Genomic DNA, 72,089 nt, shown 5'->3' with positions numbered 1-72,089 from the left:
TCTCGGGAATGGCAGAGAATATCAAAAATGTGTTTGGTCATTTCTGTGCGGATTGCTCCAAAGTTTATGTGAGCAGAGCCTGGCATAAAAAAGACTTAATTTGCAAAAGTAGTAGCGAAAAAACTACTTCACATATGCTATGAAATAAGACATGAAAAGAATGTTGAAAACTGACAAATGAGATATCGTTGCAATCGACATAAACCAGTGAATAAAAATTCACAAAGAAAATGAATATCAGACAAAGTTTTCAGAAGTTATGGGCTGTTTTATATAGTTTATGAACCCTAGGTGGCGCTGTCTTCAGATTTCCCAGGTACCTTTAGGACATCATACCAATGCTTCCTACCGATTTTTGTGCCGATACATTATATAGAATAATAGTTATCCCAATTTAAAACAAAATTCAAAATAGTGTACAGGCGGTTTGGTAATTTCTGGCATAATATATATCGACAGATTTGTCATGAGCCAAGGAATCCATAGACACCAAGATCATAATTTTCTATCAAACATTTCAATAGTTATGGGCAAAAATAGCCATTTTTCATATCTCATGACCCATAGGTGGCGCTGTCCTTAAATTTGGCATGGTACCCCAGTTCATGGTCCTTATGAAGGGTACCAAGTTTCATTTCAATTGATCAAAGAATGACCGAGATAATGACTCAGAACGAATTTTGGGTCGACATCGATAAATGTACGCATTTATAACTTTTGAACAAAGATAAAAATCAAAATTCTGTTCGGTCATTTCTCTGCGGCTCCGTCCAAAGAAAATTTGAGCCAAATTGTGTAACAATTCAAGAAACACTGCAAAAGTAGTAGCAAAAAAACTGAATACTGTACTTTTCAAAATGGCTGCTACTGCATTTTTGAAATGGTGGTGGCGATTGGCAACCAAATTATGACAAGCAGTGCAGAACATGGAAAACAGACTGGTTAAGAATAATAGGTGAGAATTAACTCAAAACAAAATCTTATTAGTAAAACATAACACATGCATCAGGTGGGATTCGAACCCTCAACCTCTGAGTTTTGATGCATGCGTTTAGTAGACTGCGCTACACAGGCAGTGTAGCTAGCCAAGGTTTTCAGAGCTGCAAACATTAAAATGGCACAATCAAGGAAGATGCAGACATGACATTGCAGAGCAGAAATAACAAAATTACAATTTATATGATAATCAGATAGTTTAAGTGAGAACAGTTAAAGTTTAAGTCAAGAAAAACATGTTGTATAGGAATGTACAACATGTTATAATACAGTCATAATAATTTAATATGACAAAGAGACAATGTCACAGGGACAGTCAACTTTGGAGAGGTATTTCTCGGGAATGGCAGAGAATATAAAAAATGTGTTTGGTCATTTCTATGCGGATTGCTCTAAAGTTTATGTGAGCAGAGCCCGGCATAAAATAGACTTAATTTGCAAAAGTAGTAGCGAAAAAACTACTTCACATATGCTATGTAATAAAATATTAACAGAATGTTGGAAACTGACAAATGAGATATCGTTGCAATCGACAGAAACCAGTGAATAAAAATTCACAAAGAAAATGAATATCGGACAAAGTTTTTAGAAGTTATAGGCTGTTTTATATAGTTTATAAACCCTAGGTGGCGCTGTTTTCAGATTTCCCAGGTACCTTCAGGACATCATACCGATGCTCCCTACCGATTTTTGTGCCGATACATTATATCGAATAATAGTTATCACAATATATGACAAAATTCAAAATGGTGGACAGGCGGTTTGGTAATTTCTGGCATAATATATATCGACAGATTTGTCATGAGCCAAGGAATCCATAGACACCAAGAGCATAATTTTCTATCAAACATTTCAAAAGTTATGGGCAAAAATAGCCATTTTTCATATCTCATGACCCATAGGTGGCGCTGTCCTCAAATTTGACATGGTACCCCAGTTCATGGTCCTTATGAAGGGTACCAAGTTTTATTTCAATTGATCAAAGAATGACCGAGATAATGACTCAGAACGAATTTTGGGTCGACATCGATAAATGTACGCATTTATAACTTTTGAACAAAGATAAAAATCAAAATTCTGTTCGGTCATTTCTATGCACCTCGGTCCAAAGATTATCTGTGCCAAATTGCGTAACAATGCAATGAACGCTGCAAAAGTAGTAGCGAAAAAACAAAATACTGTACTTTTCAAAATGGCCGCTACTGTAATGGGTGGAGTCTTAATGTAAGGTGTTCATTGTAATGAGCGTGAGGAGAGCAATCAGATGTACTAAGTAGAATTTTTGTTGATCAAATTATTCTAGAGTTATAACCATTTGAATATTGAATTTTTGAAGTGTTGGTGGCGCTATAGAGTTAATGCTAGAGACCCCATATTTGGTCACATAACTATTTAGGACCACCACTACAAGTGTGGCAAATTTTTTTCATTTTCCTATGTACGGTTCATAGGGCTGCCATAGACTCCCATTGGGGAAGAAGAAATATAATAATAATAATAATAATAATAAATATAGCTGCAAGCAGCAACTCGGGGCCAAGCACCTTCAGCGCAAAAATTAGCACCAAAAGCAAGCACACAAAACACAGCAAGCTCACAAATCACAGCAAGCTCACAAAGCACAGCAAGCACACAAAGCACAGCAAGCTCACCAAGCACACAAAGCACAGCCAGCACACAAAGTACAGCAAGCTCACAAAGCACAGCAAGCTCACAAAGCACAGCAAGCTCACAAAGCACAGCAAGCATACAAAGCACAGCAAGCACACAAAGCACAGCAAGCTCACAGAGCACAGCAAGCTCACAAGGCACAGCAAGCTCACAAAGCATAGCAAGCACACAAAGCACAGTAAGCTCACAAAACACAGCAAGCACACAAAGCATATCAAACACACAAAGCACAGCAAGCTCAAAAAGCACAACAAGCTCACAAAGCACAGCAAGCTCACCAAGCACAGCCAGCACACAAAGCACAGCCAGTACACAAAGCACAGCAAGCTCACATAGCACAGCAAGCACACAAAGCACAGCAAGCACACAAAGCACAGCAAGCACACAATGCACAGGAAGCTCACAAAGCACAGCAAGCACACAAAGCACAGCAAACACACAAAGCACAGCAAGCACACAATGCACAGGAAGCACACAAAGCACAGCAAGCTCACATAGCACAGCAAGCACACAAAGCACAGCAAGCACATAAAGCACAGCAAGCACACAAAGCACAGGAAGCTCACAAAGCACAGCAAGCACACAAAGCACAGCAAGCACCATAAAGTGCATCCAACACGCAAGGCTCAGGAATCACAGAGCATAACCACCACAATGAAGCGCAACAACAGTAAACATGGAAAAATAGAACATATGTGAACTACAGACAGGTTGAGAAGAATTGATGAGGAAGAACAAAACATTAATAGAAAAACCTAATACATGACTCATGTGGGATTCGAACCCAAGAACTCAGAATCTCAATGCAGGTGATTAACTGGATGCGCCACTCAGTTGACACAGATCATGGGGCAGCAGAAAAAGATTAGATATCTGCAAAGATTGACATATGTCAATCACCAAAAATGCAGAAAAGACACAGCAGAAGCAGAAATAACAGAAATACAATGAACATGAGCTCAAGTGAAATTGAAGACAAGCAGATCATTATGTATAGTAATGCTATACAATGTAATATACAGTCACATTAATTTGCTGTGACAAATAGACAACGTCACAGGCACGGTCACCTTTGGAGTGGTTTTTCTAAGAAAGAGAACATAATATCAAAAATCTGTTCATTCATTTCTGTGCGGATTTCTTCAAACATTATACGAGCAGAACCTGGCATAAAATAAACAAAATTTGTAAAAGGAGTAGCGAAAAAATCATATACCATATGCTTTACAATAACACATGAACAGAATGTTGGAAAATGACAAATGAGGTATCGTTGCAACCGGCATAAACCAGTGAATACAAAGAAATTAATATCAGACAAAGTATTCCGAAGTTATAAGCAGTTCCATAAGAACTGTTATAGTTTATTACCCCTAAATGGCGCTGTACTCTGACTTCCCAGGTACCTTCAGGACATCATGTCAAAGCTCCTTACAAATTTTTGTGCGGATATCTCGAATAGTTCAAAAAATATAACAATTTATGTGAAATTTCAAAATGGCGGACAGGCGGTTTGGTCAAACCCGGCATAATACACATCAACAGATGCGGCATGAGGTAAGCAATCCAAAGACATCAAGATCATAATTTTCTGACAAACAGTTCAGAAGTTATGGGCAAAAATAGCCTTTTTTCATATCTCATGACCCATAGGTGGCGCTGTCACCAAATTTGATATGGACCCCCAGTTCATGGTCCACATTAAGTGTACCAAATTTAATTTCAATTGATCAAAGAATGACTGAGGTACAGCTTCAGAACCATTTTTGCATCAACCTCGTTAAGTTCATGCATTTCTTTCTTTTGAACAAAGATAAATATCAAAATTCTGTTCAGTCATTTCTATGCGGCTCACTCCAAAGATCACCTGTGCCACATCTCATAACATTTTAATCAAATTTGAAGGAGGAGTAGCGAATAAACAAAATACTGTACATTTCAAAATGGCCGCTACTGTAATGGGAGGAGTCTTACTGTAAGGTATTAAAAGCAATAAATGTGAGAAGGGCAATCACGTGTACTAAGTAGTTTTTTCATAGTTCAAATGTATCACCAGTTATAACAGTTCGAACATTGAATTTTTGATCTGCTGGTGGCGCTATAGAGTTACTGCTAAAGACCCTATTTTTGGTCACATGACTTTTTAGGACCACCACTACAACTGTGCCAAATTTCATCATTCTACTACTTACGGTTCATAGGGCTGCCATAGACTCCCATTGGACAAGAGTAAGAATAATAATAATAATAATACTAACAATTGCAATAGGTGTCTCAGCACCTTCGGTGCTTGACCCCTAATAAATATAGCTGCAAGCAGCGATACGGGGCCAAGCACCTTCAGCGCAATGAGCACCCAAAGCACAGCAAGAAACATACAACGTATCATCACCTAGGGCGCATTGAGAGCCCAAGGTGCATCAAGAATACAAGGCGCTGCAAAGAACTCAAAGCGTAGCATCAATCACAGAGCAGAACCACTGCAGTGCAGAGAAACAACCGAAAACATGGCAAAAATAGAACATATGTGAACTACAGACAGGTCGAGAAGAATAGGTGAGAAAGAACAAAACGTTAATAGAAGAAATTAACACTTGCCTCAAGCAGGATTCGAAGCCAAGAACTCAGAATCTCTTTGCATGTGCCTTCCTCGCCGCACCAATCAGCTGACACAGTACAAGGGGCAGCCGAAAAGAGATTACAGAGATGCAAACATTGACATATGCCAATCACCAAAGATGTAGAAATGACAGAGCAGAAATAACAGAAATACTATGTATATGAGAATCAAAAAACTCAAGTGAGATTGAAGACAAGAAGAACATTCTGTAGAGTAACGCTATAAAATGTAATATACAGTAATTAAATATGACAAATAGACAACATCACAGGCACAATCAACTTTACAGAGGTATTTCTTAAAAAAATTCCTAGGTGCCAGAAAAATCTATTCAGTCATTTCTGTGCGGATTGCTCCAAACATTAGACAAGCAGAACCTGGCATAAAATAAACAATATTTGTAAAAGGAGTAGCGAAAAAAATCATTTACCATATGCTTTACAATAACACATGAACAGAATGATGGAAAATGACAAACGAGGTATCGTTGCAATCGGCATAAACCAGTGAATACAATTTCACAAAGAAATTAATATCAGACAAAGTATTCAGAAGTTATACGCAGTTCCATAAGAACTGTTATAGTTAATAACCCCTAGGTGGCGCTATACTTTGACTTCCAAGGTACCTTCAAGACATCATGCTGAATCTCCCAATTGATTTTTGCACGGATATGTCCAATAGTTCAAAAGATATAAAAATGTATGACAAATTTCAAAATGTCGGACAGATGTGTGTGGTCAAACCCGGCATAATACATATCGACAGATGCGGCATGAGGTAAGCAATCCATAGACATCAAGATCATAATTTTCTGACAAACAGTTCAGAAGTTATGGGCAAAAATAGCCTATTTTATTATCTCATGACCCATAGGTGGCGCTGTCACCAAATTTGGCATGGACCCCAAGTTCATGGTCCACATGAAGTGTACCAAATTTCATTTCAATTGATCAAAGAATGACTGAGCTACAGCTTCAGAACCATTTTTGCGTCAACCTCGTTAAGTTTGCGCATTTATTACTTTTGAACAAAGATAAATATCAAAATTCTGTTCAGTCATTTCTATGCGGCTTACTCCAAAGATCATCTGTGCCAAATCTCATAAGAATTGAACAACATTTGAAGGAGGAGTAGCGAAAAAATGGAATACTGTATATTTCAAAATGGCCGCTACTGTAATGGGTGGAGTTTTACTGTAAGGTATTAAAAGCAACAAGCATGAGGAGAGCAATCACGTGTACTAAGTAGAATTTTCATAGATCAAGCGGATCAGAAGTTATAACCCTTTGAACATTGAATTTTTGCACTGCTGGTGGCGCTATAGAGTTGGTCACATGACTTTTTAAGACCACCACTACAACTGTGCCAAATTTCATCATTTTCCTATGTACGGTTCATAGGGCTGCCATAGACGCCTATGGCTAAGAAGAAGAAGAAGAAGCAGAATAATAATAATAATAATAATAATAATACTAACAAATATAGCTGCAAGCAGCAACACGGGGTCAAGCACCTTCGGCGCAATGCACACACAGCACAGCAAGCACACAAAGCACGGCAAGCTCACAATGCACAGCAAGCACACAACGCAGAGCAATTACACAAATCACAGCAGGCACACAAAGCACAGCAAGCTCACAAAGCACAGCAAGCTCACAAAGCACAGCAAGCTCACAAAGCACAGCAAGCTTACAAAGCACAGCAAGCACACAAAGCACAGCAAGCTCAACAAGCTCACAAAGCACAGCACGCTCACAAATCACAGCAAGCACACAAAGCACAGCAAGCTCACAAAGCACAGCAAGCTCACAAAGCACATCAAGCACACAAAGCACAGCAAGCACACAAAGCACAGCAAGCAAACAAAGCATAGCAAGCTCACAAAGCACAGCAAGCACACAAAGCACATCAATTACACAAATCACAGCAGGCACACAAAGCACAGCAAGCTCACAAAGCACAGCAAGCACACAAAGCACAGCAGGCACACAAAGCACAGCAAGCACACAAAGCACAGCAATTACACAAAGCACAGCAATTACACAAATCACAGCAGGCACACAAAGCACAGCAAGCTCACAAAGCACAGCAAGCACACAAAGCACAGCAAGCACACAAAGCACAGCAAGCTCACAATGCACACCAAGCACACAAAGCACAGCAATTACATAAATCACAGCAGGCACACAAAGCACAGCAAGCTCACAAAGCACAGCAAGCACACAAAGCACAGCAAGCTCACAAAGCACAGCAAGCACACAAAGCACAGCAAGCACACAAAGCACAGCAAGCACACAAAGCATAGCAAGCTCACAAAGCACAGCAAGCTCACAAAGCACATTAATTTCACAAATCACAGCAGGCACACAAAGCACAGCAAGCTCACAAAGCACAGCAAGCACACAAAGCACAGCAAGCACACAAAGCACAGCAAGCACACAAAGCACAGCAAGCTCACAAAGCACAGCAAGCACACAAAGCACAGCAAGCTCACAAAGCACAGCAAGCTCACAAAGCACAGCAAGCACACAAAGCACAGCAAGCTCACAAAGCACAGCAAGCACACAAAGCACAGTAAGCTCACAAAGCACAGCAAGCTCACAAAGCACACAAAGCACAGCAAGCTCACAAAGCACAGCAAGCACCATAAATTGCATCAAAATCGCAAGGCTCAGGAATCATAGAGCAGAACCATCACAATGCAGAGCAACAACAGCAAACATGGAAAAATGAACACATGTGAACTACAGACAGGTTTAGAAGAATTGATGAGGAAGAACAAAATACCTGACTCAGGTGGGATTCGAACCCAGTATCTCAGAATCTCAATGCATACGATTAACTAGATGCGCCACTCAGTTAACACGGTTCATTGGGCAGCAGAAAAGAGATAACAGTATAATATCAATAAGACTTGTAATAGTTTATAACCCCTAGGTGGCGCTGTACTCTGACTTCCCAGGTAACTTCAGGACATCATGTCAAAGCTCCTTACCAATTTTTGTGCGGATATGTCAAATAGTTCAAAAAATATAACAATTTATGTTAAATTTCAAAATGGCAGACAGGTGGTTCGGTCAAACCCGGCATAATACACATCGACAGATGCGGCATGAGGTAAGCAATCCATAGACATCAAGATCATAATTTTCTGACAAGCAGTTCAGAAGTTATGGGCAAAAATAGCCTATTTTATTATCTCATGACCCATAGGTGGCGCTGTCACCAAATTTGGCATGGACCCCAAGATCATGGTCCACATGAAGTGTACCAAATTTCATTTCAATTGATCAAAGAATGACTAAGCTACAGCTTCAGAACCATTTTTGCGTCAACCTCGTTAAGTTTGCGCATTTATTACTTTTGAACAAAGATAAATATCAAAATTCTGTTCGGTCATTTCTATGCGGCTCACTCCAAAGATCATCTGTGCCAAATTTCATAAGAATTGAACCACATTTGAAGGAGGAGTAGCGAAAAAACGAAATACTGTACATTTCAAAATGGCCGCTACTGTAATGGGTGGAGTCTTACTGTAAAGTATCAAATTCAATAAGCGGGATGGGAGCAATCACGTGTACTAAGTAGAATTTTTATAGATCAAATGGTTCACCAGTTATAACAGTTTGAACATTGAATTTTTGGACTACTGGTGGCGCTATAGAGTTACTGCTAAAGACCCCATTTTTGGTCACATGACTATTTATGACCACCTCTACAACTGTGCCAAATTTCATCATTTTCCTATGTACGGTTCATAGGGCTGCCATAGACTCCCATTGGGGAAAAATAATAATAATAATAAATATAGCTGCAAGCAGCAACACGGGGTCAAGCACCTTCGGCGCAATGCAAACACAGCACAGCAAGCACACAAAGCACAGCAAGCTCACAATGCACAGCAAGCACACAAAGCACAACAATTACACAAATCACAGAAGGCACATAAAGCACAGCAAGCTCACAAAGCACAGCAAGCACACAAAGCACAGCAAGCACACAAAGCACAGCAAGCACACAAAGCACAGCAAGCACACAAAGCATAGCAAGCTCACAAAGCACAGCAAGCACACAAAACACAGCAAGCACACAAAGCACAGCAAGCACACAAAGCACAGCAATTAAACAAATCACAGCAGGCACACAAAGCACAGCAAGCTCACAAAGCACAGCAAGCACACAAAGCATAGCAAGCTCACAAAGCACAGCAAGCACACAAAGCACAGCAAGCTCACAAAGCACAGCAAGCACACAAAGCACAGCAAGCACACAAAGCACAGCAAGCTCACAATGCACACCAAGCACACAAAGCACAGCAATTACACAAATCACAGAAGGCACACAAAGCACAGCAAGCACACAAAGCACAGCAAGCTCACAAAGCACAACCAGCACACAAAGCACAGCAAACTCCCAAAGCACAACAAGCACACAAGGCACAGCAAGCACAAAAAGCACAGCAAGAACCACCACAATGCAGAGCAACAACAGCAAACATGGAAAAATAGAACACATGTGAACTACAGACAGGTTGAGAAGAATTGATGAGGAAGAACAAAATACCTGAATCAGGCGAGATTCGAACCCAGGATCTCAGAATCTCAATGCATACAATTAACTAGATGCGCCACTCGGTTGACACGGTTCATTGGGCAGTAGAAAAGAGATAACAGTATAATATCAATAAGAATTGTAATAGTTTATAACCCCTAGGTGGCGCTGTACTCTGACTTCCCAGGTACCTTCAGGACATCATGTCAAAGCTCCTTACCATTTTTTGCGCGGATATGTCCAATAGTTCAAAAAATATAACAATTTATGTCAAATTTCAAAATGGCGGACAGGCGGTTCAGTCAAACCTGGCATAATACACATTGACAGATGCGGCATGAGGCAAGGTATCCATAGACAGCAAGTTCATAATTTTCTGACAAACAGTTCAGTAGTTATGGGCAAAAATATCATTTTTTAAAATCTCATGACCCATAGGTGGCGCTGTCACCAAATTTGGCATGGACCCCAGGTTCATGGTCAACATTAAGTGTACCAAATTTTATTTCAATTGATCAAAGAATGACCGAGCTACAGCTTCAGAACCATTTTTGCGTCAACCTTGTTAAGTTTGCGCATTTATTACTTTTGAACAAAAATAATTATAAAAATTCTGTTCGGTCATTTCTGTGCGGATCACTCCAAAGATCATCTGTGCCAAATCTTATAAGAATTGAACCACGTTTGAAGAAGGAGTAGCGAAAAAACGAAATACTGTACATTTCAAAATGGCCGCTACTGTAATGGGTGGAGTCTTACTGTAAAGTATCAAATTCAATAAGCGGGATGAGAGCAATCACGTGTACTAAGTAGAATTTTCATAGATCAAATGGTTCACCAGTTATAACAGTTTGAACATTGAATTTTTGGACTACTGGTGGCGCTATAGAGTTACTGCTAAAGAGCCCATTTTTGGTCACATGACTATTTATGACCACCTCTACAACTGTGCTAAATTTCATCATTTTCCTATGTACGGTTCATAGGGCTGCCATAGACTCCCATTGGGGAAATATAATAATAATAATAAATATAGCTGCAAGCAGCGATACGGGGTCAAGCACCTTCAGCGCAATGAGCACCCAAAGCACAGCAAAAACGGCACGACGCAGCAAATGCGCAAAGCGCAGAAAGCGCGCAATACAGAGCCCGAACCCGAAGCAAAGCAAATGCAGAGCAGAACCACTGCAGTGCGGAGCAACAACAGTAAAGATGGCAAAAATATAATATCAGACAAAGTATTCAGAAGTTATAAGCAGTTCCATAAGAACTGTTATAGTTTATAACCCCTAGGTGGCGCTGTACTCTGACTTCCCAGGTACCTTCAGGACATCATGTCGAAGCTCCTTACTAATTTTTGCGCGGATATGTCAAATATTTCCAAAAATATAACAAATTATGTGAAATTTCAAAATGGCGGACAGGCGGTTCGGTCAAACCCGGCATAATACACATCGACAGATGCGGCATGAGGTAAGCAATCCATAGACATCAAGATCATAATTTTCTGACAAACAGTTCAGAAGTTATGGGCAAAAATAGCCTATTTTATTATCTCATGACCCATAGGTGGCGCTGTCACCAAATTTGGCATGGACCCCAAGTTCATGGTCCACATGAAGTGTACCAAATTTCATTTCAATTGATCAAAGAATGACTGAGCTACAGCTTCAGAACCATTTTTGCGTCAACCTCGTTAAGTTTGCGCATTTATTACTTTTGAACAAAGATAAATATCAAAATTCTGTTCAGTCATTTCTATGCGGCTTACTCCAAAGATCATCTGTGCCAAATCTCATAAGAATTGAACAACATTTGAAGGAGGAGTAGCGAAAAAATGGAATACTGTACATTTCAAAATGGCCGCTACTGTAATGGGTGGAGTTTTACTGTAAGGTATTAAAAGCAACAAGCATGAGGAGAGCAATCACGTGTACTAAGTAGAATTTTCATAGATCAAGCGGATCAGAAGTTATAACCCTTTGAACATTGAATATTTGCACTGCTGGTGGCGCTATAGAGTTAGTACTAGAGACCCCATTTTTGGTCACATGACTTTTTAAGACCACCACTACAACTGTGCCAAATTTCATCATTTTCCTATGTACGGTTCATAGGGCTGCCATAGACGCCTATGGCTAAGAAGAAGAAGAAGCAGAATAATAATAATAATAATAATAATAAATATAGCTGCAAGCAGCGATTCGGGGCCAAGCACCTTTAGCGCAATGAGCACCCAAAGCACAGCAAGCAACATAGAAGGTATCAATCACCCAATGCTCACTGACCACCCAAGGTGCATCAAGAACACAAAGCGCAGCAAGTACCCAAAGCGTTGCAATGACAGAGCAGAACCACCGCAGTGCAGAGCAGCAACAGAAAACATGGCAAAAATAGAACATATGTGAACTACAGACAGGTCAAGAAGAATAGGTGGGAAAGAACAAAACTTTAATAGAAGAAATTAACACCTGCCTCAGGTGGGATTCGAACCCATGAACTCAGGATCTCTATGCATACGACTTAATGGATGCGCCACTCAGCAGACACAGCTCAAGGGGCAGCAGGAAAGAGATTACAGAAATGCAAGCATTGACATATGCCAATCACCAAAGATGTAGAAATGACACCGCAGAGCAGAAATCACAGAAATACAATGTATATGAGAATCAAAAAGCTCAAGTGAGATTGAAGACAAGAAGAACATTCCGTAGAGTAACGCTATAAAATGTAATATAAAGTAATTAACTATGACAAATAGACAACATCACAGGGACGATCAACTTTACAGAGGTTTTTCTCAAAAAATTCCTAGGTGCAAGAAAAATCTGTTCAGTCATTTCTGTGCGGATTGCTCCAAACATTATACGAGCAGAACCTGGCATAAAATAAACAAAATTTGTAAAAGGAGTAGCGAAAAAATCATTTACCATATGCCTTACAATAACACATGAACAGAATGATGGAAAATGACAAACGAGGTATCGTTGCAATCGGCATAAACCAGTGAATACAATTTCACAAAGAAAATTAATATCCGACAAAGTATTCAGAAGTTATGAGCAGTTCTATAAGAACTGTTATAGTTTATAACCCCTAGGTGGCGCTGTATTCTGACTTCCCAGATACAATCAGGACATCATGCCAAAGCTTCCTACCGATTTTTGCGCCAATATATCCAATACTTCAAAAGTTATAACAATTTATGACAAATTTCAAAATGGCGGACAGGCGGTTCGGTCAAACCCGGCATAATACACATCGACAGATGCGGCATGAGGTAGGGAATCCGTAGACACCAAGATCATAATTTTCTGACAAACGATTCAGAAGTTATGCGCAAAAATAGCCTTTTTTACTATCTCATGACCCATAGGTGGCGCTGTCACCAAATTTGGCATGGACCCCCATTTCATGGTCGACATGAAGCGTACCAAATTTCATCTCGATTGATCAAAGAATGACCGAGATACAGCTTCAGAACCAATTTTGCGTCAATCTCGTTAAGTTCACGCATGAATTACTTTTAAATAAAGAAAAATATCAAAATTCTGTTCAGTCATTTCTATGCGGCTCACTCCAAAGATCACATGTGCCAAATCTCATAAGAATTGAACCAAATTTGAAGGAGGAGTAGCGAAAAAACGAAATACTGTACATTTCAAAATGGCCGCTACTGTAATGGGTGGAGTCTTACTGTAAAGTATCAAATTCAATAAGTGGGATGAGAGCAATCACGTGTACTAAGTAGAATTTTCATAGATCAAATGGTTCACCAATTATAACAGTTTGAACATTGAATTTTTGCACTGCTGGTGGCGCTATAGAGTTACTGCTAGAGACCCCATTTTTGGTCACATGACTTTTTAGGACCACCACTACAACTGTGCCAAATTTCATCACTCTACTACTTACGGTTCATAGGGCTGCCATAGACTCCCATTGGACAAGAGTAAGAATAATAATAATAATACTAACAATTGCAATAGGTGTCTCAGCACCTTCGGTGCTTGACCCCTAATAATAATAAGAAGAAAACCATCAATTGCAATAGTGGCCTGCCGCCCTGTGGGCTTGGCCCCTAATAAAACAACAGCACATACTTTAAGGGAATAGTACACCTTTGATGAGCTTCACGCGCATGCTCATGACATGAAAGTAGTGATGGGAGAAACGAAGCTTTTGAAACGAATCAATTGAACCAATTGCTTCGTAAAATGATTCAGTTTTTCGAAGCGTTCGAAACACCATACACGCTGGCGACACGTGCTGGTCAAAATAGTGTAAAAGCAGCAAGATCTGTCCAAACATTTTACACTTTTAACAAAATAATAGCAAGATTGTTCTAAAAATATGTTTTTAAGAAAAAAAATTTTTTATTTAATTAAGACATAATTAAAAGTGTATTCTGTGTTTTTAGTTTTATTTATGGCAAACAAATCATTAAAACGAACTCCCTTTTTAATTATGCACATTTTTGACATTAAATCTGTCTATAAACAAAAAGTAGACAAAATGGTAGTGTTATTAGTTAGAAGGAAGAATGTTTTATAAACCTTTACAATAAAAGTAACCCGAGTTTACCTACACTGGTCATTTGTGGTAAACTCCCCCAAGTGGTGAATCGTCGGGTTTTGAAACAGTTATGACGTAAGGAAGCCTCGTTTACTAAAATCACGTGACTTTGGCCAGTTTGAAACAAGCTCCGAACCAATAGGCTTGTTCGACTTCATGCGGCGCCGTAAGAATCGACATCCGGATGACGTCAAAGTATCGCGAGAGCGAGACGAAATATGATTCCTTGAATCATTCTCGCGGTACTTTGATGTCATCCGGCTGTCGGTTCTTGCGGCACCGCATGAAGTCGAACCAGCCTAATGATTCGAAACAAAAGATTCATAAATGTTTCGAAGCCTCATGAAGCGTGCTTCGAAATCGCCCATCACTGCGTGAAAGTACCCGGATGGATCAGTTTATGGATAGATGACGTAAACCAATATGGCCGCGCAGTAGCGTTCACCTGACTACGCGCAGCTACTGATCACAGAAATGCAAAAAGACTCCTATTTATTTTCGTCCGAGCTTATTTTCGACACGATTTGTATACAGATTTGATTTCTGCGTCCATTTATATGCTGCTGTTGTTGCTTTTACATCGGAGAAGTCAGAGGACTGTTTAATAAACATGGTAAAGTTCTGAGCTAAGTCTTTTCCATTTGTTTATCTTAGTTTAAGGATTACACCTTTTAGCTTCCAGTCACTTAAAAGAGTGTGCATGCTGTGTTTGGTACGTGCACGAGTACAATCAATAAATACATACATAATAAAGTTAGATCTTGGTTTACGTAGACAGCATTTTAAAGCATCATGCTGGCTTATGAAATCAATTGTGTACAAGTATGCAGCTCACTAGGTTTTCATCATGTTTTTAATATTTAAAGCATCTGGTTGCTTTCACGCTTTATTTTTTTATTCAGTCTGCCAAAGTGGACACTCCAGAGAGAAGTGAGTCACGTGCAAAAGAAAGAAACCGATCTCCGAGCAGAGGTGAGGTGTCTGTCAGTTTGTTAGGAAGAGAAATTATTTCACTTATTTACATTTGTTCAAATCAATACTTCAACAGGAAGAGAAAAACGGAAACGCGATAGGAGCCGAAGCAGGTCATCATCATCTTCCAGTTCATCATCATCATCATCCAGTTCTTCCTCTTCATCATCCTCTTCGTCACATTCTTCACGTAGTAAGTCCAGCTCCAGTAGCTCAGGTATGTTACATTCAAAACTGATCATTATGTATTATATAGTGTGTAACAAGTTACTATTTTTAACCTATTTATTATTTGCTTCTCCGCTACCAGATTCTTGTAAAAAACAAAGAAAATCCTCAAAGAAAAGAAAAGAGAAGCATGGAAAAAAGGTAAATAGTTTTGAAGCTATTTACGTCTTAAACCATCTATAGATTGCCAACAAACTAAAAACTGACTCTGTACTGACTTGTTAAGAAGCACCAGTCTGTTACATTTACTAATAAAAGTTGCATTTGAATTTGACCATTTCCAGAAAGGAAAGAAAGAGAAGACACGCAAGCGTAAGAAATTAAAGGGAAACAAAGGCCAGGATGATGACTGCGGACCTGTTCAAATTTCAAGGGTACCGACTGCTATGTGTTTTTAGTTTCACCTGTGATTATGGACCGTTACATGTTAAGAGAGACAGCATAAAAACGTCTCTGTTTGTGTGCAGTATCTCAAGGAAAAGAAGAAAAGCGGCTCGTACAGTATGATATCAGGAAAAAAGATTAAAATGAAAGTAAAAAAATCGAAGAAGGACAAGCAGGTGGGTCCATGCATGTCATGTCGACTGAAAGAGAATGCATGAAAAAACTATAACACAGATTAAATGGGGTTCATAAAATAATCGGTCCAAATTGTCTGTTCACTCACTGCTTGTTATGGTCATGGCTGGTTAGGACAAAACCACTGATGTATACACTCTAAAAATGCTGGGTATTCTTCTGGGTTGTAATTTAATTTGTAACTCATTGTTTGGTCAAATATAAAAAATGTTATGGGTTCATTTAACCCAACGGCTCGATTGAAATTTTGAGACAAACAGTATCTTGTTAAAATTTAAATCAAAAGTTAAAGGTGATGCTCAGATTTTTCATTCACTTGTGTTTTTTCTTTAAAACAGATGGACAAAAACCGAGCTAATCTCTTGGAATTCTTGAACTCCACCTTCTGATGCAGAACTGGACCTTTTAATTTGCTCAGGAAGAGACCATCTTGTTGTTTGTCCTGATGTTATACAATGACAATTCTTTAACATAAATCCTTTATGTAAATGGTTGACATCCCCCGTTTTCCTACAGTTTGTATATGACTTATTATATCCACAATGAAGACTGTAGCTTTGATGTAATGTTATGTTACGCTTAAATTGTAAAAAAAGATATATAGCATAGGGATTGTGATTTTGTTTTATTTTTTTATTTAAACCTCAAGTAAATCCTAGAAGGAATTGTTCTGAGAGATGAAGAATTAGACGGAGTGAATAATGTTCTGCTGTGATAACGGGATAGTTGGGTATTTATTTACTCACTTTTGTTTTTATTTGCTTTTATCCCTGGAACACAAATGATAGTTTACACCCCTACATGTTCATACAGTGAATAATGACCAGAGGCTGACATTCAGGTTCATTGTATTCAAAAACAAAGAGTGTCAAACTTTTATTCTTTAGAAGAACGAAAAAAAATGATGACATTTTTAGTCCCCTTTATCAGATAAAGTTGGTGCTATTTTTGAAAGTTAAGTTGTACTTAACTTTTTCCAAAACAATTAAAATCTGAAACAACAGTGTAGTTAAAGTCTGTTGAAGTTTCCCCAATAATCTGCATATTTTCATATTCAAGCAGAATTCTTTCACTGGTAAATAGATGAGAACAACACTTTATGATCTTCCTTCTTGACAATACAGTGACAATGTTGTAAAATAAACTTTGCTTTGTGTCTTTGTGTTGTTATTTGAAGTTTATTTAACTAAGTTTGGGAGGAGTATGGTCATATAAAGCCATAGCTCACCTCCTTCACCCTATCACGTCACTCTCTGATTGTGTATCTAAACTAGTTAAAGCGATACTTAAACCAAATATCAAAATTACCTCATGATTTACTTACTTTCAAGCCATCTTGAAACACATCATCTTTTAGATGAACGCAGTTGGAGTTATTTTAGTAAATGTCCTTGGCTTGCTCTTCCTTGCTTTATAACGCTAGAAAACAGGGATCAGGGAATAACTTCTGACTTAAAACCACAAAAAAGTGTGTTTATCCTTTATGAAAGTATTCTATACAGCTTAGATGTGTTAATAAAGGTCTTCTGCGGGTAATAAATGGGATTTTGAAAAAAAAATCAATTTTCAAACTTCATACACTACATAGATGGGACCAAGTCACACATGTGCAAGTCTCAAGTAAGTCTCAAGTCTGAACCTTCAAGTCTCAAGTAAGTCCCAAGTATTTTTTTTTCTTGGGCAAGTCAAGTCGAGTCACAGGCTACGTCAAGTCACCTTATTATTGTAATTTTACCTGCAGAATCTGATTTTAATAAAGATATATAGAATATAAAGATACTAAGAAATACTCATGTTCAGTAAAATACATCATGGAATCAAACAAAATTGTAATCTCTTCCGTTCGCGCGCCTAAATTTGAAATAGCAAACTTGAGTGCGCAAAAGACGTGATATGTGAACCGGACCTAACATTGTAGAATCCAGTCATTTTTCTCTGTGTGTGTTCAGGTGGCAAACTTTTACACAGTAGCCAAGTCTCGTACCGCTCAGAACAAGGGAAGTATTTTTTAAAAATAAATCAAAATTATTTTGCCCACATTTGTCCCCAACACGGTATGATGAGGGTTAATGGCTACTTTAGCTATTATTACATTAGCTAACTACCAACTAACCTTCAAATGACGGACGAAATTGGAGCTTGTCGTCTGGCTGCCTGTGATTTTTATGTTGCATGTCTTGCAAAGCACTGTTCGTCTTTTGCCATCTTGTTGAAGCCAAAAGTGATGACCCCCGCTACCCCTCCGGCTGACATGTTGGATTTTCGCATAAATTAATAATTTCTAGAGTAGATTATTTTTTATTAATCAAAATATATCCAGTAAATTACATTAGTTCAAATCATAGCTAAAGCGTATTAATCATTACACTGAGCTAATGTTACTGTTTAAAATGAATGTATGTTCTAGGGGTGTAGCGATATTTCGCAATACACACTAATGAATCTGAATCGCAAAGGCGATATTATGCACAACTCTTTCATGTACTACGGCTATTTGATCATTAGTAAGACCTTTAAACTAAAATCACAGTTTGAGTCATTTTTAACATGCATTTGAAAAATCAACACTCATAATCATTTTAAATATTCTTTATTATCATGAAAATACCTGTAAATGTTTGAAGAACAGGGATAAATATGCTTATACATTTCCTGGAGCTGCCTGTGTAATGGTTCTTCTGCAGCGCATAATAAAGAGCACCTATGGTCCGATTCACGATTTTACCTTTGGTGTGTGAGTTAGTATTAGTTCATGTTAACAATGTGCAAAAAGTAAACGATGACGCGAGTTATCGTCTCCAATGTAAATCTCTTTTCTTGGACTACAACAAACATTTGGATTGTAGTCAACAGTTTACTTCCTGGGATTGGTGATGTAGACAAGACCCTGTACTCACAGCTTGTAAATTAACTCCAGTTAGCAACCGAATCTTTCAAACATGGTAAGGAGCGTCACATTTCCAGCTGACGTCAGAGGTATTCAGACCAATCACAACGTACAGATTAGCTGGCCAATCAGGGACACAGAGCTTTTCAAATCTGTGCATTTTAGAAAGAGAGTGAAATCTGGAGCTACAAAAATGTACGGTATGTTGAAAATAATGTGTTTTAACCATAAACCACACAAACACATTGTATTTTACCAAATACACAACATTGTTTTTTTTAGCAATGAAATAGGTGCACTCTAAGTTTCTGCACGAGAGCACCATCTGGCTTTTGGATGTAGTGGCATTTCACCATTATTATTTGAAAAAAACAGCAAGCAGAATCGCACGATGTATCCACTACATCCCTACAATGTTAGCTACAGATCCTTAAAGTACTAACAAATAAAAATGACAATTCTTATTTTTTAATGTAATATTGCAGTGTTTATTATAAACAATATCTGTTTAAGTCATTATTATAAAAAAACAAAACTATTAATGTGCCCTCATAAACTTTAATCGAAATCTGAAAATGTACTTCTTGTGCCAATCATTTTCTAATGTCAATTAAACCACTTGGGTGGGAGTATCCATTAACTCCGCCCCTTCATAGTGTCAGTCTACCACCAGTTCCATTTTTAAATGAAACGCCTACTTTTCTATATCTAATAAAACACAGTGGAAAACACAAGCCACGCCCACTATGTTCCCTCCTAATATTCTGTTTCAGTCGGAAATACGGCACAATGCGATCGCGACTTCCGTTTCTTGCCGACTTTAAATTCTTGCCTGGCTGCCAAATTCGTACAGCGATGATCCATGCTCACTGTCTCTTTATGAAACCGAAACAGTTTTTTTCCACATTGTTCCAGAGGTCATTTCAACAAGTACAGACCGGAAGTTAACCATGGGGCAAACGCGTTACCGCGGCAAAGCACGTGCGTCTGATTAAACCATCTGGATACATCTCACATGCCTCTTATGAAAATTAATATGACAATAAAACAACTACATGTACACTAACAAGATTGTGAGAACACACCACAAAACAGTTTGACACCAATAAAAATACAACAAAAAAATTACAAAATAGTTTGTTTCTGAACCAATTTTACAACATTTTAAAAACCCTTTATTGCAAAATTGAAACATTAAAATGACCAAAAATATGAAGGACAGCTTTAATTTATAGTAGAATCTGTATTATTCATGAAAATTTTGTTGTAGCTCTTGAATGATCGTGACAAAACATCCATTACACTGTTGGGTGTATGAGGGCAGTTATGTCCTGATGACAGCTTTAGTTCTCAAACAATCCCTGTTCAGGACAGTTTTTATCAATGTATCTAAATTCAGTAAACACCAGGAGTACCAGACGGCTTTTGTATAACAATTTCACTTGCGCTGACTCTCATGCTTTCCCACTGATGCCGTTGTGCCGAATCTCTGGCATGCTCCACATCTGCTGTGCCTTATCTGGTGTGTGTGCAATGCCCTTCTCAACATCACCACACACAGTCTTGACATCTACGCCGTCTTCCTCCGAGCCGTAGCTGTTTGACTTTAGTCCCAGCGTGCTGCTGAACGGGTTGATCCTCACTCGTGACTTGAAGCTCAGCAGCGACAGGCTGAACGAGCGTCTGTTGTTCCACTGGTGGCCCAGACGTTGAACCTCCTGCTCCTCTTGAACACGCTCAAGGGTCTCTGTGAGCACCGACCGGAAGAGTCCGGAAACCTCATGCACTTCTGGCTCGTTCTCCATCAGAACCTGTCGAAACCTGTGAAGCAAGGAGAAGCTTTACAAACTTTTTCATTTGAATAAAACCCTAATAAAAAACACCTAAGCCAACCTAAGCTGGTTGGTTGGTTTTTGTGGGGTCCCAGCCTGGTTTAGCAGGCTTTTAGGCCGGTCAAGTTGATCGTAGCTGGTCAGGCTGAAAGACCAGCTTGACCAGGCTTGGAGGGCCAGTTTAAACCAGCAACTTCCAGCCTAAACCACCTATAAGAGCGGCCAATGAATTAAGGATGTTTTTAACTGGTTTTTTTTCAGCTGTTTCACAATGGAGATAAAAAAATATTGTCTCTACTTATTTTTATCATGTTCAAGCTACTTAAATGTGTCAAAATTAGATTTTGTTTATGGACTCCATAATGCAATTTTAAGAAAAGAGAAAAACTTATGTTTCTTTACCTTTAGAAATGTAGAAGAGTTTGTGTTATATTTTTTCTAGATTTACCATCGTGCAGATGGTTACCCACTTATTCTTGTAACAACATAAACTTATTGTGTTGGAACATTTTCCTTAATTAAATTAAATTGATTGAATAAACGTTTTTTTTTTTTTTGTGTATTCTCGATACTTTCTCGATAGAAAAGTTATTCATTGTCATTGTTAATCGTTTCTATGATTTTAAAGCGTACAACACAAGCAGATGATTCATCAGCGTAAAAGCAACCTCTCAGATCCTGGGCGCATTAAGATGCTCTTAGATACTCCTAAAATAGATTTCCATGCAAAGTCCTTATCTTTCTAATTATACCAATGAATCAGTCTTCTCTTAATCTTCCTTCATTAATTTAATCCTTCCTCTATTTTCGTAAAATCCTCATTTAAGGGACTGCTTTAGTCTTTTTTAATTGTGCCTTATTTTAGATCCTTACAAGTTCTATTATTCTCTTTTTACCCCACGTCATGGAAAAGTTGTTAACTCATTCACTGTCAACCTTTTATTAAAAGGTTGCCTGCCAACATTTTTTGTGATTTTCACAAAATGCCTTCCAGGAAAAAAATATTCTATAAAAAATATAAACATACAAATATAGCAAATGAAAAAACAGACCCTCTGCTTTTAAATAAACAAACAAAACGGGGGAAACAAAACATTTCATCCTATCCTCATTTGTTCTCTTTTTATAACCTCTTAAACATGGGAAGGTTTCTTCAAAAATACCAAATGTTAAAATAATTGCATTTGTGTAGAATAATTTTGTTAGAGATCAGATTCAGGACGATGATCAAAACATACACAGAGTTTAAAATGTTGTTGGATTCGTTTTTTCTTCAGTTTTTTATAAGTTGTGTACGAGCGCCATCTAGTGGATAATAGCACAAGAATTACAGATTAACGTAAAAACTTTCGAAAGATTCATTGGCAGGGAAAGGTTTTCTCTTAATTGACTAAATAACCCGTCAATGGCGGGGAAAGAGTTAAGTAAGATGCCCAGGAAGTGATGTTGTTCTGGAACTTCCACCAGACTAAAGGCTTGTTTGAGGGCAGCTGAAGTGAGGGGAGGAGTGAAAAACAAGCTCTTAAGTCAGATACTTTCACAGTCAAGTCTAGAGAACGCATTTGTGTATTTTATCGCGGATGAAATAGATGCAAATACCAATAAATGCATTTACATGAAAATGTTTATAAGGAGAATCAATGAAGGTGAACTATTTATTACTGGAAAAGGCTACTTAATAAGTGTTGAGACATATAAATCTAAGTCTAGTGGTAATACAAGGAATTCATAAAAAATGTAAATGTCATAAGTCCAAAACAAGTTGGAGAAATTATAAAAACAACTACAGGAAGTGGAATATTTAGAATTAAGAAGTCATCAGCTGACATCCCTGGGCCAATGAGCATTAAACTGTGTCATTAAGCGAAAGTCTTTTCCCATCTTGCTTTTCGTCAACGCAGCCCCTGTCCCAAATGGTCCCATGCTTTCGGTGTTGTGGCCTTAAATTGCGCATGCTCGCTTAGTCTATGACTCCCTAGGGCAGGGTTCCCCAAATCTTACCCTGAAGGGGCGGAGCACTGCAGAGTTTAGCTTCAGCCCTGATCCAACACACCTGAGCAAGCTATTCAAGGTCTTCATGATCACTAGAAAATCACAGGCGGGTAAGTTTGATTAGGGTTGGACCTAAACTCTGTAGTCACTGGCCCTCCAGGGTAAGATTTGGGGAACCCTGCTGTAGGGTGTCCCATCTGTCATTTTTACACTCCGAATTGTGCTCATCAGCGCCCCCTTTGCACCGTTGATGCGGTCTTCGGTGAAGCCCGCACTGCTGCAGGCTCCATGCACTTTACCAAACCAGAATCCTTGCGAAAGAGCAATTAGAAGACGGGTGGGAGGAGCACTGATGGGCAAATTCTCTTCCTATTTCCAGTGACGCTCGAGTCTGTCCCAAAATACAAATCCTGTCTGCACTACATGATGTCATCAAAGTGTGGACTCTGAGGAAGTCCACAAGTCTGGAGTGTGCCATTTGGGACAGGGACACAGTCGGAGGAAAACAACTGCGCCCGACTGCAGAATCCGACGACTACGACGAGTATGATTTTTGGCACACGTCAGCGTGACATCAGACCGACTCAGACACTTTTCTAACCGGCATGCATCTTGCGGCGATCACCTGTGATCGGTTCTGCGCAGAATTTGCTTATCTGAAGTGAGCCTATTGCCGCAGAAATGGACACGCCCCTTCACCAAAACCCCAGACACAGCCTGTAAGTCACATAAACTCATAAATAACATTGACTAGAGTCATATCAAAGATTAAATCTTTGTGAAATCAAACTTTGGATTCATTTTTTTAGCCTGGTTTTCACAGACAGGGTCACATATAAAAAAACATCCATTGAACCCAAACAGTAAACTCAGATTTACCGACCTTGTGTAAGTGCTCAGGAGTTGGTATCAACATAACAGTATTTTTTGACAAACAGACTCTCTTGGATCTCTGCTTTTCTTATGTAAACATATGTGTGATGTTTAAAATGCACCTCAAAAAGCATGCACTGTAAAAAGATTCCGTAGAAATTACAGTATTACTGGCAGCTGGATGCCAGTAACTTACTGTAAATTTAAATTGATGTTATTTACTGACAACAGTTTGTTCAAAGTTAAATGAACATTCAACATTAACAAGTCTTTGTCTTACAGAATAAAACTATAAAATAACAGCCTCATGCGAAGCATTCTGGGAACCAAAAATCCTCATCAACCTTTTTCTGGGTTTTTCCTTCAGATTTTGTTTCCCAGAATGCTTTGCTTGAGGCTGTTATTTAGTTTTATTCTGTAAAGATTGTAAATGTCTGTAAGACAGTTTAAATGTTTTTTGTTATTAATTCAAGTTCATTTCAATTAATGAAAATTTAAACCGAAGGTAAAAATGTAACATGTAATGTTAAGGAAGTGTATGTGCATGTTTCTTTAAAACTACGTGATGTACACGTGACGCCAGTGTTCTAGCACGGGACTATGGAATTGTGGGACAGAGTGTAGCAACGACATGATCGGCTTCCACAAATAACTACGATTTATCTGCATGTGGTTCAAAAGGCGCACACGGTAACTGTGTTAATATTGTGTTAAATGTTATAATGTTGTTCATGTGCTGTTATGTAAGATGTGTTATATAAGATGTGTTATGTATTATATATATCGTCTTGTGTATAAGTGTATTGTGTATTGTAATGTCGTGATTGGGACTAATTATGAAAGGATTGCGTTTTGTGGATGTTTATTATGTCTGTGAGATGTGTATTTGAATATTATATGTTTATATTTTTTATAGTTTTCACGGTGTTTGAAGAGAGAGCGAGTGAGAGAGTGTGAAAATAAATTCAAACGACATCAGTACGATGCGTGGGCATTATTTTATTGAACCAGTGCACCTACAGTGAAAACGTATCGCCAAAGAAGATTAAAGTCAGAGAAATTAAAGAGAAGATTGGCGATTATCCGAAGAGAAGACTATCGCTGAGTGTGGGCGGAGCATCAGTTTGCTGATTAAGAGAAGACGGGAGTGTTGGCTCCTGACAACGTTGAAGACAGTACACTGATTCACCAAGAGAGGGCGACATTCACCAGCGTAGACTACGGTTTTGCAAATATCCTTTACAGCCAAGGTTTCAAGTGCAACGTTACTGTAATATATTACTCTCTACGAACAGAAGAGTGCGACGGTATAAAAAGGATCAGGTTTGACTTTGCTATCTCTACAAATTAATGAACATTGGACAAAAAGAAACAGAAAATAAGGACTCGTTAATATATACACCTGGGTTTAATTGAACACCATTACATTTATTTCAACTATAGCTATCATTATCACTATTTGTTATTGTTCTATTGTTGTTCTTGCTTTAGTGATGCTATTCTAGATGTTATAATCTGTTTGATTTAAATGGTTTAAATGTGTGCATTCTGACAAAGTGAAAAAAAATGCAATAAGAGTTTATTAGTGGAAAGTAAAATACTAATATTATACTGACATAGTCACAAAGGTATACACAGAGTTAGCAAATACTTGGTGACAGACAGTGTTTAATATAATGTCAGTTCAGAGAGAGACATCACAAGTTGAGGAACATACTGAGCAAATTGAGTTCATTCAGTCAGAATTGGCCACAACAGAAATGCACCAGATAGCAATAGAGTCAAATTCTGGCACTTCCAAGAAAAAAGAACCTAGAAAGTCCTCACGGGATAGAAAATTAACCCCAAAAATGCTGGAGCTTAAGCAACAAGAGGTTTCTCAGAGAGAGAACAAATTCATTAAGTTATATGGAAGCTGGAAAGAGCAAGTTAAAACCACACGTATCAAACTCAAAGATGAATGCTCTGACAAAGATTTGTGTGACATGCTTGATGCTGTAGAAGAGCTGGAAACACAAATAAGAGAACTCTATGAAAATATTCGATCCCAGTCAGCACCTTCCCCTGACATTAGAAGAAAAATGGATTCCTGCACGGCAGTAACAGCAGATTTAATGGGGTTAATGAAAGTACGCATGAGTGAAGTAGGGATGGATGAATTTGATGCTAAGGCAGAAAATGCTAGACTTCATATGGTGCTTGACAAAGAGTATGCCCAGTCAATATTTGAGGCTTCAATTTCCAAATCTAGCGCTCAAAGTAACCACTCAAGATGTTCATCAGTACAACCAAGCGTCATAACAAAAAGAGCAGAGTATGCTGCACAGCTCGCAGCAAAGCAGGCTGAAATAAAGATGGAAGAGGCTATTGCTGCACAAAGGCAAGAACTTAAAAGACTCGAAAATGAAAGAGATCTGCAAGTAATAGCAGCTAAGCTTAAAGCATACTCAGAAGCAGATTCAGGCGAAGCAAGTAATCAAAGCAGATCACAAAGCAGTGTAGCAGCTTATCGTCCTCCAGTTTCTCTAAAAGAAATAAAAAATGAACAGATTTGTGAGAACAATGACAACGTTCCAACAAACCATACAAACAATGATGCATCATTAGCACAAGCCCTTCATGATACAATGGTCCTCACCAGACTTCCAGCACCCGAGCCCTCAGTCTTCTCAGGGGATCCACTTAAATTCTTAGAGTGGAGCGCAAGTTTCAAGGCATTGATTGAAAGACGATGCACAAATCCAGCTGATAGGTTGTTCTACCTACAAAAATATGTCAGTGGAGAAGCACGATGTGTGTTAGAAGGAAGCTTCTTTAGGAAGGATGATAAAGCTTATGACCAAGCCTGGGACGCACTGAACTCTAGATACGGACACCCCTTTGTGATTCAGCGGGCATTTAGAGAGAAACTGAATAACTGGCCAAAGATAAGTTCAAGGGACTCAGTTAAATTGAGACAATTCAGTGATTTTCTGACAGCATGCAATAATGCTATGCCATATGTCAAAGGACTTCAAGTGTTAAATGACTGCGAAGAAAATCAAAAGATGTTGCAAAAACTTCCAGACTGGGTGACTTCTCGTTGGAACCGCCATGTGACCAAGCAGTTAAGAAAAACAGAAGAATACCCTAATTTCAAGGAGTTTGCGGAGTTTATGGCCCAAGAAGCAGAAATTGCATGCAACCCTGTAACATCCTTTAGTGCTTTGAAGTCACCAGAAGAAAAGCCAGCTAGAGATGTAAGACGACAAAGAGCTAATGCATTGATCACAAACGTGAAAGCACCAGATAAGTCAAACTCAGAGATGAAAGCTTACAGTCCTTTAGAACACAACACAAAAACCTCAAATGGAACTAAAAAAGTAAATGTCCCATCTTCAGGTTCAAACCCAGTTCCTTGCATGTGCTGTGGAGAAAACCATTCTTTCCACAAATGTCAAAGGTTAACTAACAAGCCAGCAGAAGACAAGAAACGATTCATATTTGACAACAACCTCTGCTTCGGCTGTCTTAGGAGAGGACACAACTCGAAGGACTGTAAGAGTAAAGCTATTTGTGCCATATGTAAAAAGCACCATCCAACACCACTGCATGAAGACCGTTCTTCTACCACAGCAGACACATCTTCTCATGCTATGCAATCTGAAGAAACAACTTCTTCCCTTTCTTGTTGTGTAGACAGAGGTGATGGTGGGAGCACATCTATGATAGTGCCTGTTTGGATTTCTTTGATCGCAGCTCCAGAAAAAGAAAGTCTAGTGTATGCTTTATTGGACACACAGAGTAGTAACACCTTTGTAGATCAAGAGGTATGTGAAGAGATGGGAGCAAGTTTAGAGCCTGTTAAGCTAAAACTAACAACAATGATGGGAAAAGATTCCATTATTCAGAGTGAAAGAGTTAGTGGGCTTAGAGTTAGGGGATTTTCCTCCCAAAGTCTTGTCAACTTGCCACCTGCCTATACCAGAGATTTCATCCCTCTTGAACGTTCTCACATTCCAACCCCTGAAACTGCCAAAAGGTGGAACCATCTGAACAGAATAGCACAAGAAATTCCAAAGTTGATGGATTGTAAGGTCGGAATATTGATAGGCTATGACTGCTCCAGGGCACTGGCTCCACGACAAGTAATTATAGGAGGTGACGATGAGCCATACGCTATCAAGACGGACCTGGGATGGAGCATTGTTGGCAGCTCACCACAGGTTGCAAAGTCATCAGAGGTTATAGGCCTGTGCCATCGGGTATCCGTCAAAGAAATTCCACTATTGACACCAGCCACTGTTATCAGAGCCCTAGAATCAGACTTCAAAGACACAAGCCCTGAGGAAAAGAGCATATCACAAGATGACATACAGTTCATGCAGTTACTGAGTGAAAAAATATGCTACAATGAGGACGGGCACCTGGAAATGCCCTTACCTTTTAAGACACGTCCCCAGCTTCCAGAGAATAAGCGATTGGCTCTACTAAGACTGAAGCGTCTGAAAGGAAGACTTGATAAAGATCCCAAATTCAAGGATGACTACATTACATTTATGGAAGGTGTATTTGAGGATGGAGATGCAGAGAGAGCTGAGCACTCGCCCAGGGCAGGAAATACATGGTATATTCCTCACCAAGGCGTCTATCACCCCAGAAAGCCAAACAAGATTAGGGTTGTGTTCGACTGCTCTGCCAAATACAATGGCACGGCCCTTAATGATCATTTGCTATCTGGACCTGATCTTACCAATGGCCTAACAGGAGTGCTTTGCAGATTCCGCAAATACCCAATTGCAGTCATCTGTGATGTTGAGAAAATGTTCCACAGGTTCCATGTAAGCCAGGAGGACAGAGATTACCTACGGTTCCTGTGGTGGGAACATGGGGATACGAATTCTGAGCCAAAGGAATATCGGATGAAAGTTCATCTTTTTGGAGCGGCATCCTCTCCTGCCTGTGCAAATTATGGAATGAAGTATCTCGCTAGCCAAAATGAAAAAGAGTATCCTGCAGCAGCCAACTTCATAAGGAAGAATTTCTATGTTGATGATGGCCTTGCTAGTGTAGAAGATGTGGACACAGCTATCAACCTAGTGAAGGAAGCACAAACTGTGTGTGCTAAAGGAAGATTGCATCTTCATAAGTTCATCTCTAACAACAGAGAAGTTCTGGAGTCAATTCCTGACAGTGAAAGAGCTAGTGGAGTTCAGGATGTGGACCTCAGTCATAACAACCTCCCTGTCCAGACCGTGTTAGGAGTAAAATGGAGTGTGGAAAGTGATGCCTTCTCCTTTAAGGTAGTTCTGGATGAGAAACCAGCAACTCGGTGAGGAATTCTCTCTACTGTAGCTTCTGTGTTTGACCCTCTAGGCTTCCTAGCCCCCTTTCTACTGCTGGGAAAGAAAGTACTACAAGAGATGTGCCAAAAGGGCATTGAATGGGATGAACCACTTCCTGGAGAGTTAAGACCCCAATGGGAAAGCTGGTTAAATGATCTAAAGAACCTGGAAAAGCTTCAGATCCCAAGATGTTTCATTCACAAAGATCTGGGAAGAGTGCAGAGAACTGAACTCCATCACTTTTCGGATGCGAGTAGCCATGGCTACGGTCAGTGCACCTATATACGATTGCTCAGTGAAGACAAAGTCCACTGCTCTTTAGTCCTAGGTAAAGCGAGGGTTGCACCCACAAAGATTGTTACCATACCTAGACTCGAGTTAACAGCTGCAGTGGTCTCCTCAGCAGTCAGTAGTATGCTTAGAGAAGAGCTGGAGCTCAAAATTGACCAAGAATATTTTTGGACTGACTCTAAAGTAGTCTTGGGTTACATCAATAATGACGCTCGAAGGTTCCACGTTTTCGTTGCCAATCGAGTCCAAAGAATCAGAGAAGCAACAGACCCTGCACAGTGGCACTACATTGATACAGACCAAAATCCAGCAGATCAAGCATCCAGAGGCCTCAGTGTTTCAGAGTTGATTAGTTCAGACTGGCTTACTGGACCAAAGTTCTTGTGGAGAAGAGAAATTGTCATGTTCAAGTCAACTCCAGAGCTCATGGTGGGAGATCCTGAAATTAAAACAATACAGGTTCTGAAAACCAAAGTAGTGCAAGAGGACAATTTCTTGGAGAGATTTAATCGCTTCTCAAAATGGCATACAGCATTAAATGTGGTTGCTCGGATCCAGCTCCTAGCAAAAAGAGACAAAATACCAAAGCCCATAAATGTTGAAGACTTGAGAAAAGCCAGCATTGTGCTCATAAAATTAGCACAAAGAGATGCCTTCAAAAAGGAAATGGAAATACTGAGCTATGACAAACTGCCAAATAGCCATCCATTGTTCCAGCTTGACCCAGTGCTACAAGATGGTGTCCTTAGGGTGGGAGGGCGACTTAAGAAAGCTAACTTACCTCTGGACTTGAAGCATCCAGCTATCCTACCTAAGGCAGGCGTGGTCACAAATTTAATCCTGGGTTACTGCCATGAAAAAACTCAGCATCAAGGCAGAGGGCAAACCCTCAATGAACTGAGAGCTAATGGTTACTGGATCATTGGTGGCAGCAAAGTTGTAGCCAACTACATAAAACAATGTGTTACATGCAGGAGAGCTCGCAGACCAACAGAAACACAAAGGATGGCGGACCTACCTATTAATCGTACTGAACCATCACCACCCTTTTCATACTGTGGAATTGATTGTTTTGGGCCATTTCACACCAAGCAAGGTCGCAAAGAGCAAAAGAGGTATGGTCTCATATTCACCTGTCTTTCATCCAGAGCAGTTCACATTGAAATGTTGGACGACTTGACGACGGATGCCTTTATAAATGCCCTACGGTGTTTCATAGCTATTCGTGGAGCTGTGAGAGAAATCAGGTCTGATCAAGGCTCAAATTTTGTTGGGGCAAAAAATGAACTGTCAAGAGCACTAAGGGAAGTGGATAAAGACAGACTGACTGCTTACCTAGCCCAAAAACAATGTGACTTCAAAATGAATGTGCCCGATGCCAGTCATATGGGAGGTATTTGGGAAAGGCAGATCAGGACCGTTAGGAGTGTTCTAAGCTGGGTCTTATCGCAGAGTGCTGGCAGATTAGATGATGCTTCTTTAAGAACATTCTTCTACGAAGCCATGTCAATTATCAACAGCCGCCCACTGACCGTCAACACACTTAATGATCCAAAAAGCCTAGAGCCCCTTACCCCAAACCATTTACTTACCGTGAAAGCTTCTGTTCCGTTGCCTCCACCAGGAAAATTTGTAGCAGAAGATATGTATGCCAAGAAAAGATGGCGCAGGGTACAATATCTTACAGAGCAATTCTGGTGTAGATGGAGGAGAGAATATCTTGCAAACATCACCCTCAGACAACGCTGGCATTCTCCAAAACGTAATGTGAAGATTGGAGACATTGTTTTTCTCAAAGAGGAAGAGATTCCACGCAATGAATGGAGGCTTGGAAGAGTGATTGATTCTTGTAAAGATGAAGATGGATTGGTGCGAAAGGTCACAATACAAATAGGAGATAGAAAGTTAGGTAAAGAGGGTAAAAGACACAATAACCTTTCCATTCTGCAACGTCCTATCCATAAGTTAGTTGTACTCATAGAAAACAACTAAAGTGTGTTTCATTAGAAATAATTTAAACACTCACACATAAACAATAGAGTTTTGGAAACCTTAAATGGATGTAAGGGTTTTATAAATAATTGTTTCTGGTATGTTGTTCTGGAATTACTAGATTTATTCAAACATGTACATTAAGTTTTTCATAAATCAAAGTAATTGGTGGGAGTGTAAATGTCTGTAAGACAGTTTAAATGTTTTTTGTTATTAATTCAAGTTCATTTCAATTAATGAAAATTTAAACCGAAGGTAAAAATGTAACATGTAATGTTAAGGAAGTGTATGTGCATGTTTCTTTAAAACTACGTGATGTACACGTGACGCCAGTGTTCTAGCGCGGGACTATGGAATTGTGGGACAGAGTGTAGCAACGACATGGACACGTTAACATGCTGACATGATCGGCTTCCACAAATAACTACGATTTATCTGCATGTGGTTCAAAAGGCGCACACGGTAACTGTGTTAATATTGTGTTAAATGTTATAATGTTGTTCATGTGCTGTTATGTAAGATGTGTTATATAAGATGTGTTATGTATTATATATATCGTCTTGTGTATAAGTGTATTGTGTATTGTAATGTCGTGATTGGGACTAATTATGAAAGAATTGCGTTTTGTGGATGTTTATTATGTCTGTGAGATGTGTATTTGAATATTATATGTTTATATTTTTTATAGTTTTCACGGTGTTTGAAGAGAGAGCGAGTGAGAGAGTGTGAAAATAAATTCAAACGACATCAGTACGATGCGTGGGCATTATTTTATTGAACCAGTGCAGCTACAAAGATACAGACTTGCTAATGTTTAATTTTCATTTAACTTTGAACAAACTGTTGCAGGTAATTAACATAAATTTAAATCTACAGTAAGTTACTGGCATCCAACTGCCAGTAATACTGTAAATTCTACGGAATCTTTTTACAGTGTGGCATCCCCAAAACTTTAAGGCACAGGCATATATCATAAACATGGGGGTGAACCAAGAATTTGGTACTGTGGTTGCTATGGCGTTGCTATACACCTAAACAATGGTGAATCAGGTGCACATCCCATGAGACTTACATGTAATTTACAATTATCACTTCAACACAGAGCGTAACAAACAACCTGAAGTCACACTAAAAGCTGCTGACTTGTCCTCCAAGGGAAAACATGGCTCTCCTTGTGCTGTTTTGAGCATAGACACCAGAGATACGCTCGTTTTCCACTGAACCAACCTTGACAAACATCCTTATAATATAAACCAAACGTCTGCCTTACCGTTGTATTGCAGATCCACAGTGTGATGGTGGCACTTGACTACACAGATCTTCAAGGCCCAGTTTCTCTCCCTGACTGATGTCATATGAACTGCGAGGTGTGCTGATGAGCCAGCTGTAGTCCACACCACTCTTCAGTCTCCGGTATTCGTTGTCCCGCTCACGCTGTAGCCTCTCTGCCTCTTTCATCTGCCAGCTCAGCTCCAGCATCAGGGTGTCCGCAACCACATCAGACGGCTCACGCCGTGGGCTCCGATAGTACGGCTCGCTCCAGCTGAACAAAGACATGATCGTCTGGGTGCCTAAATCCTCACTGTTACCTGGATAGGTGTGGAAAATGTTGCAATGAATACATGAAACAAAAAGGTGTTTGAAAGGATGCGCATGTAGAACAGATGCTTTGGACTTTAGCAACCTTTTCGAAAACAGATAGTGGATGTTAAAGGTTCTTAATGGTTCTTTGACATTGTGGCACGATTACTTTTTAACAGTGTAGTGTATCATCTATACTCTTCATTACAGTGTACAAAGAGGTTTTGGTCAAAGTCAAGTGTGACCGGGGTTTTAAACTGTGTATCGTTTTTGTGCCACTAGCATCATCGACAAGTATTATAAATAATCATTCTTTCAAATGGGGTTCATTAAGTTAATTAAGTTAATCATTCTAACTCTTTCTACTTGAAATCCTTAAGCAAACAAGCATCACAGAGCCACCATATTTAGGCATGTTTAGGAGAAATCACCCTATATTTTTTATTGTTATCTTACGTTGAAAATTATTTTTTAAATATAAAAGGCAGTTGGTATTTACACTAAATGCAGATAGCAATAGATGGTATTTACAGTTAAAAAAAATCAAAATATAGAGATGTTTACACTAAGTAACAATATCAGCATTTCTTAGCAATATTTACAGCAGGTGAAAATGAGTTTTATTTAATAAATAAAATGATCAAAATGTAAAAAGTAATTTATTAAAATTATTAAATGGATGCTGCATTATTGGGAGAATAAAAACCCTCCCTACACCGACCCCTAACCCTAGCCAAAAAATTGAGGCAGATTTGAACCAGTGCCGTTGTGTCAAAAGCCAGTTCCATGAGCCATACGCATGTCTTTTTTTAAAGGGGTCGAGATTTTAGATGTTAAATAAATCTTCGGTGTCCCCAAAGTGTGTATGTGAGCTTTTAGCTCAAAATATTTTTGTATTTTCCGGATTATGCACTCATGAAAAAAGTCAGATATTCACACTATTACACCCCTTTAATGTTTTAAAGGCACACTCTGCTTTTTTTAAAAATAAGCCTATTTCCAGCTCCCCATAGAGTTAAACCTTTTCTTTTTACCATTTTGGAATCCATCCAGCCAAACTCCGGGTCTGGCGCTAACACCTTTAGCATAGCTTAGCACAATTCATTGAATCTGCATAGATCATTAGCATCAGGAAAATAACCAAATAGTTTCAAAATTGTTCCTATTTAAAACTTGACTCTTCTGTAGTTACATCATGTACTAAGACCAACGGAAAATTAAAAGTTGTGATTTTCTAGGCAGATATTGCTAGGATCTAAACTCTCATTCTGGCGTAATAATCAAGGACTTTGCTGCTGTAACATGGCTGCTGCAGGCGTAGTGATATTACGCACTGCCTGAAAATAGTCCCATGTTATTAAAAGTTACTAAGGGGGCTATTTTTGGCTGCATAATATCATAGAGCAGATTAAGATTCTGTGGATTATGCTAAGCTATGCTAAAAGTGGTACCGCCAGACCCGGAGATTGGCTTAATGGATTCCAAAACTGTAAAAATCAAATGTTTAACTCTAAACATTGGCATATTTTCCAAAAAAAGTGGAATGTCCCTTTAATGCTCCAACATAGACTGTAAAAAAAGATTGACGACACGACACAGCTTTCTTCCATTGTAATAAACTGAACGTAAAATGTATGACAATGGGCACTGACATGTTACGCAAAAACATCAGTTTGAGTTACGGTATCAAACTTCCGTCCAAACGCTTGCGCGCCCAATTCAACCACGCCCCTTGAATGTCTTATTTGACTGGCTTGCTAAAATAAGGTAAGTTAAATGCAACCAATTTTTCTGTGTGATTTCACACCGACAATCGAAAGAAAATAGATAGTAATATTTTCAATCTTCCCTCGAAGCGCCACTCAGAGATGCTGTCAATCACAAATGAACTTATCACAAAAATGGACAATTGAACATAAATGAGTACGATAACAACTACCTTAAAGGACCAAAAACATCTTTCGGAAAATTTTATTGGAAGTGTAATTAATTTTTTTTATTTTGACCTGAGTCCCGTTAGTTTGCATGGAGAGGGCGGAGTTTATGACTTGCAAGCCACCAGGGGGCGATCAAAGAGCCAGCAGCTTCACTCTTCAGGATGTGAGGCACACCATAACTGGTTCAACATAGCACAATATGGTTCTACACAGGTTCTAGGTGATGTATTGCATTAAAAATGGTTCCCCTTTGATTACGAGCCAGTGAACCACTTTTAGCACCATTTATTATTATCATTTTTTTATTATTGTTGACTTCAGCTTTAAGGTTCTTCAAATCTTCACTTGTCTCTCTTTCTCTCTTGTTGGGGTTAAATATTGCAAAGCCTTATCTTGAACAGCTGCTATTTAACACCTCACCAACATCTCAGCATCTCTGCATACAGTCTGTTTATAGTGTTCAGGACAGCTGCAAGAAATAACACCTTTTGTTTTCCTGTGATAGTGAACAATAGTGAATATACCTAAAGGACTGTAGCTGTCATTCAAACATGTGAAACTTGTTTCAGGTGGATGAGCAGATCAGAATGAAAGGTTATTTTCAGGTAATGTCAAAGGCCCCAAAGAAAAAAAAACATAAAAAAAAATCTCAATCTTTTTCTGAGATTACATGGAGATTATCTGTTTTTTAGATGTTTTCTACCGAATGAAGATTACAATAATATCACACATTTCTCCTTTACAGTTCCTTGGAAGAAAAGAGATCTCAAAACTGTCTTTCTCATCAAATTTTAACATAACCAAATGTGACTCTGTCTGTCTGAGTCCTGAGCCATAAGGCAGTTTCTCTGGTATATGTGTTCACATGGAGAATCATATTTGTGTTATAACTTCATTTGTGTTCATTTGATTTTCCACCAGTGTTGCATTCACAAACATCTAAATCACATCCATAATGTTTACTGAATACTTTCAAAACTCTAAACATCACCAGAAATAACCCCCAATGTTCTCCAATGGGTTTTAAGTATATTAGCCTTGTCTTGTTCTTAAAATTGTCTTTTAAGCACTCACTAATCCTCTTTGATCTTTTTCCTAATGATGTCTTCTCTTTATTTCTCATTTATTTTATGCCTACCTTGAGAAGTGGTCCTGGCGTGTTGTAGGTCTTGTAGGATTCGTCCAGTAATGATCCAGGTCACATTTCCTCTCGGTGCTTTCCTCTGAAGTGCCTTTCAGTTTGCGGTTGCTATAGTGATGCTTCCCAAGCCTATTCAGCAACATGCATCATCAGCTTTAAAGCCAGGCCGGGTGCAGGGGAGGCGGGGTCATGTGCTGCAAAAAGAGATTATGAGGATGTGTGGGCTACACAGTCACGTAATGAAGACGAGTTAGCTGGTAAAAGACTGATGTTTAATGTTTTTTCTATACTATAACCAGCATTTAAATGGTTTCAATCTATCTATCTATCTATCTATCTATCTATCTATCTATCTATCTATCTATCTATCTATCTATCATTTGTATTGTGTATCTTGGCATTTAAAGGACTATAAGGCATCTTCTCTATTGACATTACAGACATGTTTACATCATGAGTTAGCAGCTCTGTGGTAAAGTAAAGGACAGCAGATGGTAAATCTAAGCAGATGTCTCAGCTTAGCTGTTAAACCATGACGGATGAGGTCAGTCACTCAGTTTGGTCTCTTAATGAGTCACAAACACTAACACAATATAATTATGCTTCATAACGCTACAGTTTTTCTCGATCGCTTTGGGGCATTTCTTGAATCATAAAATACATTATCAGTATTTTTAATTATAAATACTACATTTTGTTTTGGTATCTCAAACAAATTTCAGGAATATCAGAAGTGGTTGGTATGTTAGGATCACTTTAAAAACTTTTATTACACGGCTCTCTGGAATGCTTGATTCTGATTGGTCAGTTGAGACATTTGCAGGTTCGTTCTTTTCAAATAATAACCGCTCCAAAATAATAACGCATAGCCGGACTACTTGCACGAGTAAAATCGCTCCGCGCCAATAAAGATCAATAAAGATTACTGTCTGTTTGGCGCCATCTTGTGACAAACACTCGACAACCACGACAAGACACAGAGAGCTTACTGAGACTGAACTTGACAAAATAGAGCATGACAGCTACGAAGCCAACACACAAAAAAATACAGAATGGGCATTAAAACTTCTCAAAGACTGGCTAAAAGAGAAAAAAATGGAGACAGACAAGTATGAAGCAGAGGATCTTAATAAGGTATTACGATCATTTTATGCATCTGTGCAAAGTTTCGGGGAAGGATAAAAATGTTAATTTAAAACAAATATGCCAATAAAATGTTTCAAATTCATATTCATGTCCAGTTTTTTTTCTTATGTGGCAAGTAGCCGTGTAATAAGCGGGATAATGTAGAGGCAGCCGGTAGTTGGGTCCTGATCACACTGTCGGGGCTTATTTCCCAATAACTACCGGCTGCCTCTACATTATCCCTTACTTGTCCAACAATTTAGATTCTTAAAGGAGACGCTATAAGAAACACATGGAGGGAACAGACTTCGACAGAACACCGGATATCTTCTCTAATTATTTTCTATTCTAATTATTCATAGATTTCCAGATGATTTCATCACTCCAGTCTGTCCGGTTAAGGGCTTACTGCAAACATAAACACCTACGTTTATCTTCAAATGGTGTCTTCAATGACAGTATTCTATAAAAATGAAGGTCATCTTTTTTGGCATTCCTATTCTGACACTCAACAGCACAGCAGGACATTTTCTAGTGAGTTTTCTTGCTCGTTTCACTCGTGTATAATTCAATTTCACTGTGACGTCTACTCACAAAAGGCTGATACACTTTCTGTATCAGGTGGTGCAACCAATGTAAAACTAGAAAAAAATGCTATTTTATTAAATACTTTTTAATTGTATTTAAGACATATATTTATGAATTTGATATCAAAGGCAAAGGCTTTTACCAGCATCCAAGTAGAAGTCTGTTAAAATGTAGATAATCATTTTTAGTTTTAATAAATCCAAGCTAAGGTTGTTTATAATTAATATACTTTATTAAATTATGGATTTTAAATGGTTCTTAAATTTAAGTTTTATGGTAAAGTTATTCTACAACTTTAAAACTATTTTCAGGATTATAAATTACAATTATTATTAAACTATTTAATAAACAAACAACCAGCATGACACAGGGAGTACATAAAATCTTATCTGGTAAATAGACAATGATTGGTTGTATCACCTCACCTGACTTTTTTTAAGAGAACATCGCTAGGTCAGGTGGCATTTCTGCTGAGTTTGTATGTTCTCCCTGTGTCAGTGTGGGTTTAATGGTAACTCTGGTTTCCTACCACAGGCCAAAAACATTCAAGTTAGGTGAACTGAAGATACCACCCCCTTCCCCAACCTGTGTATGAATTAACTTGGGTGGATCAACTTGTGTATGGATTAACCAGCTCTTGCCATGAATATAGCCACAGATACAGGAATGGCATGACGAATAATAAAAGAAAGAAAGAAAGAAAGAAAGAGAAGGAGAGAGAGAGAAAGAGAGAGAGAGAGAGAGAGAGAGAGAGAGAGAGAGAGAGAGAGAGAGAGAGAGAGAGAGAGGGAGTAAAAAAGGGATTTAAAAATTTTTGTGAAGAAAAATCATGTTGTTCAACAAACAAAACTTCTAAACACATCGTTCCTGACTCAAAAATGAATTACATCCATTATATACCACGGGTCTGTTAAATGCTTTATTCTGATTGGCTGAGAAATGTTCCATAGGTGTTGACTATTTTAAACCGCACACCTAAATCTCTTAAAGATAACCACCAGAGCAATGTTTGTGGTAACTGTGGTATAAGAGGAATAATTGATTCCGGTCCTTTGAATTATTTAAAAATAATGCAAACCCACGGAGTAACAGCACTCTGATTTTCTTATAATTCAACGTCCCGTCATCAATTACTCCTTACTTAAAGGATTTAAAAAATATATATGTTTTTAGGAGCTTGTTTTGTCATTGACCCTTATGCAATGATGAATGATCTAGTTTCTTGATGTTACAGTTTTTCTCAGTCGCTTTGGTGCATTTCTCACATCACTATTTACATTTGCACAACAGTTAGTTCAACCTCCACAACATTTAGTAATTTGTGCACATCATAGTAGCAGTTTCTCATTCCTTCAAACAAATTGCAAATGCTTTTGGACATGCATCAATTGCTTTCATACAATTCTCTGCTGTTTTGTAACATTATCATTTGCTTATGTCATGTCAGTCAAAATTAACTATACTTGTGAATGCTGAATAGTCATTCCATATAAAACTAATAGTCCTCATTTCATTGCTTGAGTCATTACATATAAAAATTTTGAACTTGTTGTCAAAATCACTTTTTTAAATCTTTTTTTTCTGAAAATGGCTTCTAAAATGAACAATTTTGGAAATTATGTGGCCAGGCAGAGACGAATGTCTAAATGTGCAAGAATGATTACAGTACTATGTTTGTTGTATGTTCAGTTCCAATATGTACTGCAATATTGTTTAGCAATACAGCTCTACCCAAAGGGAATTTATGTTTGTTGTAAAGAAGGTTGTATTTTTTCTTTTGCACAATCCTGTGAACAAGTTAGAATTTCAAGGAGCACATGCAGTAAAAATGTGAAACACACATACAGTATTCAGTGTCTTGTACTCCGTTACCTCACTAAATACAGTAAGGTGTAACTTTATGGTATTTTTCAAATAGCGTTGCAAATAGTATATAGTGCTGTCTTGAACATTTTCAGGTTGTGTCACCAAGAATTGACTTTTTGCTCTGGAAAACATTTATAAAGTAAACTGTCATAATGAAAACATGGTTAAGCCATTTGACTCTCTTGTTCATAAACAATGGTGTCAGGACTTTTAATTTTGATGACACTGACACTTACATTGACATGAAAACTTGCTTTTGAGGAATGCCCTATCTATTTTGAGCAAGTGACACGCTTTTGCAGATTATCAACTAGGTTTTGCAGTTAGTACTAATTGTTTTGAGAACTGCATTAACTGTTGTGCAAATGTAAATAGTGATGTGAGAATTGCACCAAAGCGACTGAGAAAAACTGTAACAGAAAACCAATATTGTGTATTTTGATGAAAAAAATTAAATAAGCAAATTTAAAACGTAGGAAACAGACAATTGTACATAATCAACCTCATGAATGTACCAAAGCTTTTGCAATTTATCCAAAACAATGCTCCAACACGACTGACATAAACTCTAAACAATACCAAAGTAAAACCTCTTTCCAGCAGACAGACAGACAGACAGACAGACATTGTTCATCAATGTTTATGAATCAATCTAAATGTTAGTCAATAGAATTAAAACTGTTGTCTCTCCACCAGCAGGTGGAGACCTCTTACTGCTAGAAGTGTCTGCTGAAGGTTCAATTTATAAATCTTCATGTAGCTGTGCTTAAAAAATAAACTGCTGGTTAATGTCAAACTGCTCAAGGTTAGACTGACATAAACTGAACTGACAGATAAAGAGACTGATTAATAGATAGAAAGATCTGACACACACACGACACGCACACACTCAGAGACACAAAGACACAGACAGACCGACAGACTGATAGGTCTATAGGAAAAAGAGACAGCTACATAGATTTCTCATAGATCTGTCTGTCTATGAAGTTCTCTCTTTTTCTGATAGATCTTTTAGAAAGAGAGAGCCACATAGCTACATGGAAAGACAGACAGACAGACAGACAGACAGACAGACAGATATCTGATAAATCATCTATCAGACAGACATACAGAATGACAGACATAACAACACACACATATTAAGAAACAGATAGATCTATCAGAAAGAGAGACAGTTACATAGCTACATATACAGAGAGATCTATAAGAGAGACAGACAGACAGATAGATCTGAGATCTAGACAGACAGACAGTTCTGAACATCACTGATGATTTCCAAATTTCTGCAACGAAAACGAAACCACTAATCTGTGATGTAAACTCTTAAATGTGCAACAAACTTCATTCTTTAGTATTAGAGGAATTTCCCTAAAAGAAGGAAATGGGACCTAAAAAACAGAACACAGCCTGAGAGTCATGGCACAAACTCACTCGCTGTGATCATGATTCACACGTGTTCATGTATCAAACAGCAACAGACGGCGTGATATATTGAAATTCTTCACCGAGATGTCAAGAACTAAATGTTCTGTAATCTTTGAGAAATCTGACTGGTGCATGTACAATTTTACTTTTGATTATAAATAAATATACGGATAACATTTAAAATAAAAATATCACAATAATTCTGAATAAGAAAAGGGAAGTATGAATGCAGATCGTGTGATCTTAGATGGGAATTTGCTGACATGAGCATTTCTTAAAGGGACAATGTGTAGTTTTTGTGAAGTATTTTATTAGTCAAAATCAATGTCTTTATTCATAAATATATATATGTCCTCATTGGTGTCAAATGACCTCTGCCAATAATCTGACTTTTCTTTGTAAGCTTAGAATTTCTTCTCTTTACTGCTGTACATAAACTATAATAGCAGAGAGGGACAAAAAGCACTAGCCTACCAACGTGTTTCCACAAAGCGTTTTCATTCAGAACACGTGAACCAGCTGAAACGGACAAGGAGATCAGTGATTACATAACGGATACTGTAGTTGCAACATGCATTTGGAAAAGCGAGGCGCTAGAGAGCACTATTCATTTGAATGCAAAATACCATTTTACCACTAGATGGGGAAATCCTACTTACTGTCCCTTTAACTGGCCTTTGCTCAAGGAGATGTACAGTAGGCTACATCATCTTAAGTAAACTAAACTATGATCCTGGATGAAACAGTTGATCTTGATAATGGGGACTGATTAGGAATCTAAACCTGATAAATTGTAAAAAGATTTCTGATGTCCATACCCTCGTCCCTGTCACACATATTGTTGTCCTAAGAATCTTTCAGTCAAGGTTTTGGGGCACTCTGGGGCAAAGTTTGGCACAATCTTGGGCCTTCATGGCTGCCTGCAGCAATATTTTCTGCTTATTTACTTCACTGAGATGACTGCACAAAACTAAGTATCAATGCAACATAGTCTGTTCCAGAAAGCCCAGCATGACCAGTACTCAGACCCTGGAGTGCTTTGGTTTACTGATCTTTCTTTTCAGACTCACCCTTGTTTATGTGTGCAAACTGATCGTCATGAACTCTATAGACCTGCTGTGATATCTTAATCTCTTTTTCTTGTACAAGCTGTGAGAGGAATGTATGACATTTGGGTGAGGTTCTATAGCTGGATGTCTTTATCTGAATTATTTGATATTTTCTGTTACATCTGCATAATATGACAACAAAGCACCATATAAAATGATAAAAAAAATGGAATTACAAAAAGTTCATTACAATAATTAGGATAAACCATTGATGTATATGTAAATGCATGTAAATCTAAATACCTATATACAGTGTATATACACTCACCTAAAGGATTATTAGGAACACCATACTAATACTGTCCCACACAGCAGGAGACTCCTATGCGGTTCCGCGTTCAAGTCACCAAACCCGCGTGACTGTCACATTCGTTTTGGAGCAGCACAGAGAATCAGCTCCGCCTCCAGCAGCGCCGTAAATTCTACTGTCAAACAGCGTATCCTGAATGGACCCATGTCGGATCCTCGGACGTGCCTTTACTGAACGGTTGAACTATGCACACCTGTCAATCGAGACTTCCTTTGTTGGGACACAGTTGAGCTTAACCCTCTTTTGAGGAAGTATTGATTTATTGATATAATTGTGGCAGTAAACATTGTTTTTTTTAATCATCCTGTATACTTATGATTGGAATGATGTTGATATTAGGAAAACTTTAGCATGGTCACTCGTGGATAATGCTTTAGCCTTACGTTAGCTACTGTAGCTGTGCATTATTAAGTTTGCATGTTGCCAATTTTGGTGTAGTGTATATCTGCCATCATCTTTAAAATGAAAATTAAGCTTGGTCAATTTAATTACTGTTTGAGTCGGTTCAAGCTCACGGTCACACTGCAAGATGTCATGTGACCTAATCAGTGACTGAATGAATGCAGGTGTTTTTTCTGTTTTAATAAAAATGCGCCAGTCAGAGCGACTGTGTGGTTGGTAAAGACAAAAGTCTTCTCGTCGGTTATTTTGAGCGTACTCTGTTAACAGTGATTTAACCAGAGGTGTGTAGTACATTTACAGTTTTGGGTAACTAGTACTTTTAGAGTGATTTTTAAGGATACCTTTACTCAAGTACATTTCTAGTGAAAAAACGGTACTTTTACTTCGCTGCATTCGGTGGTGTTACTACGATAAGCATACTTGGCTTTAAATGCTACCATCTGTCTGTTTGATTGCAGGTGCTGTGTTCAACCTGGCAACAGATCGGGCAACGAGGAGACGTGTAATGGGAGAAAATAATAAATAAAAAACATTTTTCTTGAACTTCTTGTCTTTCTGCAGTTATTCATTGTCAGATGTTTTAGCTGTGCATAGTGCAGCATTTCATTGAAGTTGTAGCCTAATAGATCAAGTATTTTATGTTTGCATTGACCTGGGCCTATACGTCACTAAATTAGGTTTTGACCACAAAAAAATATCTTTTAACAAAAACATAATACACTATAACCTATAACTGTCCATAAATGTAAATGGCAATTTTATATTTCCATTGAGTAGTAATTACTTTTGTACATTAAATTGATATCTTTTAGTGAAACTTTTCTGTTAGGCCTGTTTACAATATTGTTAGGTTAAAAATACAAGGCAATGCAGATTTAAGGTTCTATATTGCTGCAGTAGCCAGGCCTTAGTCTTAGTTTTGGTTTAATCCTTTAATTTAGTTCATCCTATTTTATCCTACAGTAAGAACAGAAGAGATTTTGAATTTGAAAGTGAGTTAAACGGTCCAAAATGGACCGGGTTCTGATACCCATAATGATAGCCGTAACGGAACTGCTCCGAAGTCAGTAGCTCCGGTCTGGATCCGTTGCGGGTCCGCGGCGGATATGTGAATCAATTTGCGCCACGGATGCGGAGCGGATGCAGCGCGGGGCCACGTCATTGCGGATCGGTCACTGCGCAAAAGTGGACGCCGACCCGGGTCCGCTTCGCGGGTCCGTTCCGGAAGCTGCGATACCTCCGCGGCTGATCCGCCACAGAGTCCTTTTGCTGTGTGGGGTGTTTGACCCCTTTCGCCTTCAGAACTGCATTAATTCTACGTGGCATTGATTCAACAAGGTGCTGAAAGCATTTTTTAGAAAGGTTGGCCCATATTGATAGGATAGCATCTTGCAGATGATGGAGATTTGTGGGATGCACATCCAGGGCACGAAGCTCCCATTCCACCACATCCCAAAGATCTGGTGACTGTGGGGGCCATTTTAGTACAGTGAAAAAAACCAATTGCTGGAAGTAGCCATCAGAGGATGGGTACATGGTGGTCATAAAGGGATGGACATGGTCAGAAACAATGCTCAGGTAGGCTGTGGCATTTAAATGATGCCCAATTGGCACTAAGAGGCCTAAAGTGTGCCAAGAAAACATCCCCCACACCATTACACCACCACCACCAGCCTGCACAGTGGTAACAAGGCATGATGGATCCATGTTCTCATTCTGTTTATGCCAAATTCTGACTTTTCCATCTGAATGTCTCCACAGAAATCGAGACTCATCAGTCCAGGCAACATTTTTCCAGTCTTCAACTGTCCAATTTTGGTGAGCTCGTGCAAATTGTAGCCTCTTTTTCCTATGTGTAGTGGAGATGAGTGGTACCCGGTGGGGTCTTTTGCTGTTGTAACCCATCCGCCTCAAGGTTGTGCGTGTTGTGGCTTCACAAATGCTTTGCTGCATACCTCGATTGTAACGAGTGGTTATTTCAGTCAAAGTTGCTCTTCTATCATCTTGAATCAGTCAGCCCATTCTCCTCTGACCTCAAGCATCAACAAGGCATTTTCACCCACATGACTGCCGCATACTGGATGTTTTTCCCTTTTCACACCATTCTTTGTAAAACCTAGAAACGGTTGTGCGTGAAAATCCCAGTAACTGAGCAGATTGTGAAATACTCAGACCAGCCCGTCTGGTACCAACAACCATGCCATGCTCAAAATTGCTTAAATCACCTTTCTTTCCCATTCTGACATTCAGTTTGGAGTTCAGGAGATTGTCTTGACCAGGACCACACCCCTAAATGCATTGAAGCAACTGCCATGTGATTGGTTGACTAGATAATTGCGTAATAGAGAAATTGAATAGGTGTTCCTAATAATCCTTTAGGTGAGTGTATATGTGTGTGTGTGTGTGTGTGTGTGTGTGTGTGTGTGTGTGTGTGTGTGTGTGTGTGTGTGTGTGTGTGTGTGTGTGTGTGTGTGTGTGTGTACCTGGTAATTATCACGTTGTCGGGACCAATTGTCATAGAATAAGGGGAATAGAATATACAGTTTGTATGGTTTAAAATGTATTACGTCTATGGAATGTCCCCATAAAACATGGAAATCAGAATGTGTGTGTGTGTGTGTGTGTGTGTGTGGGTTGGTCTATGTGGTTTACGAGGACATGAATAGTGTATAATAACATGTTTATTATGCTATAAAGGTGGTTTACGGGGACACAGAGAGTGTCCTCATAAACGGAAAAGCTAAAAAATCATACTAAATGGTAGTTTTTCATAGATTAAAGACTGGCAACAGGTTTTTGTGACATTGGGGTTAGGGATTGGGGTAGGTAAGGGGAATAGAATATAACAGTTTGGACAGTATAAAATGCATTGCGTCTATGGAGATGTCCCCGTAAACCACATACACCAACATGTGTGTGTGTGTGTGTGTGTGTGTGTGTGTGTGTGTGTGTGTGTGTGTGTGTGTGTGTGTGTGTGTGTGTGTGTGTGTGTGTGTGTGTGTACCTGGTAATTATCACGTTGTGGGGACCAATTGTCCCCACAAAGATAGGAATACCAGTGTTTTTGTGACCTTGTGGGGACATTTTGATGTCCCCATGAGGAAACAAGCTAATAAATCAAACAAAATGATGTTTCTTGAGAGTGTGAAGTATCAGAAAGGTTTCTGTGATGGTTGGGGTTAGGGAATGGGGCAGGTAAGGGGAATAGAATATAAAGTTTGTATGGTATAAAATGCATTACGTCTATGGAATGTCCCCACAAAACATGGAAACCAGAATGTGTGTGTGTGTGTGTGTGTGTAGTATTTCTATTGGTCACTGTTTAGATCTGTCTGTGGATTTGGCAAATATTTAACCAATAAAACTGTTTAAAGTCCCCCTATAGTCGATAATTTTATCAGTTAAAACTCATCTTTGAGCATCATTTGAAAAGTGTTGTCCTAATTAATTTGTGCATAGCATTTTATCTTTTATAGCATGAGAAAAAACCTGTGGGCCCACATAGCTACAATACAGTGTATAATTTGTAGACTGATAAAAATGTGATGAAATGCACCAACACAATCTCATGGCAATTTATAGTGTATATTACGAGATGGCAAATTCGTACAACCACATTCGTACGTCTGGTAGAATTTGCTTTCGCCCCGTGACGTTGTGCTTAGGGGTGGGGTTTTATTATTGCTTTTTATAATAAGTGTACAATTAGCCTCGTACAAATTCATACGAATAAAACAACTCGTAAAATACGTACGAATTGCCATGAGATTGTGTTCATCACATTACATTTTCATCAGCTTACAAATGATACACACTTCATTGTAGCTTTGTGGCTGCTCAGTTTTTACGTACCAATACGTATGAATTCAAATGAGATCAGGCTGGATGCACTAACTGCGTCCAATGACGTACAAAACACAAGTTAAAAACCATCAATGTTGGTAACCCTCAAGTGTCTGGCCATATATAAAGCCACAATATCAACTTTGACAACACAGTGTTTTATTTAAAAATAGTTATTTTAGTGCTTATAGGAATTGCAAGGATTCATAGAGGTGACACGAAAGATCTTAAAAATGATATTACGACACCTTCATGGCATGCTGTACAATATGTTGGACTTAATGACCTCCATGTGTGATCAAAGTCTACAGGTGACTGAGGTTTGCATTGAAGTCTAATCTCCGCTAACATTATTACTTTCTTCTGATCTTGACTTACTGTACCAGAGGACACTCCCCGCATTCTCTTTAATCTAACAAACTATGCCTCGATAGCACAAAAAAGATTCGGTTCAAGGTACTGATTTATCTGTCATGGTTTTAGATATACTGACCATAATTACATATGCATGAGTACATCATTTTCAGATTCAAGTGCATATTAAAAAAAAAAGAGTTTATATTTACAGCTATCAGCATATTCCAAAGACATGATTGTGTTGCTATCTTTTCCTTCCACACATCATAAACTTATTTCCTGATGTTATGCAACTCCCTGTATCCTGTTTTAATATTTCATTACAGTAGATCATTTGAAAAATATGTTCACAGAAGACAACATTTAACACTATGCATGTTTTAACAAATCTGATGAAATTTTGAAATTCATCAAAATGTTCATGTACATTTTAACTTGATAATTACCATCTTATATATGTTTAAAACATTGCTGACTGTGGCTGCACCATTTGTGTCTAAACCACTGGACGATGGATTTCCCCGTTGTCCGTTTTTGTTCTTTGAAGTTGAGAGAAATAGTTGTATGGGGTTTAGGTTAAGCTGCAGACATTTGCTGGACAGATATGTCATGTGACAGGTCAGGACTTTAAAGTTGCTATGGGGAATTATTAAGCTGCATATGTTGCAGTGGAAAGACTTGTTTCTCTCTCTCTCTCTCTTGATCTTTTAATTGTGCTGACTTAAGTTTCCATATGACTCAAAGTTCTGCAATATGTGTCTGAATGCTCGCTCTGTCTTTATCTAACATGTTTACTTGAAAAGCAGAAAAGCAGCTGACTCTAAGCCTGAAACTGAATTTCTGTTTTTATGTAATTCTTATTGTAGTAACTTACTGTTCACTGTGCAATGTGGGCAAGTATGTTTTTTTTTTGGGCAGATGACACACCAGAAATATCCAGCATGTAAAACAAACAACACAAAAGCCTATATATATATATATATATATATATATATATGAAGAGTTTGCTTCCAAAACACATTTTAAACAAAAATTTACAGCCAAAATCAGTATTGTATCTGGTCAGTATTAAAATGTTTCATTTTACACAAAATGTGATATCTGCCGTGTTATTCTGTCATCTTTTCTTCCTTTTTTCCAAACCACGACAAACGCCAGTCCTTCTTCTCTGCAGAAGGCAATAAATCCACTTAACCAATCACAGGGCACCATTCCACGCACTGTAAACAATAATGGCAGTGCGTTGAATACACACAGTTTCTTAGTTTTCTTCATCTACTGTACTTTGTGATGAACAAACAAACAAAACAAAATAATACTTTTGTTGGCATTCATAAACCTGTGGTGGTTTTCTGTGGTGGAGAATCTAATAGTTTATGTGAGAAGCAGTCATGCGAAGGAAAAATGCCGGCTGTTTCTTGTTCTCACACGACAGCATCAAGCTTCTGTCATGCTAACACATTGACCCCAGGGGATCTTATGTAAAACTTTTCATTATTTTACTCAAAGTCAACAAAAATCGAGAAGGACCAAAACATTTTACAGCTGATCTCTGTCAAAATTTCAGCAAAGACATCCCAAGGATGACAGCAGCAATGACAGTGTTCATATATATAACAAAGTAAGTGTTTTGATTAATGACATTAATGTTTATTTATCAGTGTATACCACTAGTCAACTAAATGAATATAACATGGCAAAGATGAATGCACATTTATATATTGATTCAATAGATTTATAGCATTTTGAAAAAAAATTCATGGATTTATAATAAATCTTTAAAAAAACAAATTATGGATTTGAATTTGTAATGTTATTATAACCTAAAGATGCAATGTGAAAGTTTGTAACAGTAAATAGTGGTTTTCATCTTGTCACTTTCTTGCTAAACATGTTTTTACAGATATTTGTCAAAATGGATTTATTGCATTTTGAAACCAAACTCTTCATATGTATGCATGTATATATATATATATATATATAAGATTGAAAATGAATTTAGGTATGCTTGGTCTAGTTAAGTTTGGTATACCACAGGGATCAGTACTGGGCCCCTGACTAGCTTTAAGTTCTGTGGCCTAAATCAGGGGTTTTCAAACTTTTTGTGTGTGTGGACCACTATTTGTAATCAAGAATTTTCGCGGACCACCCCACAATACTCATAATAAAATATGTCTACACAAAGTCCTGAATTAATCTGCACCTCTAAACAGGCTTACTAGCACTAAAACTATAACTGGTCATCACATCAGTAACAGGTTTGTTAAAATAAAGTTTACTGCACAAAACGGCAGTCACATATTTTATTTATTTATTTACTCAAGCGCCCGAGGCGCTCATTTGTTCAACGGGCTTCCATAGCAATGGAGTAGTATGAAATCCATGCAGTAACAAGAACACTTGGATATAGTCAACATATCAAAACCTTTGGCGATTTTAAGGGATTGTTAATCTTCAGAGTTTTACAAGTCCACTTAACAGCACATCCGCAAAACATTTCAGAAACAGATCAAGAGATCAAGAAACTAACTGGAAATTAAAATAATAACAGGCCTTATTCATTCCATTTATAAAATTTTGTTTCATATAAATTGCCTATAAAGGCTATGAATTAATTCTTTATTTCGAACAATAAAAAAAATGACAATTTAATTTAAAATTTATATCAATATTCTTTATATAGATATTCTTAAAAATATATATTATTTTATATTGCCTTTACACGGACCACCGGCAGTACCCTCGCGGACCACAGTTTGGGAAAGGCCGGCCTAAATGATTATTTCTTTGCAGTTGTTTTATTCATTAAATTGTTCAACTGATGTTAAAGCCACTAAATCTGTGATAACAGCATATCAAAATAAGTGACAGAACAAACATGTGGATTTAACAGTAAACAAGCATGTTTAATTCACAATGGTACATTTGACAGGTATATATATCAAAAACATTTCAGCTGAGGTGGTACAAAGTCCCTAGTGAAACAAACACTCTGCCTGCACCTATATACTATGAGATAACATCTATTCTAGATATTCCTTCTAGGAAACTCGCTAAACAACTAAAATCATAAAGACAAGCACATTTCCATGTGTTTCATAAATTGCATATTTTCACCCATATATTACCAAACGCTAAAGTGTGTAGATATAAATAACGTAGTGAAGAAGAGTTGATATTCCGACATTGTTTTCTAATAAAGGCCACCGAGTAGATTGTGCGACACCCCAAGGAACGCCCAGTGCCCATTCCCTATTTCAAAAAGGAACTCCCTTGTCTCAAGGTTTACAAAAGTTGCTTGGTTTCTCCCTCAAAGCTATAATAATTTAAACAATTATATTTGGTCATGCACAGCTGCCACAAGAGCATTTGTCATAAATCTGAGGTCCCTTCCCTTCAACAACAGCATGAACGAAACTTTTCATTCACCCTCCAGCAGTCTGACGACATACAAATGTTTAACAGCATTAACCTTTAGTTTTGATTGACACAACACAAACGGCAACAGTTCGCATATGAACAATAAAAGAGGGTCGTCTAGTTCCTACACCGTCTAGATTCAGTGCTTAAACACAGCAGCTTGAATTATAGGCATTGTGAAATACTGTTTATGATGTCTAATAAAACAAATGGTCTAAAATAGTGAAAGATTTAAAAACATCACATCTAAAAATACTCTAGGTTAAAGCATAGATCATTTGTTTTTTGAAGGGAACCGAATAAAATTCACACTTTTACCTCTAATATCATAATACCAAATCTAAATTGTACAAAAAATATTTAATTACCAATAACTTAAACACATAAATTATAACATCTCTCACAAACGTTGAATATGACTAAGAAAACAAACAGAAAGTGAAAGATAAAATAAAAAAGATGGGTAAAAAACAATACTGGTCCAGACATTTCTACTTGGTCCAGCAGCTGGACTTGAAAATTGCATGTTGCATTTCATTCACAGAAAAGACACGAGTGTCTGACGTCCTGTATAGAGAGAGAGAAGCTTTGGCACGGACACACCAATCAGATAATGCGATAAACACACATGCAGAAGGCTTTCCTCTCCCGCCTATTGACGGTGTCACTATGTTTGCGTAGTATCTACTAGACTGTGTGCGTGTGATCATGAACGAGTGCGTTTGGGCTCAGGTCTTCTCACAGCATGGCAGAAATAAGTCCGGCAACTGAACCGAAACACACGGATCCTGACAGATCCTTCTCCTTCTAAACCGTTTCTCACAACGATGACTCCATATCCTTGGTGATTATCACCGGAGCTTCCGACCCAAACGTGCTCTCCACAGACTCGCTGATAATCTCCAGAGAAGTCGTGGAAGAAACCGGGAGCACCGTTGGGGATTTGGCCTCGCTGGGTTTCTTCTGCTCCGTCGCGCCATCTTGTTTTGCGCCGTCCGCTGCGCCACAGCACAGCTTCGGGGCGCACTGCGTCCTGCAGGACAGCTCGCAGAGCGACGCGCGAGAATCCGAGTTCATCGTGACGAATTCCGGCTGAATGGTGGTGGCGTGGATGCCCTCGTCGTGGAAAAAGTCCTTGAGGCGTTTGGCTACGTCCATGTAGGAGGTGGGGTCGTGGCACTTGATGTGTGCCGTGGCTATGATGCGGCTGCCCGCCAGCTGCCAGATGTGCAGCTCGTGCACGGCCAGAACGCCATCCAGGTCCCGCAGCCGGTTGTTAAGCTTATGTATGTCGATTTGCTTGGGCACAGTTTGTAGCAGGATGAGCGCCGACTCCTTCAGCAGGGGGAACGTAGTGTAGAGAAGGATGAAGACCATGATGACGCACAACGTGGGGTCCAGGTAAAGCACCCAGCAGGGCCCCACTACAGCCGTGTGATTGGTTCCGTGGCTGCTTGTGTTTTTGTCGATCGGGTGGTCTCCACAGTGTCCGCTGCCACAGGGGTTCTCGCAGGTCATGCCTGGCTGGCATGGTGTCCACACAAAATTGAAGATGAGGGCGTTGATCACCACGATAACCGAACCGAGAGCGTCACCCAAGACGTGCAGGAAAACACCTCGCATGTTGAGCTGGGAAGCAGAGTCATGTGCGAGGTCCTCATAAGTGCTGTCGCTGATCTGTAAATCCAGACTGTCGCTATGACACACCTCTGCAAAAATGAAGAAGAAAAAACAAGCGTTAAGGAAAATCCCACATGCTGACAAACGGACATGTATTATCATTATTGGTGCTTTATCATGAATAAACCACAGGCCAATTTGCATCAAAAACTATCTGTGTTATAATAAAAATAAAAACATCAAGAGGAACATTATGCAAAAGCAGTTTTTCTTCATTTACAAAGCTATCATACGGCTTCAGAGGGAATATACAACACAAATTACTCCTACGCTAATTTTCATTTTTGGGTGAACAATTTGTTTAACAAATTTTAACAGCCATGTGTTGACTACAACTGGCCTCATTGGTGAAATCATTGTACTGTTTTGTCTAAAAATCCATTTGGGACCTTGAGCCTATTAATATAACTTATTTAAGATGAGTTTATGATTCACTGATGCCTGCCAGTGATGTAACCCCATCTGTTCATCTCAGCTGCCCTTAACATGCACAAAAGGCCTCATCTGAAATTCCTTCAGATAAGCACAGTAGCTGTTTTGACACGTATTTGTAATAATCTCTTGTTTTCTTGAAGGAGGCCAACTACAGTACTGTTATCAGATAAAAACAGATACAAACACAGAAAGTATCTGCACATTACTGGCTCTACAGCCATATTGCTTTAGACATAAAAACCATGTTATGAAACAAAGATGTTTAAAAAAAAAATAATATGGATTACATGCCAACCCTTTCTTTATTATTTGGCCCAATGAAAGCCAAAAATAAATAGGAACCCCTTCAACACGGTTCATCACAGGGGGAGATCTCAAGATGCTGCTTAATAAAATGGCATGTTTTATAAAAATGTGTATTTTTTTCAAATTGTGGGCAAAGAATGACTACGCTAAAGATGCTAAAATATAGTTTTTAATCACAAATTAATTCCCAAAGTTAAACCTTGTGTTTGAATTTCCTACTATTGAAAAATTAGAAGAAAAAAACTATATTAATAAAAATGAGTAAGTGGACCTATATAATATTGAATGATAGTCTACACACTGCTTAAACATTATGTAAGAAAAAATTGCCGTTGAATTATTCGAAAATAATGCTGTGTGCTTTATTTTCAATTATACAACGGGCCTGTTGAATACTTTATTCTGATTGGTTGAGAAATGTTTCACGGTGTGGACAATTTTTCTGTAAAATGCACAGTTGACATGTCAAATGTCTTAAAATAACCACCAGAGCAATGTTTTTGGTAACTGCGGTATAAGCGGAATAATCAACTTCAGTCCTTTGTATTATTATTAGAAAATTATGCACACCCTTTGGTGGTGTGCTGCATTACCACCTTGGGTGTGCATTATTTTCCAATAATTCAACAGTCATTTGTCAATTATTCTTTACATAATGTTTTAGCAGCATGTAGACTACAATTTAATAATTGGGTGTGCATTATTTTCCAATAAGTCAATTATTCTGCTCCGGTTTACAGAAAAATAGTGCACACCCATGAAACATTTCTCAAACAATCAAAATAAAGCATTCAACAGGCCCATGGTATAATTGAAATTATAAACCGGTTAGTTCCAATCCTTAATTCTGATTGTTCAATAGTAAGGGTGTGACGATTTCGATTTTAAATCGAAATCGATCGAAATTAAGTCACAACCTCGAACTTCGAATAAAAAAATGGGATCGTCGATGCTGCCACGCGCCCATGTCATGTCTGGTCGGCTTGCCAAGCGGGGAAAAACCTCTCAGATATTTATATTTTAAACACGAGGGATGCATTGCTACAACTCCTTGAAATGCATATCATAAACAGGATTACTACCTACTGATCTGACTTCAGACAGAGCGCAGCTCTCTGCACAGGCGTGAGAATGAGGCGCCGAGATGCAGTGGACTATATTTTAAACAAAAGAGATAGTTTGCCTCAGCTCGCATTAAACTCATAAAACTGAACAAATACTTAAGGAATACTACTTTAGTTTATGTTTAGACTTTGGACAGATGCGAGAGCGCGTGCACGTGAGACAGAGAGATGCGCAGCTGCTTATGACCTGCTGGTTTTATTTCAGATGCTAGTCCAAGATGTGCGCATTAAGTTCATGTGCGTGCAAGAAGGAATCCTCTCTCTACAAGCTCTCTCGCGTAAAGTGAAGCCCACAAACCCCCATGCGAGGAAAAGCACGCAATGTGTATGTTAATGTGTAACTATAATAATAATAATAATAAATATTAATTGCATAGCATTTTTGTCTTTAAAAAAAAAAAGTAAAAATCAAGAAATGAATGGAATCATGACCGTAGAATCGAAAATGTAATTGAATCGAGGATTTGGAGAATCGTGACACCCCCAGTCAATAGGTGTGCTTTATTCACGATAAAACACGGCTATGATCGCTTCACCCAACGGTTCTGTTTATCACTGCGCCCTAAGCAACAATACGTATCAGTTTATTGTTTTTATTTGAGCTTTCATGCATATTACACATCATGTGACATGGAACACATTTTTGTTCATGATCAGGGACTATTTTTTCTAGCGGAAGGAATGCTTTTTATTAATTTAACTTCATGCAAGTTGCACTAATTTTTTTTACTTTAATATTGTGTGGTAACCGTTTTACAAAGGCAATAAGGTACTTGAGGGAAGTGCTGTATCGTGAATAAGTGAATAATTGCTTACATAAAGCACACCCGCTGTGTAACGGTATTATGTAAGCAATAAGGTACTAGAGGCTGTGCTGTAAAATCAATTAAAAGCATTCCTTCCACTAAAAAAAAATAGTCCCTGACCATGAAAGAAAAATGTGTTCCAATGTGTAATATGCATGAAAGCTCAAATAAAACCAACAAACCGATACGTGTGGTTGCTAAGGGCGCAGTGATAAACAGAACCGTTGGGTGAAGCGGTCATAGCCGTGTTTTATCGTAAATAAAGCACACCTATTGACCAATCAGATTCAAGGATTGGAACTAACGGTTTTATAATTTCCAATAATGCCGTCTATTATTCCTTCTCAACAAATTAAAATAAAGCATTTGATATACTGTAATATATAATAACTTATTACGGGATCATTTATACATGGTAAAAAAATACATTTATTGGTACAACTATTATGTCATCATAATTTTGAAAACCTAAAAAATGTGGCACTTTAGTTTCGTAAAACCAGAGAAACACACGCACTATTATCAGGCCCTAACATGACTAACACTCCCTTGCTGGCATTTGATATCATATCTACTATGTATCGGTTCAAATCTGAAGAACAAAACCCAATTTTACCGGCTCCCCTCCGGTCCGGATTAACGCCATTTGGACTGCAGTTGTGATTCCCGACCAGATTATTGGTCTCCTCTCCCGCGGACCGACTGTCTACCGGCGTTTCGGACCTGCGGGCTTTTCCGTTCTTTTGTTTTTTGTTACCCCCGTGGCTGTGGCCGTGTCCTCCGTGGGAATGGCCGTGCCCCCCGCCACCGGCGTGTCCGTGAAACAGCCAGAGCCCGAGCAGGTTGACCAACAGCCCCGCGGCACCCACCACGATCACCACAACGGGCTTCTCGATCTCGTGTGGCTCCGTGAAGCGCCCGATGGCTTCCAGGATGATGGTAAAGCAGAGCGCGGTGAGGAACACAGCGTTGACCAGCGCTCCCATCACCTCGGCCCGGATCCAACCGAACGTGTTTTTGTTGGTCGATTGGGTCTTTTCGGCGAACCGCACCGCGACCAGAGCCACGACCAGTGCGATAACGTCCGACAGCATATGAAAAGAGTCCGACAGCATAGCGAGAGACGACGTGACCCTACTTACCACCACCTCCACGATGAAAAAGCCGAAGGTGAGTGATAGCATACATAGCAGACGGACCCGGTTCGGGGCGCAAGCCATGTTTTCACCGTAATACGCACACAAAACAATAATGCTTTATCGAAACGCGGCACACTAGGGGTTAAAATCCCCTTACTTGACTCGTTCCGACCGGCAATCCGTACGTGGTGCGTTGATCCTCGTGTACTGAGCACTGAAACCGGTCCGGTTTTACTGAGCTGGAGCTGCAGACGGTTAAAACTTTGCACCCGGACCGGCGAACTTTCCACACGGAACTCATTCAGCGTCTGTCTACGCCCATCCATGTCTGCAATTGGCTGAGGCATAGGGACCGAGGTAAAATTACCGACCTCAATTAAAAACGAAAACCAGACTGCTAAACTCACTATATCCCTTTGGCGCTTTATTTTGATGAATAAAAACAAACTAATACTACCAACTCTTTATTCCAAGAAGACAGATAATCTATATAATACACATTAAAATAGAAACGAATATAGTACATTATCATTTCACAACAATCCATCTCAAAACAGAATAAATTAAGAAATCTAAAAGTTTTTTTTGGACTGTACTGTACAAAATAAATAAAGACAGCAATCTAATGTACATTGCTATAAAGTATACACTTGATTATCCACTCAATGCATTATTTTCATTAGTAAATCACACATTTCATTGTATGCCCTGCATTTCTCTGGGCTATGTTGAGTACAGCGGTTCCTCCTCATCAAGAACCTTGACTCGCATGTTAACCCACTGATGTCTCTTCAAATAAAACACTTCTTGAGATTTCGCAGTCCTCTCAGGTTTGCTGTTCTCCTTGCCATCACCTTCAAAGTGGACCCACTTCAGAAAAATCCATAAGCTGGTTTAGCAAGCTGACTTTTGGTCACCAGCTTTGCCAGGCTGGGAGGACCTTAGCTGGATTTTCGGTAGGGCCTGCCCTGCTTCTTTCCTGGGGACATGTTTTCTTCATTCTCTGTTGATGGATATAATACCAATTCTAATCCACACACTTAAACAGCATACAAATAATAATAAACATTTGTTGCTAGTGGTACCCAAACAAGGTATTAAATTTCAGCTGAGTCATGTTTCCCTTTTTCTTTGCACACTGCCCTTACAGATATGGTTTGGTAGCCTCAGAAGGTGGAAATAGTTTCAAGCACTTAAAAAAGCATTCAAAGAGAGCATTAAATAAGGAAAAACAGCAAAATATGGGCACCTGTCAAATCCCATCACTGGACTCATTCCGACTGATAATCCGTACACGGTGTACTGAGCACCAGTCCGGTTTTACTAAGCCGGAGCTACAGACGGTTTAAACTTTGCACCCGGACCATAAATCTTTCCATGCAGAACTCATTTAGCATTTGTCTACACCCATCCTTGTCTGCGATTGGTTGAGACCAAGGGACAGAGGGAAAATTACTACCCCCAATTAAACGCGAAGAACTAGACTGCTAAATTCTGTTTCTCCATTGACAGGAATAAATCAACTGAACAGGACTCTAAAACGATCAACTCTTTATTGCAAGGAGACAGATATTCCACGTAAAACACTTTAAAATGTAAACTAATATAGTACATTATTACTTAATACAATCATCCATCTCCTAACATATTAAAAGACATCTAAAATAAAGACTTTTTTGAACTCCACTGTACAAAATAAATAACAGCAGCAATCTTGCATCCTAATGTACATTGCTAAAAAGTCTCTGCACTTGATTGGCCACGCGATATTTTCAGTAGAAAATCACATGTTCATTTTATGGTGTTAGCGAATGCCCTGCATTTCTCTGGGTTTTGTCGGGTACAGCTGTTCCTCTTCACCAAAAGCCTGGATTCGCTTGTTAGCCAATTGATTCGCATAACACTCTTCTTGAGATTTGGCAGTCCTCTCGGGTTTGCTGTTCTCCTTGCCATCACCTGCAAAGTGGACCCGCTTCTTTCCTGGGGAGATGTTTTCTTCATTCTCTGTTGATGGATAGAATAACAATTATAATCCACACACTTAAACAGGAAAAAAAATAGCTGTATTCATTACAGTATTTGTTGCTAGTGATACCCAAACAACGTTAAGGTATTCAATTTCAGCTGAGTCATGTTTTCCTTGTTATTCTTTGCACACTGCACTCATCTGCCCTTACAAATATTGTTTTGTACCCTCAGAGGGTGGACATTTTTTAAAAAGGCAATAAAAGAGGGCATTAAATAAGGATAAAACGGATTAATATGGGCACCTGTCAATCAAAGGGTTAAATACGGTGTTAATACAAAATAGTTTTATACCCGTATCACTGGAAATGAGTACAGATGGCGCCCTCTGCTGACGAATCAGGTTATAGGCTTTCAACAAGCTCTCAGCTCTGTTAGACAGACAAAATAAAGGCCAAGTTATACAAATAACACTATGCAAAAAATAAGTTTACTGTGTATCACAAAAACACTGCATGGAAAACGCTTTTATTTCATTAAAACAGGCTGTATGTTTACCTTGCCAGCTTTTCATTTGATTGCTGTTCTCTTATACACAGCTCCTGTTCCCTTTCTGTAATAGATACATCAAAAGTACAGTAAATTAAATGTCTGAATACATATTTTGTATAACTTTTTGTTTGTGTTTTGTGAAACTGAAGGTCAACTAATAAAGGTTTTGCCAAAATTGATAACTAAACTGGGGGGAGCTGATTTTCTACTTACTGCTTTAAAGTTTTTTTTTTTATCAATATCACAATTTGGCTGTGTAATTATATAAAATAATTATTTTTTGTTTAAACAATTATGCCCAAAATCACATGTGAATGTTTTTAAGCAGGAGTGTCAAACTCAAGGCTCGCAGGCCAAATCCAGCCCGCCCCTAAATTTATGTGGCCCGCGAAAGCTTACAAATGATTTTATTGTTATTATACGTTTTATTTTTGCAGGGTATTTCCTGCATTGATTTTTTTAGTGGCCACCAAAACCATTTTTTGTCTTTTTTGATAATTTAATGTAATTAAGGAGTAATAACGTTGATGATTGCGGGAGAGAGAACGATCAGAGCGCCCTGCACGAGTGCACTCTACAAACTTAGCACAGCAAATCCTATCCAGCAAGGAAATGTTTTCCATCTCGTTTACACAAATGTTTTGCGATGTTCAGCTGGGATTAGCACACAATGCGTCTATTTCATCTAATGTCTGATATGCGAAATAAGCGTTCAGCTCCGCTGGATTCAGACAGCAGACACATTCAGTTGTAAGTGTTTGCTCTCTCTAACAAAACTAAATGATTTAATTACAAGAAGATATCAAAACGACAGTGAAAGACGGTGTCGCGGTGGGCAAGTGATCTAACCGGTGAGAGGCTGAAGCACCGGTAATCACCGTTTCACCGACTATCGCAACAAGCCTAGTTCAGATGGTTATGCGTGTTGCTCGTGTTTTCAAAATATGTGTTTGTTGCGTCATGTGAACCATGTGCATAATGTGTTTTGTCAAAATAAGTGCCTGCTGCAGACGCGTCTAAAGGGTTTATGATATAAGAGACGCTCACGTTTACAAAATACACGCAAGACACTCCATTAACAGTAAACTCTGATTACGCATGAGATTATGTGAGTATCTTGCAAACGCGAGCGTCTCTTTCATCATAAACCCTTTAGAAGCGTCTGTAGCAGGCACTTATTTTGACAAGACACGTAATGCACATAAGATCACTCGACATGCAGAAGACATATTTTGAAATTATGAACCACACATGACGGGCTACATACATGTTGTGACTAGGGTTGCAGCGATTTACCGGTTTCACTATTAACCGCGCTTTAAAATGTCACGGTTTAGTAACCGTAAAGTCTCCGCTACACCGCGTGTTTTTGTTTCACGCATGCACACACAAACCAGATCCACGAACCACCAAGAGGCCCGTGCAGCATGCGTCATGCTCGTTAGCGCACTGTATGACAAAGCTCCGCGTTCAAAAGAATATGTGCGCGTGACACGTCTCTTGGTTGTTCGTGCATCTGGTGTGTGTGTGCGCGCGTGCGTGCCTGCACGGTTGCGTGAAAGAGCCACACTCCAATCGGTCTGTGCAGCATTAAACCTCCTCCTCGCGGATCAAATCCGGGTCCTGGTGGTCTGATTGCATTTAATAATGTTGAATTATTTTAACGCGTTAATGATTTATGAATTAATAGCATGAGTTAACACCTAAATGCTGCCAGTCCAAAAAAACTCGCAGAACCCAGTCCAGGATGACCCTGTATTATTATTCGTTTTGAGAGGCTCTTATCATTTTTACTAATACTTCAAACAAATCAAAATAATATACATTTATCAGTCCAAATATAAAATTACATTTATTCAAAAGAATAGCCTACAGGTTTAAAAAGGCACCTACACTGTTTAAGTCAAAGCCTGCTAGGTTATTATTATTATCATTTGTCCAAGAATTACAGAAAAAATACACAAACTAAAAATACAAAAGAATTTAGCAATTGTTCAAAAACTTATTCATGTGATTTTTAACATTAATGTTGTAAAATAAATGAGTCCATAATAACCGTACAACCGTGATTATTTATCAGACTATAACCGTACCATCAAAATCTACAATCGTTGCAGCCCTAGTTGTGACGAACTTTGCATCGTGCGACCTCAAAAAAGAAGTCACCAGCCACGACTACGTCTGTCAATCAGTCACTCAATGCCAAAAATCACAGCTTTTTTCCAAAGAGAGCAAGAAATGAGGACAGTGAGAGTGACAGGTATCGGTGTATGATAAATGCATGGCCTATATAATGTGAATGAGGTTATAAGTAAGGGATAATGTAGAGGCAGCCGGTAGTTATTGGGAAATAAGCCCCGACAGTGTGATCAGGACCTGACGCGAAGCGGAGGGTCTTGTATCACACTGAAGGGGCTTATTTACCCGATAACTACCGGCTGCCTCTACATTATCCCGATTATTACACGGCTACTTGCCACATAAGAAAAAAAACTGGACATGAATATGAATTTGAAACTTTTTACTTGCATATTTGTTTTAAATTAACATTTTTATCCTTCCGCGAAACTTTGCACAGATGCATAAAATGATCGTTATACCTTATTAAGATCCTCTGCTTCATACTTGTCAGTCTCCATTTTTTTTCTGTTTTAGCCAGTCTTTGAGAAGTTTTAATGCCCATTCTGTATTTTTTTGTGTGTTGGCTTCGTAGCTGTCATGCTCTATTTTGTCAAGTTCAGTCTCAGAAAGCTCTCTGTGTCTTGTCATTGTTCGTTCTTCTATCCACTGTTTAAATGTTTTGTTTTTTTCCGTACATGTTAAAATTAATGTCAAAATGTTCCATTCTTAATTGTGGTTGTCCAGTGTTTGTCACAAGATGGCGCCAAACAGTAATCTTTTTTGGCGCAGAGCGATTTTAATCGTACAAGTAGTACCGTCTATGCGTTATTATTTGAAAAGAACGAACCTGCAAATGTCTCAACTGACCAATCAGAATCAAGCATTCCAGAGAGCAGTGTAATAAAACTCTTTATTGGTATCTAAAAAGGCCTCTTATTTTATTACCTGCACAATAAAGAATAACAGAGAAATCGGAGTGTGTGCTTATATACAACATGTGTTTTTTTTTTTTTATAATCTGTACAATAGTTGTACACTTGAATACACTCTGTCATTATTTGTCCTGGGCTTCTACTTTCAAAGCTAGGTATCAATTGAGTTATTAACAAAACCAGTAGTACCGTAATCAAATGCAGAAGAAATTATGCAATGTAATAGTTGATACATTCATATAGTCTTACAAATACAACCGGTCTTTTGAGAGACCGTAGTGCTGATGTGGCCCAGGATTAAATTAAGTTTCACACCCTCCTGTTTTAAAGCTTGCAAATATAGAGACCTCATGCATATCATGTTCGGTGTCAGACCCTGATTCATAACAATCCCTTATAAGCAATCATCTATTATCGCTTTTCTTATCCTTAAGTGCAATAGTGCAAAGTAGGTCGCTTTGGATAAATGCGTCTGCCAAACACATAAATGTAACCGGTGAAGGAGTTTGTAATGTTAAAACAGTCACTTACGCTCCAGTCGCTGCTCTCGCTCTTTGAGGGCCTGCTCACGTTCGCGCAGAACCTGTTCCTTTATCCGAAGTCCCGCCTCCATCTGCCCGGGCTGCTCCGCGTCTGCTGACCTGCGTCGCTGCTTCTCCTGAAGTCTTCTCTGCTCTTGAGCCACGTGACCGGAGATCAAGCTGTTCTGTAGGATGGACTCCACTGAAGGCCTCAGATAGTCCTGACAACACCAATGATTACGCAATCACAAAAATGTCAATTGTCTTTTTGGATTTTATGACTACAACCTGCATACATAAAGGCTAGAAAGACTCATTTAATACCACATTTTAAGTTATTTGTCTAACAGACATCCACTGAATGTACCTTTAAGTTAAGCATTTTTGACAGAAGTGTGTTTAGATTCTCAGAGTATCGATATGGGATTCTTCGAAACTTCCCTTCTCTGATTTTTCCAGCAAGCTCGGTCTGGTTGTATGCTGTGAATGGGGGACTTAAAAAAAGACTCAGAATTTAATAGTGTCTGAATGCCAAAACTGTAGGTTTCAAGAATTGCTAATGTGCATAACCACAATTCAAATAATATTAAGTTTTGTGATTACAGTTAAAAATATGCACATTATAAAACATACAAAATATATACTTACGATAAAGCACATAGTTCATAGAGTAAACATCCTAAAGACCATATATCTGATTTTTCATTGTAGGACATGCGATTAATCTGTTCCTGTGAATAAAACAGTGAAAATATTACTTGTAACATTTACAAATGCACAATGTCATATTTTGACAGAAACGATTATGAAAAAATTGTGGCACATTCAAATATTTTTATGTGCATGTCATGACATGACACCTAACCAGGGTTGCCAGGCATTCGCAGCTAAACCCACCCAATTGCTACTCAAAACTTTCCGAAAACTAGCCTAATCACGTTTCCAGGCAAAGTCCTCAGTTTAATTATGGGGGTAAAATCAGCATTTTTGGTGGTCTTTATCTTATAAACCTGCATTACCAAGGCAAAAATCACATTGTTGGGGTCACTTCAACCCATGCACATGAAAACCCGCAGACCAGTACACAGACACATTTCTGATGATGAAAATTGCCACGCACACTGTACAAAGACCCTTGCGTACGTGTAAAATAGGGGCTATACTTTCATCTTAGCTAGATTCTTAGGAAAAGCTGTTTGGAAATGTGGGACTTATTTGAGCACCACATGAGCGTTTCTGAAGAGGGCTGGGTCGAAAAGGACAACATGCCACAAATGACTATATTATCCTTCTCCATGTGAATATGACACCTGAAAACATGTGCTCTGCTTTTAACCCAATTTCTCCTTACCAGACTCCCTATAGTGAAATGTTTCTTTAATCTAGTTTATTTGGGATATAAATCTGTTTAATTCAACACATTGATGAATTCACTCGAAGTTGAATCTCTTTTTAAACCTCCAAATAATTTTCACTATCTTAGGATCATTGCAAGTGCTTAGACAATGGGCACAGCATGCAGAACTTGTTTTTGCTGTCTTAGATGGTAATCTCATACCCTTATTTTTCCTTAACATACAATAACAATGGCAGTTTCTTTTTTGACCTATAAAGTCCAAATGTAGTTTTTCTTGGCCATTTTATCTCTTGTAACCAAATTAAATACTTATCTTAATACATTTGTGTATTGTGTGTAATTTTTATCATTAACAGTCTCCAACCCCAGGCCCATATACAGGTGGGCAAAACTATTCAAACATCCTGACCATTTATACACAGCATCACGACTCGAGTTTTGTGCAAAAGTATCTGTTTGATTGACATCTAGTAGAGAAAATAAGGGAGTGTATGAAAAACCTGTTAAAAACTGTTGTTATTTTGTCTTTGGTGATGCTTGTGTTACACAAAAATAAATAAATCTACCTTTATCATTGTGTAAAAAACATACAAATTGACTTGTAAACGTAATGACAATGACTTAAGATGAAAGGACACTTACTGGTGACATGTAATATGGAGTCCCTACAAATGTTTTAGCAAAACTTGTGTCGTGGTTGAGAATTCGTGCTAACCCAAAGTCGCCAAGCTTCACGTTCTGTTTTGCATCCAAAAAGATGTTTGCAGGTTTCAGGTCACGATGCAGAACTGTACTGCTGCCGTCTTTTCTACCGTGACACTCTTTTAATGCCAGGGACAACTGTGCCAAAACTCGCAGGATGAATTCTTCCTCAAGGTAACGTCTGCAGAAAAGAAAGTGTATATATATAAAAGAAAACAAGATAAGAAAACAAGCCAGCAATACATTGTATGGGTCAAAATTATCCATTTTTATTCCAAAAATCATTAGGATATTGAGTGCAGATCATATTCCATTAAGATATTTTGTCAATTTCCATACATATACATATATACATATTTATCATTAGTAATATGTGTTGCTAAGGTCTTCATTTGGACAACTTTAAAATGCGATTTTCTCAATATTTATATTTTTTTTGCACCCTTAGATTCCAGATTTTCAAATAGCTGTATCTCTGCCAAATATTAAACTATCATAACAAACCATATTTCGCTGGAAAGCTTATTTTTAGATTTCATTTAACTCTTGACTCTTATGGTTTTGTGGCCCAGGGTCAGATATATTCTAAACATCTGGTACATCATCTTCAAAAGAAAAAATCCAAAGCTTTAATTTATGCAGCACAAACCGATCTGAGAAAGCAATGGCTGCACTGCAAAAATTGATTTTCAAGAAAAAAATCTTGTTTTCAGTAGAAATACCAAAAGAATTCTTAAATTAAGATGCTTTTTCTTGATGAGCAAAACAACCCAAGAAAATAAGTCTAGTTTTTAGACCAAAAATATCTAATTTAAGTGATTTTGTGCACAAAACAAGCAAAACAAATCTGCCAATGGGGTAAGCAATTTTTTCTTGAATTTTGTGTTTAAGAAAAATGTTCAAGATTTTTTTGCTTAACCCTTTGGCAGATTTTTTTTGCTTGTTTATGCACAAAATCACTTAAATTTAATATGTTTGGTCTAAAAACTAGACTTATTTTCTTGAGTCGTTTTGCTCATCAAGAAAAAGCATCTTAATTTAAGAATTTTTAGATATTTTTACTGAAAACAAGAAACAAATACTATGAATTTTTTTCTTGAAAATAATGTTTTGCAGTGTGGTGAACGATAAAAGATCAAATGAGTTCCCAATCTAAGCCAAATGTCAATTTCCCTGACTAAAAAGCTGAATTTTCATGACCTATGTCTAAAATGCAGTGAGCCTGATAATGTATTGTACACAATAAGTTTATAAAAAAAGTAGCTTAAATGCGTGAAATGAAAAAACAATGCCAATAAACAGCTGTTTAGATTGTAGTCTCACTTGAAATCAGCGCAGGCTAGGAAATGGCATTCCTTACATCACAACTTAACAAGCGGATTTCATTTTAAATAAATGCAAAAAAATCCCTGATATTCCATGACTTGGACAAAAAAATATATACAATTCCCTGACTTTCAGGTTTCCCAGACAGGGTTTAGATTAATCCAGCACTAGGCCTTGGTTATATTAGGATATTTAAGTAGTTTTTACAAGCATCCTTAAAAAATAAATAAAAAACATAACAGGTGTGCATCTTGAGGCAAAAACAGCACGTACATGTGTCACTGCAAGTTGTTTTTAAATTTAGGCAGCTCAAACATTCATTTTAGTCTGGGACTAGGATAAGCCCTGTCCAGGAAATTGCCCCTCAATGTCTGAAATAGACCTTTTAAAATTCCATGACCCTTAGGGACCCTGTATCAAAAACATTTAATATTAACAAGATGCGTCACTGGTATTGATATGAATGAAAGAGATCGCAGCGGTCAGAATTGTCCCTCTATTCTTGTCTCCCAGTAAAAAAAGCCAATCGTCAACCGTGAATCCTATGGGAGTGGGTCTTTAATATGCACAGAATTTTATGGCGGCGTAGTGACAGGACTTCCTTAAAAAAAGATTGGGTGCTATCCTCTGCCAGTTGAGGTACAGGTGTGCTGTTTATTTTTAGTAATAATTTGTACCTCTCTTTGATGCATCTGTTGATGAGGCTGGCGAGATCTCCACCCTCACAGTACTCCATCACTATATATAGTGTTGTGTTCGTCCGGTCTATAATTCGGTCATAGTATCGGACAATATTTGGGTGCTTTAGCTCACGGAGCAGATTGACCTCTGACACCAGCATCTGTTTCTCTGCCTCAGCCATGGTGCCATAATCCAGAACCTTCCACACCAGAATCTAGAGAGATCACACAATAATGTACTGTCTGTAGCCCTAAATATTAAAGGTATACTCCACTTTCATAAAAAAATCTTGATAATTTACTTACCCCTGTCATCCAAGATGCTTATGTCTTTCTTTGTTCAGTCAAGAATAAATTAAGTTTTTGAGGAAAACATTTCAAGATTTTTCTTAATTGAATAGTCTTTATAGGACCTAGAGCTGTAGCGATTGGTTGATACAATCTGATCTGTCGGCAACAATATTTAAAATCGATTCCATTAATTTACTTTTTTCATTTTGTTCTTACGCTAAAATAACAACCATTTCCTTCACACCACTAGTAGGCGCGAATCCTTATGTCTATCGCCGTCTCCATCAGTCCGCCTTTTTCAAAGATGATGGATGAAGTGGGGTCCAGTGCAAACAAGTTAGTTTTCAAAAGGTTTGCAAGGACGAAGGGGTTTAAAGGATGGGAATACTTCAGATTAGCTGGTAATGAAAGGCTGGTTTATAGGTTTTGTTAGCATATCACAGCAGTACGAGCTCAGTGCATGAACATCTAAAGAGAAAACATACTAGTGCTAATTTATTCTTGACTAAACAAACAAAGACAGAAACATCCGGGATGACATGGGGTGTGAGTAAATTATTGGGATTTTATTTGTATGAAAGTGTAATATTCCTTTAATGGAACAATTAACACACTGATGCCATTCCAAAATCCTTGCAGCAGATGTAAACAGCAGTAAACACACTTTACTGTACCCTTTGACTTCAGTAGTATTTGTTTTTCCTACCGGGGAAGTCAGTGGGTACCCACAAATGTTTACCATCATTTATCAAATATCTTCTGTGTTTAAGCTCAGACAGCGAGCTTTATAACAAGGGTGAGTAAATGAAGACAAAAATTTTCATTTTTGGGTTAAATATTCCCATGTTATTATATTTAAGTTAACAAATTATCATAGCAAATAAAAACTGCAATTAAATAACGCCAGACCTTTATATCAGAATTAATATTTGCTGACATTCTGTTATCCAATAAAACGATATTTCTACATCTTTTAACTTAGATTCAGATACTTGACACTTGCTGTTATATTAATCTAAAACCATGCCACATGCACTGCTAACGAGGATTTGATCAGAACTTTACTGACTTTTCCATCCGATTTCCTCTTTATTTTCTGGCATTTTCCATAAGATCCACATCCTATAGTGAGCATCACCTCATAGTCTTCAGTTCTGGATGGCATAATTACCACAGCAGCTCTAACGTTAAACTTTAGACAAAAACACAGCTCAGTTACACATTAACATTACATACGCAAAAAAAGATCGATCCATACCGTTTAAACCCTTTTGTTTACTTACTGCTGGGGTTCGCTTCAGGTGTCCGGTGTAGTTTGATTCGTGTTTAAGCGTTTAACGCGTTATTGTTTCTTGTTTGTGTTGAGAAACCAAAAGATACAAACCAGCGATTTCAAACGTGCACCGAAACTCTGGGCTCTGATTGGTTGCGCTCTATAGCTGGCGGTAATTTCATTGGTTGATGTAACCACACAGTTTGCACGTTGCCAAGCATTGAAAAACCGCGAGAAAGCCCGGGAACAGCGAGAGAGTATTTTTAAAGGCACAGTACACATTATATCAAACTTAAGACAAGTATGGAGCGAGATATGCGTCTTTATTACATGGGATAAATTAATATAAATGATCTGAGAGAATACAACTATTTGAAAGAAAAAGTTATCATACTGATAGCAAAGTAGCATTTCATGAGAAAAAAAAGAATATTTGAGAGAAAAAGTTTTCATACCAATAGCAAAAAATAATAATATTTGAGACTAAAAAAAAGTTTTGAGAGAAAGTATTTTCTCATGATAGAACATAAAAAATATAAATTTGAAATTTTAAAAATTATTTCTGAGAATAAAAATCTCTCAAGTATATGTTTTTTGCTATTAGTGTGAAAACATTTTCTCTAAAAAAAAAGCAAACGCTTTTCTTTGCTCTCGATGCAATTTCTTGCTCTCGTGTCAGGATTTTGCTTTCTCTGTAAAAATTGTGTCATGGGCGGGGCCACGTTCCTATTGGCCAGTCGGGTAAGCATCGTCTTGTCTTGGGAATCAAACTGAATCATTACACTATTGTTCGGTTCACCTAGATAGATGCCGTCTCTACTTTTAGTTGAGCATGGACACTCTAATGTTTGAGTAAGATGATGACACACAACTCGATGGATAGCTGGCTGAGCAAGTTCACAGCACTGAAGATTAAACATTAAAAAATGAAATGGTACTCTTATTCATGAATGAATGTGTATTATATTATTAGCTTGCTAATTGCTAATTAGCCATCATGCTAGGTAAACTTGCAAATTCCAAATGAATGTTTTGATTCACTCCTTATTTAGTGAGTAGTGATCTAGTTTCTACCTTTGCACTTGCTAGCCTCAAAGCACCTGAAGAGTAACTGCTTGTTCATCATATACAACCTCCTGTATAACTTTCAACCAACGTTAGTGTGCATGGAAGGTGGCAATGCCACCCGTCCCGTGAAACACGGAATCATCCCGTATTAACAGGAAAAATGACGCGTATCAAATCAATATGGGACGCGATTTGTGCCGTATTTTACATACACTCTTAAAACGAATGTGTTAAATTGAGACATCTTTCTTATAAGGACAACACATCTAGTTTTTTATTTACATGAACTCAAAATCAATACGAAATAACACATAATGTGTTGAATAGTTTAACACAAAACAATGTGTTAAAATTAACACACCCAGTGTTGTTACAAACATAACACATTATTGATGTGTTAAATTGTGACAAGTGACAAGAATTACACTTTGACATGCTCCAATAGTCATCTCTAGTCCTTTCATTCATTTCAGAAAGCCCCTATAGTCTATTTTCCTTATAGTTTCAGGCAAGGGCGTAGGTTTGATTCTGGCATTGGTGGGGACATAAATAAAATGGTTGCATTGCAAAAACTGTTTATCACCGTTTACTTGACACAAACAACAGACAACTCAGTATGCACTTTACTCAGTAACATCTGACTCGCCACCCCCGGCCATCCCAAATTTATAATAAACAATTTGTTATGTCCTAGAGCAGTGGTTCTTAACGTTATTCCTGGAGGCCCACTGCCCTGCACATTTTGTATGTCTCCCTTATTTAACACACCTGATTCAAATCATCAGCTCATTAGAAGAGATCTTCATGAACTGAACTGAGTCTGTCAGATAAAAGAGACACACAAAATGTGCAGGGCAGTGGGCCTCCAGGAATAACGTTAAGAACCACTGTCCTAGAGCCTAATAAACAGTAACTGTTTAAGTCTTTGTCAAAAAAAAAAAAGAAAATCACATTGTAAGATATAACCATATTTACTTTATAACAATGAAGAATATGCAATTAATATTTAATTCTTAATTTAATTTTGCCAAAAAAATCCCAGTGTTAAAGTTGGTACGTATATCATGCTGTTTCCTGAACAACGTTTATTAACGTTTCTGTAGTTCACATTAAATCTTCATTAACAGGCAGTTAATCAGTGTGAAAAAAAAATTTTAAGTTTAAAATGCAACCTTACATTATGTCTACATCTGTGCAAGTAATGACCACAGTGCAGTAATGTAAAGTATTCAGCAATCATGACATGAATTCATGTTTTTACCATGTTGGGGTTATTTTCTTTCATGGATTAGGGACCCCCTAAATAACCTTGCTACCCCATTTATAAAAGGTTGACAAAAGTTTGCAACTCCTCAGGTTAACATGGGATTGTCGTGTATTGGTGAAAACACTGTCCTTGAATCATTATGGGACACAACTTGTTCCGTATTTTGTGAATGAAACAGTTACAGTGAGTATAATAATACTTTCTTCCTCACTTACCTGTAGCCCGAATAATCACGCGCGTCGTGTTGAGTGAACTTTGGCGCGTTGTACAAAGTGAAACCATCCTATCACACGTAGCGAGTAAAGACAAGCCCATAAAGTGATGTGATTTAGAGAGGCGGGACTCATGAAATGCTAATCCAATCATATTAGCAATGTGATAAGAGAGGCGGGACTAAAGAAATGCAAAGCCAATCATATTAGCGATGTGAGTTACGGAGGCGGGCATTGCAGAGAACGAAAGCTGTTAACCGTTTGTGTACCACATAGAGCGTCATTTTTACAGAACAGGATTACAAAAGATTTCTAGTCTCATTTAAATGATTCCTGAAAAAAAATATAATAAGTAAAAAATAGAAAACACAAGAATAAGAAGGACATTAGTGGTTATATATAAATACAGATTAATTGTTTGGTCGAAATTATTGCTAGGGACAATTCAGTCTTCCCTGAATATTGCTAGGGACATGTCCCTAGCGTCCCACCCTAAATCTACGCCCATGGTTTCAGGTAAGCTTAAGCTTCTTATTGCAAAGCAGTTGGGGAGTTTTTGAATAAATCAAGTCCAAGTGAATGACATCAGAGGAGCACAAGAAAAATTAGAGACAGCTATGAACTTGACAGAGAACCTTCCTGCGCCTCGTCCATTAATTGTATATAGCAGGAAAAGTTAAGTCTTCTCAGCGTGAGAAATACAAGGTGTGGTGTGTAACCATGTGAACTGACTGAAATGCGTGTGTGACTCGAGTATTTTTTCCCCAATACTATTTTGAGTATCAAAGCATATGTTTTATCTATAATTACTAAGTTATGGATCTGTTTATTTAATAAGTTAATAAAAATATGGTTCACATCTCACAAGTTCCTCCAAAGCTTATTTTTTGTGGTGGTGGTTGAGGAGATTCTCCCTTTTATATGTAAAGCGCTTTGAGTGTTGCAGAAAAGCGCTAAATAAGTGTAACAAATTATTATTATTATTATTATTACTTTGTTGCCCTATTTATTGTCATAGCTGTGTTGTCATATAACCATAGTTGTGATATTGAGAGACTGAGTGCATCTGTTCACACTGATTTCAATAGCAGGCAGCTATCTTATTTTAATGGTATCAATGTTAATATTTTTATGAAAACAAAAAAACACATTTAAGTTATGATATACCACCACTGGCACGTACGACATCGGGACATCGTAGCCCCGACGTGTGTGGCCCCCCGCGCTGCGGCAGCTAGGCGTGTACTTCCTCCATGCACACTAATGTTGGTTGAAAGTTATACAGGAGGTTGTATATGATGAACAAGCAGTTACTCTTCAGGTGCTTTGAGGCTAGCAAGTGCAAAGGTAGAAACTAGATCTTTACTCACTAAATAAGGAGTGAATCAAAACATTCATTTGGCATTTGCAAGTTTACCTATAGCATGACGGCTAATTAGCGATTAGCAAGCTATTAGGGTTGCCACCTGTCCCGGTTTTACCGGGATTGTCCTTCTTTTTACTAACCTGTCCCGGGAAAATTATCAACTCTCCCGGGAAAATTATCAACTCTCCCGGGACACTGTATGTCCCGGTTTTCGAAAGCTATGTGAATATATTATTTTGCGCACGCACGGCAGAGACGGAGACCTTGCGTCTGTGTATGTGTGTGCCTCAATAAGCGCATGTAAGACAGAGAGCATCCTGATTGGCCTGTTTCGGTAAATCAACCAATCAATTGTCAGTGTGGGCGGGATTTATCTCTTCTCCCGAACCGAATTATCTAGAAACAGGAGCGCCGTCAGCGCCCCAAAAGCAAAAATATAAGACACATTTTACGCCAGACTACACGAAAGTGTACCC

General features: G+C 38.3%; 4 protein-coding genes across 5 annotated transcripts; 1 reads left to right on the top strand and 3 right to left on the bottom strand.

The window, feature by feature from the left end:
- The first annotated feature begins 14,798 nt into the window (after nt 1-14,798).
- Nucleotides 14,799-17,353, top strand: LOC135750115 (uncharacterized). Its single transcript, XM_065268885.2, has 7 exons — nt 14,799-15,029; nt 15,319-15,388; nt 15,465-15,605; nt 15,699-15,757; nt 15,901-15,990; nt 16,084-16,176; nt 16,534-17,353. Exons 1-7 carry the CDS (start codon nt 15,027-15,029, stop codon nt 16,582-16,584), a joined length of 507 nt encoding a protein of 168 aa, XP_065124957.1. The 5' UTR covers nt 14,799-15,026; the 3' UTR covers nt 16,585-17,353.
- Nucleotides 17,354-18,884: 1,531 nt separating this feature from the next.
- Nucleotides 18,885-47,325, bottom strand: rd3 (retinal degeneration 3, GUCY2D regulator). 2 transcript variants are annotated; one of them, XM_065268895.1, is made up of 4 exons: nt 47,280-47,325; nt 36,043-36,239; nt 32,657-32,975; nt 18,885-20,903 (listed from the first exon to the last, which is right to left on the bottom strand). In XM_065268895.1, the coding sequence occupies exons 3-4, from the start codon at nt 32,941-32,943 to the stop codon at nt 20,537-20,539; spliced, it is 654 nt and encodes a 217-aa protein (XP_065124967.1). In that variant the 5' UTR covers nt 32,944-32,975; nt 36,043-36,239; nt 47,280-47,325; the 3' UTR covers nt 18,885-20,536. The 2 variants fall into 2 exon arrangements, with proteins under 2 accessions (XP_065124967.1, XP_065124968.1); XM_065268896.1 differs by having other exon boundaries at nt 47,216-47,320.
- A 2,626-nt stretch (nt 47,326-49,951) lies between these two features.
- Nucleotides 49,952-56,289, bottom strand: slc30a1a (solute carrier family 30 member 1a). The gene is made up of 2 exons (XM_065268764.2): nt 55,458-56,289; nt 49,952-52,199 (listed from the first exon to the last, which is right to left on the bottom strand). Exons 1-2 carry the CDS (start codon nt 56,059-56,061, stop codon nt 51,310-51,312), a joined length of 1,494 nt encoding a protein of 497 aa, XP_065124836.1. The 5' UTR covers nt 56,062-56,289; the 3' UTR covers nt 49,952-51,309.
- A 1,227-nt stretch (nt 56,290-57,516) lies between these two features.
- On the bottom strand, nt 57,517-67,936 carry nek2 (NIMA-related kinase 2). The gene is made up of 10 exons (XM_065268765.2): nt 67,711-67,936; nt 67,497-67,619; nt 66,134-66,351; nt 64,071-64,311; nt 62,720-62,802; nt 62,439-62,565; nt 62,082-62,292; nt 58,504-58,558; nt 58,300-58,376; nt 57,517-57,984 (listed from the first exon to the last, which is right to left on the bottom strand). The coding sequence occupies exons 2-10, from the start codon at nt 67,590-67,592 to the stop codon at nt 57,785-57,787; spliced, it is 1,308 nt and encodes a 435-aa protein (XP_065124837.1). The 5' UTR covers nt 67,593-67,619; nt 67,711-67,936; the 3' UTR covers nt 57,517-57,784.
- Between the last annotated feature and the right edge of the window lie 4,153 nt (nt 67,937-72,089).

Source organism: Paramisgurnus dabryanus, chromosome 12 (genome assembly GCF_030506205.2).
Source record: "Paramisgurnus dabryanus chromosome 12, PD_genome_1.1, whole genome shotgun sequence".
In the NCBI taxonomy this organism is placed as follows: domain Eukaryota; kingdom Metazoa; phylum Chordata; class Actinopteri; order Cypriniformes; family Cobitidae; genus Paramisgurnus; species Paramisgurnus dabryanus.
Note: the sequence above shows the minus strand (reverse complement) of the source record. Positions and strands in the feature narration are given on the sequence as shown.

What these genes read in the sequence shown, in the direction of transcription:
- slc30a1a (XM_065268764.2), bottom strand. Translation starts at nt 56,061, where the DNA reads ATGGCTTGCGCCCCGAACCGGGTCCGTCTGCTATGTATGCTATCACTC. An exon ending in TCCGGACCGGAGGGGAGCCG is followed by an intron (nt 52,200 to 55,457) that starts GTAAAATTGGGT and finishes TCATTTTTGCAG; the next exon opens with AGGTGTGTCATAGCGACAGT.
- rd3 (XM_065268895.1), bottom strand. Translation starts at nt 32,943, where the DNA reads ATGTCTTTGTTCAGCTGGAGCGAGCCGTACTATCGGAGCCCACGGCGT. An exon ending in TGTGGATCTGCAATACAACG is followed by an intron (nt 20,904 to 32,656) that starts GTAAGGCAGACG and finishes CTTGCTTCACAG; the next exon opens with GTTTCGACAGGTTCTGATGG.
- nek2 (XM_065268765.2), bottom strand. Translation starts at nt 67,592, where the DNA reads ATGCCATCCAGAACTGAAGACTATGAGGTGATGCTCACTATAGGATGT. An exon ending in AACAGATGCATCAAAGAGAG is followed by an intron (nt 64,312 to 66,133) that starts GTACAAATTATT and finishes TCTTTTCTGCAG; the next exon opens with ACGTTACCTTGAGGAAGAAT. An exon ending in CAAAAATGCTTAACTTAAAG is followed by an intron (nt 62,293 to 62,438) that starts GTACATTCAGTG and finishes TGGTGTTGTCAG; the next exon opens with GACTATCTGAGGCCTTCAGT.
- LOC135750115 (XM_065268885.2), top strand. An exon ending in AAACCGATCTCCGAGCAGAG is followed by an intron (nt 15,389 to 15,464) that starts GTGAGGTGTCTG and finishes ATACTTCAACAG; the next exon opens with GAAGAGAAAAACGGAAACGC. An exon ending in GACCTGTTCAAATTTCAAGG is followed by an intron (nt 15,991 to 16,083) that starts GTACCGACTGCT and finishes GTTTGTGTGCAG; the next exon opens with TATCTCAAGGAAAAGAAGAA.